Genomic DNA, 70,456 nt, shown 5'->3' on the forward strand with positions numbered 1-70,456 from the left:
GACTCACTCTTTCTCTGAGATTTAATCTGCAAACAGCGTCGTTGTGCGGATGGCTGTAATAATTCACGTTTGATTACAACATGAATTTTAGACGCCTTTTTCTTGTATTTTACATTTTATCACGCGATGGATGGAAGTTAGCAGATCACGAATTTTTAGCGTGCAAACGCAGAGGTATTGATATTGATATTTCTTGCTCGAATTAAAGATTGAAATATTCGCAACAACAAGTCGTGGAGCATCTCATCCGCATCTCTGAACACGTACATACGTAGATATATATATATCGTTGAATTACTCGCATGTTTGTGAAACACGCGTAATTGCCAATCCCGCGTTTTCGATAAATAATCGCGACGCGGCGATGCAAAACTGGCGGAATAAGCACCGACTCGATATCACGGTCAGTCGCTTTGTGCTTCATTACAAGTCGGCCAGGTAATTACCGGAAATTAATGCGAACAGACGTGCCAAGCACGATAGAGCAAAATTACTGATTACCGAATTATTCGAGTTGAACCGTTTTATCCGGATACGTCGTTGCAGATTATTTCAACGAGAACAATCTTCAATGCAGGAACGTTCTCGTTCGATTTTAAATCAGTTTCAATTGACGACATTAAAATATCTTTCCTTTTTTTTTTTTCATCTATTTCATATAAATGGTCTCGCGTTTAGTCTTCAGTAAAAATGGCCAAAGTAATTGGCTCAAAGCACGAATTAAATTTGATAAAATTCTACATCACTACACGTTCGGACGTACCCCACTGATTGCGAGTGATTAAAACTAGAATCGAGACAGCGTATAAAAATTTTTTATTTCCTCGGGTGTGACGCTGATAGGGCTGTTTGAATGTTTCTTGAACCAATTGAAAATTTCGCGTTACAAGTCTACGTTGGTGCTACGATCTACTGCAGCGACCGAAAGCGTGCCAGGTCTTCCTTCGACGATATATATTTGGAACCATCGCGTTGGAAAGTAGATTGCGGACGTTTATTGAAACTCATATTTTTGTGAACATAACTGAAAGAATGCGAGTTTCACTAAGTAAATATCACGATGCACAAATTTTCACGTTTGCATTCTGCAAATTTTCGTACTTTCGGATTTCGCGTGAATGCATTTATGTCAGTATAATTGTATTATTAACAATAATTTGTAATGTAATTAGTAATTAGTAGCATGAAATTGCATAATTTGTGATATGGCATGAAATTGAACCACTGTGATCAATATGGTAATAATTAGATATTAACATTGGCGAGTTTATTGAAAAAAAAAATAGTTAGAATTTCAATAAGAGATTTAAGAGCGTCTGGATATTAAATAGTATAGCATATTCAATAATATTCAGAATTATGATCCCATTTCTAAGAACATAAAAAAAATTCTCCGCGCTTAGTGGAAGTTATAAAAAAAAATTATTACTAGAAATTTTCTATTATATCGTCCAACTCTTGTTCATCCGTAAACGTAAAACATAGAAAGAACCCCGTGATATTTTCACTTTGTGAAATGCACTACACAGTGACCCTGTGTATCTTCAAACTAGAGGCAATGCCTCTCATAGGTCCTAGAATTCTGGAAGCTTTGTTGCGGAATTTACATTTTTCCCACGAGCCCCAAAACACTCTCAAAGTCAGAATTTATCGTTACAAATATTCGCGTCCGCGCTCACGTGTATTTCCAACTCGCGAGCGTCATTCCACGCCTTGTAAAACTGATATTTATTCATCCAGTTTCAGCGTTTTCGAAATCATTTGCAGCGGTGCGCTACGCTGCGTCTGGCGCAAATGAAGCGTACGAAAATTGGTTAACCTTGTGTTTGAACGATTTCGATCGGTGATCAGCGACTTTTTCCAATATCCTCAATTTTTGTTTTTCTGTTTCCTTTTTTTTTTTTTTTTCATCATTACCGACCGATTGATTTAGATTTCCGTAATTATTCCGAAATTTCAATTTTTTACGCAAAAACGTAAAATGCTTGCCTACTTGAAAGGTAGTTTCACCCGACTGGGCAAAATCTTCATCATGAATTGAGCTACAAATTGTATTTTATTTATAGCCGGTAATTTATAATGTGTAATTTATAATTTGTGTTTGACAGCTTGCAACTTTGTAATTGATAACTTTTAATTTATAAGGCTTCACCAGCAATATTAATTAAATTACGCAAAAGAACCCAATTAATTATCAAATGTAACAAAATAATCAAACCAAATCAATCATGAAAGCAAGACAGCAACGAATAATCGAAACCAAATCAATAACCAGAGTGATATTTTTATATACTTTTCGTGTAATTTAAACGTCCTTATCTATTTGTGAAAAAACGTCCTTATCTATTTGTGAAAAAAAAAAAAGGAAAAGAACGATTCCTCTTTATTTTCGCAGTAACACGATAAATGATTGGGCGGTTGGCTATCGTGCGACTCGTAGATAGCAGGGTCGAAGAATTTGTCTTAGGGATTTCGTCCAATTTATTTCACTCTGTGTTCTAGCCATCGTGTAAACTAGTCCTCGCGTTAGTCACAAATCTTTGACGACAATCACCTTAAGTATTAAGTCGCATTTCTTTCAGAACGAAGAATTATTACATCCAAGGAGGGGGAAACTTGTACGATATGGTGTACCAGAAGAAAATCATGCACTCTACTTATAGTTAAAAACAAATGATCATCGGACAATTTCTTTCATGAAATTAATTTGCCAATGTAACAAATGTATACTGCACTGAATTATATGATTTGGTATTTTATTATATTTTTATTTCATTATTATTATCATTTTATTATAATGATTTGGTATTTTTATTAGTAAGTATGTTACATGGAGAAATATATTAATTGCATTTAGGATCTAAAAATCCATACATATCTGTTAAATTCTAAATATTTCGAAGAAAAGAAGAAATTTTGAATACATTATGTAATATCTTTTATTTTATTATAACTAATAATCGCATAAATGAATCAAAGTTTGTAAAATTTTTAAATTTGTTGCTTTTCTTGAAATATTTTACATTTTTTGTATCCCTTTAGATGCTTTTCTCTTTTTGGAATATTCTATTCATAAAGAATATGGGACATATAAAATACATAATTAAAATTTCAGTACCTATTTAATATAATTTTACTAAATTACTTAACACCTTAATAACATTCACTAAAATACAACATCCGTTTAGGAGAGCACCAGAGTTAATCTAGCTTCTCACAAACTTTTACTGCATTACATAAAAAAATACACTAAAATTTGATACAATAATTCTTTTAAAAGATAAATCGTTAAAGAAGCATCATGTTCAACTAGTTCCAAATATTACATTCATTAATAAATATTAATGAAATGACATTTTTATTTATTAAACTCTGAATAATTTTTTGTCTTTCAGATCGACCATATTCAGCAACCTGATACTATATGTTTCGCAAAATGAAAAAGTTACAGATCTAGACTCTCAAGTACACGATTTTTTTCTTATCATACCTATTTCCCATAAAAAAAAATAGTGTTTCAAGCTATAACGACGTATGTTAAGAACGATATCCTTTTCTTACATGCCTTCTCCATTCTTTCACATGACAATTCTCGAGTCTACAAAATTGCGAATTCGTGGCTGTGGCGGGGCTCGCGAATTCGATCGATGCCGAAAGTACCTCATTAGACATTGCTCAGAATCACGAAAATAAAGTGGAACAGCGTCAGTTGTCTAGCCGATGGTTCGTACAGCTAGTAGACGTTTTATTCGACTTTAATTCAATGTAACGATTGTTTCACGGGTCAGAAGGAACTCGTGGAAAGTTGCGTGCGGCTTCTTACCGTCGTTGTTCGGAAGAAACGATGCAACGACTTTCGGCCGGCGATAATGCGACTTGCTGCATTCGGGAATTGTTTCAGACTCCGCGGCGACTATCCTTCGGCTCGCGCTACTTTCGCGTTAAAGTTACGTTCTTTTTTTACGAGTTCGACCTCTGCCATCACGATCATTCTTTCCTGAGTAACACCAGTTACACGTTACAAAGGAAATATTATTTCCTCTGAGGAAAAATAAATGGAGGTTTCGATTGCAGCGAGCGGTGTTCGAAAAGTTATTCCAAGCAGGACGAGAGATGGAAGCATTATCACGTTACACGATTTGTCTGCCCTCGATGTTTAACTTTCCCGTATAAAATATTCAATTTCAACCTTCTGAATGTATCTAACGTTCGTGATTTCAGTATAATTTTTTTTATTTTACATTGACATTCGATGCTCTTCGACGTTCTTCGATCAATTATGAAAATCTTATTCATTTATTCCTGTAATTTTGCTGGTAGAAGGCGATCGTGTTATCCTTTCTGATTCGTATGGCTACACTATCCATTGTAAACAAGTGTGTGTTGATAAAGTGAAAAATGCGTCGTTTCTTTGATTAATAAAATAATGTCCAATCGTGTTCAGAAAAATTGTTTCGCTTTTTTTGGAAAATACTTTTTCTAAACTGTGTTTCTTTCTTCGCAACACTTTATAAAGCAATTAGTAAAACCGAACTGAACAAGTTTTAGAAATCCCTACAGTACAACAAAATTATGTTAGACTGAGACAATTCAACGACAATTTTCAAGAGTTTTGTTCTACAAATCCAATCAATCGTAATAATGGATTTAATTTCCATTAAAGACCAACGAAAATGCAAGATTTAATTTGCAATATTTTCTCATTATGAAATGCCATTCCAAAAATCTTTCTTATTACTATTTTATCTAGCCAGAATCTACAATTATATAAAATTGAAAGAAATTTAAATATTTTTAATATTATGATGAATTATTTCTTGGTCCTTAATCGTCCTTAATATCAACCTGACGCAAGAAGGATCGTTGCAAGTGCCATTCACTCTTATAAAATTCTAAATAACCACGTTGAGGAAGAAGAACTTTCTTCATATATTTTTAATAAAATAATAAACAAAATAATTTTCATGGAGAGCACGATTGCGGAGGACGGAGGAATTATCGCGTTACACGGCGATTCGTTTAACTCGCTTACTCGTGTTAACACGCGAACATTAATTGCTTCGAACAAAGTTATTTACATTGTCAAGCTGAGGATATTTCAGTGGAATATTTTAATAGAAATAGGAGTTTAAATAAACAGCGAACGAGAAGAGCGGACGACGACGCGAAAGCGTAAATTCCGTGGTGCACGTTTGCAATTCGAACGTCTCCGGTTGTCCTGCCTGGTAAGATAGACGAGCGGCAATTAGGTAACTGGTAATTAGGGCAGTTCAGCCGAGAACGTTACACACATCACCGACGAGCAACGTCTTCTTTTCTTCTTTGGATACTAGCCCATTGCACTATAATTGGTTGTTCTCGACCAGCTCTGAGTTTTTTTTTTTTTGTCTGATTTTGATATTTCGTCAATATATAATTGTTACTTATATTTTTTGAAAGTATGATACTTTTCAAAATATGTGCGCCTGAATCAGTTAGTATGGGTTAATCGTGACGAAAAAGAAGAAACAAAACTGCGAACTTTATAATAAAATAAATGGGTCTTAAAAATTTTTAATCGTTACACTACCTAATGTAGACTGAACCTTCAAGTACGAGAATACACTCAACACTGGAAATAATTAAATTACATAAACTACATACATGAATTTCTTCAAACAATATCGAACCATGTCATTGCATCTCGTAATATCTCCATACTAATTGTAAGACGTATATAATACAAGATTATCGTACTACACTCTTTGCAACTTTTAATGAATAAAACTGAATCACTTTATTAATTACACGAAGTCTTACATCAGAGATGGCTCAAGAATTCCAGGGGAAAACAGAGGCGACCTCATAGTCCAAAGGGCTAATTATTCGCTTTCAAGTGAACATAATGCGATCGTTAAACGGAAGGGACTCGGAATCTTAAATCTCCTCGATTCAATTTCGCAGTGTCATTTCATCCGACCGTAATTCGTAACCGCTATAGAAAACGTTCTAATCACGCCGAGGAAAAGAAGAAAACAAGCGATACGAAAGTTTGGAAAAAGAAAAGAAGGGGTGATCGTCCATCCCGCGCCACCCTTTGAATACCACCACTTTTCTTTCTCCTTTTATCTATCTGGCACTTCTATCTCTCCCCTCCCTCTTGCTCAACACGTTTGTCAGCCATCCTTTCTTTTGTGATTTATGATTGCTCCAAGCATCTTGCCGAGATCATCTAGAAAGCTTTGAGATAAGGAGATAGAGGAAACGTTAGATAGAGAATCGACAGTTCTCTATCTTTTTCTCTTCGTTAAATGGAAACACGCTTTAGAGAAAAGTACTACACTGGCTCGCGAAAATATTCGAGCACTTATTTCTATGTGTTCACTATATTTACTATATAAAACGTTTGATAATTCACCATTGCTTATCTAAAAATATACAGCGTGAAAATACAGATAGTGAAACTCTTATTAACATTCAAACACCATAGTATTGGAGAGGCGTTGAATATAATTGAAGTAATTAATTTTTAACATATTAATAACTTTTCATCTATAATTAATTAAGTGATGTTAAATAAAAAAACTATTTGATGAAATTAATAAATAAATGAATTTAAATTGGTATTGAATGTTTTCAAAATTATAATAATAAATTAGTAAAGTTGCATTAAAGAAACGAAATTTTACTTATTTAATATAATGCATTAATAATGCATATAATGTATTATTTTATTTACATGTTAATGTTTACAAGTGTTCGAATACATTCGTGAGCCTGTGCATTTGTCAGATAGAAATAGAAACAAGATTTCTCTGTCTTCAATTAAACGATAAACGATAAATAAAAGAAGGTCCTTATTGTAAAGTACAGTGTTACGCAATTACTATTGGCATGCTATAAACGAATTATAAATCAAAGTATATACGCATAAAAGAGCTAGGAATTTTACAATATTTCGTATGACGATCCATGAGAACTGATTTTCGCTTATGCGGCCGATTTCGCAAAAGGCTCGACAGTAGATGGTTACGTCAGCTCTTACAATAGCTCCATCGATTGCGAGCATTGTCCTTTTTTTTTTTTTTATCAGCTATGCTATCTAGTCACGTGCCATTGAAAGATTCGTAGAATTAGGCAGTCATATAAAATAAGCGGATAAAATATTTGAATATCGACATGGCTGAATATCAAATCCGGTTTGTGCTCGGCATTCGAAATTTATATTTGCCGTTTGTTGTTCCTTTTCAGTTCGCGTTCTCTCTCTCCCTCTCCCTCTATTTCATTTATTTTTTTCGTTTCAATGCAATACAACAGGTCGGAAACTTGTAGAAAATGATGAGCTTGATATTTCGACTCTAGTTTTACCGCTATTCTATCTTAATGTTACCACGATATAGTGACTAAGAAAAAATTCAGACCAGAAGGAAACGTTTCACAGCGACGCGAAGTCTAATAAAGAAATCCACCGCGTTCTTCCTCTTGCTTCCTTGTAACTTTCGTTTCAAAATTTGACATCGCGCAGATCATTTGAAGCACGATTCGTGGATCGAATTCTGCTCGAGTGGCAGTTTTATTGACTGTCAGTTAGTGGAGTTTCGTTTTCGTTTCGATTCTTCGTTCATCAAAATAGGTGTAACTAGTTTGTAAATACACTTCAGTTCAAAAGTTCTACTTTTGTTTTTCAGGTAATAAAATTTATAAATTAATTATAATTTCATTACTGTATAAAGTACTATTTAGTTTTTCCAATTTTGAAATAAATATATAAGCAAGAGTTTTCATTGTACACATTATTTTTTAAATTCAACTACTAATAGCTTCTAATATTTAGTAAAATTTATTTAACAGCGAGGTGAAAATAATATGAAACGCCCTTTGGTTCTTCAAAATACTTCAAAAAGAATTTCGAGAGATAAGAGATTATCCAATTTATCAAATGAAGTCAGATAAATCCCCAATAAAATAATCACAAAGATCAAATAATTCACATATTACTAATTAGTCACATACGTAACTGACATTCTACTTATTGAAATACTACAGACTTTACACTTTATTTGAATTGAATTAAAATGCACGTAATTTAAAGAAATATGTCTAAAGTAGTTTTTTTTTTTTTTTACTTACATTTTTTCAAAATATGAATTTGCATGAAACTGGTGAATAGCGAGAATTCGAGATGTAACAACCGTAGCGACGAGCCAACGGCGTTAACTTTTTCAAACAAATTGCATGGAGCAGATACACGCGGATTGCTTGGTGGACATCATTTGTGCCGGTTCGCTGGGCATAATTTATTCGCGAATTACGCGCGGATGCATCTGCCATGCAGGAAAGCGTGGTGAACGGTCAATTGTAAAATTGTTATTGGTGGTCTATGTCCGAAATACCGTCGTAATTTACCTCGAATCGTGGCTATTCCCTGCGACTCAGTCGCTGGTTAGAAGCAATCGAATGACATTAAAACTCACGCCATTGTTCCGACGCGTATTCACCCCGTGCTTTATCTACGAGCGATAGCCACACTACTACGTAGACTCGTGTAACCTCCCCACGCGTCAATATAAACCACGTTTCGCCGGACGAGCGACGAGTCACGTGGAAAAAATATATCGCCGACGAGAGGGAATACGGACAGCATGGAAAAATATAGTGTCAGGACATTTCGAGTCACGTAACCTATGGTCCTTCGATATCTGCTGACGCACAAATCATGTTTGGACACGTTCGTTTACAACAAAAATCGTGCCACCCGTTATTATGCGACCTCGCATATTTACTACGTTGTTTTTCGTATTCGAAGAATCTGCGTTATTGGAGTATTTACCTTTCGTTTTGTAGCCACACGCTTGCTGGATTATAATCTCTTAACCCGATTAGGGGTTGTTAAATGCGAACAATGTTTACAATGTTTACAATGTTTCACGGATTCGTGGTCAATAGACAGAAGATAAGTCACATTCACACGCGTAAACTAAATCGTATTACTAAAAGAATCACAACTAAGAAATTGAAATAAATTCGAACGCGAGAGGTTAGAGAAATTATTAGCTTCGTCAGATTTAAAAACTGAGATCAGAGCACTCTAGTGGATATTTGAAGAATATTCTGGCCCTCCCCCACACTTATATAACGGTGCCGCGTAAATTATTCGAATTCGCTACGTTTGATTGGTCAATTCGGACGCCATGTTTAAATTTAATTTCCAATAGTTAGTTGAAATGAGTGACTGTCAGTACTGTTCGTTCTGTCGTTTCGTATACTTGAGTTTTCACAGTTTCACGTCGTCCAAACACTTACACGGTTTGAAACGGTATAAAGTGTAGTACGGAATAAGCAAAATCATAAAGCGTGTAGCATGGAATGTACTCACGGAACTTCGCTGCGTGTGTCAAGTGTTGTGAAGTTGCTCCGCGGACGAAGAAAGCGTTGTCGTGGGAAGTCGATGGATTTATCGATGGATACGCGGCGATCGGTGGAGGATTTTTGAAAAGATGGACGCAGAAGGGCATGCGTGGTCGGTTTGAATCCCGCGGCACGCGTGAACATAACCTCTATGGCGGCCAAATTTTCATCGCGACGACATATACACAAACACCCTATCGAGGCAGCGGCCGGCGCGCGACTGCCACCGATCCTTCGGTCGCTGACTCACGAAACTATCCGGAAACGGCCGAACCACGGCTCGAGCCGGCCACGTGCTCCTGTGTCTGGTACGCACGCGCCTTTCCACGTGCTCCGGTTCATCCCTTCAAGAAGATACCTGTAAGTACTAGTCATTCTTTCTTTTTTTTTTCCCCTTTTCACGTATATTTTAAGATTTAAAAACACTACAGTGCTTTTCGACGGAATTCCGCAATTCCAATTTTGTTATTTCGACATTTGACATTTAAAGTAACGGTTACGTTCCCGGTCGACATTTTCATTGAAATGTACGAAACTTGAAACAACATAACATCTGGAATGATGTAACATTGGTCGTTTATTAATATAAAAATGAATCAGATTCATTTGTCCTCCATTTCTGTTTCCATTCCGGTGTTTTATATCGAATGTATGAATGTTCCATAAATATTCCAGATTATTCAAAGTGTCACACAGCTCGCACGCCACGTAATAATTCACGTGTTTCAATTGTTCAAAACAATATTAACAACTTCCTTCTTCTTACTCTCTTATTTCATCGCAACTTCGCTGCAGGAAACAGTAACGACTTTTCAAGTATCGCCGTAGTGGAAGTCGCTTTTCGCTCGGGGATGCGAGCGTTATTCAAAAGGGAGCAATAAAAATGGCGAGATTTATAACATTCTATTGCTATTACTATACAAAGTTTCTTGTAATTGTCTGCGTCGCAAATTTAAATTGATTTGCCCCTCGGTGTCGTATAATTCGATTACAAAATTCAGTATATATCGCTGAGATGACTCAAATGACTTCATTTTCAGCGAGATAAAGATTTCTCATTATTTACGCCAAAGATTTATAAAACGAAAGTGCTTACAGAAGTTTGTGGTAGTTTTAAAGAAACTCAGCAGACGTTGGGATTAATTAAAAGACAAATCTCAGAATTTTGTGTCTTTATATAACTTTGTGCTTTTTCTGCGCGTTGTATCGTCATTATGAAATTGTCGTGCTTATAAATGGAGAAATTATTGCACGTTGCTTTTGCTTTCGATCACGAAGGAGGTTGAGAAACGCAAACAGTTCAGAAATGCCAAGTTTTCTAGTGAGGAGACGAACGTATGAAAGTACTAGTTATTACCTCTTTTACTATTCATCCCTCTGAACGCATGCAGGAACACGCGTCGTAAACTAAAAGGAGTTTGTAGCAACTTCGTGCATACGTTCGTAAGGACCTGTAGATAGCATATGTTCCATTACCTATAATAAATATGGAATACGTGCACACACATATCTTGGATATTTGCATCTAACTTCTACACCAGTGTTATTGATAGACACTTTTATATGATCTTATATTTTTACAAATATAGCTAAAAGAATGAAAATAGAAACTTGTTTCTTCTATTGAATACTGTAATAAGTATTCTACTTTGGATATAACACACATTTTTGCGTATTATACACGTATCTTAGATTTTTGAAACTTTTATATTCCCAAAAATGCATAACATCCGCTATCTAGTTATTAATAATTGGAGAAAAAAATATTATATAAAAGCACAAATTTAAGTAAAAATAGAAGTGATTAAATACGTTTAATTCGTATGTTTAAGTATCTATAGTGGCTACAGAAAGTGTATGCACACATTGTTGTCTTCCAATTAAGCATCTTTTTGTTAACTTCTACATTTTATTCTCATATTACTAAATTTTTGTAGTCTCAAAGGAATAAAGTTACGTGTCTACATTTTGAAAATTTTATTTTAGTTACTTGTTCGACGATAGTACAAATATATCAAATAATTTCTTCGTAACAATTATTAGTTCTCATCGTCAAGTCTAATTCAGTAAGTAATATATAAATGCTGTAACAAATACAGTGGTGTGCAAATACTTTCGCAGCAACTGTAATTAAAAGAAAAGCATGAAACGAAGTTCGTTACGTACAGAAACATTCAAATTTTTGAAGATTTTGATCTTAATTATCCAGGATCCAAATTTCGTAGGAGATTAACAAACATACCGTTTTAAACATATTCAGCGACCCAGATAGGAATTGTTAGGGGTGAGATTTTCAGGATCTCACTAACTTCTTCGCAGAGCCAACTCCATTCCTAACTCCGTCTGGGTGTGTAATACCGACGGTGTGCAAACAGAGGAAGCACAGGAAGCAACAGGTCCCGTGATATTTATATTTCCGTGTAGATCAGGACGATCTAGCTGGGACACAAACCCGTTGATAAATTCTAGGTAGTTTCGAACTGTTAGCTACAATGCCAGGTGAACGAGATAGTTGCCTGCATATCCGGAGGATGGCGACGCACTCGAACTCGGCAAATGCTTCCTCTACAACTTTCACCGATTCTTTTACAGCTAGATCGACACGTGGAATTTCTTTTTTTCTTTCTTTCTCTTTCTCTTATCCAACTGTTGCACCTACACAAATAACCTGTAGAATTTTATAGCGTCGAAAATGATTTTCCGTGCATTCACATTTACATCCTGCTCTATATTTTCAATTTCCACCTTGAAAAATCACTTCTGATTCTGCAGCCTTACGTTTCGAATTTCTAATATGAGTTTTAATATCTTTTTTCATAACGAGAGACTGTTATCATTTTACAGCCAGATCAACGCGTGGAATTTCATTTTTCCTTCCTTTCTATCTGTTACACTTATCACATATGCTCTATAAAATTTCACAGCTGTGTCAAAAATACTATTTTCATACTCTCTATACATTTAAATCTTGTCCAACGTTTTAAATATCGATCTTGAACGATGGTCTCTGATTCTCCGGTTTTAATGTATACGCTGTAAATGTATACGCGATCTCTAGTAGTGAGAGTTTGTCATAACTACGCTATTCTCATAACCATTTCTCTTCAAACGAAGCAAGTGTAGAGTCAGGAAGGAAGAGGCTAGAGTGACAAAGAGAAACTACGAGAAGACGATGTTGCGGTAGGAGAGTTACTGGCACAAGACGTGGTTATCCCACTGCTTCAAAGCGAAAGCAAACTGCAGGCTTATTTAAAGCGATTACTTCCGTATCTAACTTCCGTTCTTGCCCGGTATTCCGTGGAATATCCGTAGGAAATTCCCGATGTTTTCCGTCTAGAGTTGCAGATGAATTTTTGTTGCCGAACAAAAAACACATTCTTTAGACACACTCGCGTCCGAACTCGTTGCATATAGTTGTTAGTACAAAACGAACGTTTGTTCGTATAAATTTACTACGACATTCATCGACGTAACAACATTTTTCCCATTCCTTCTTTCATGTAATTGCCGATTAATTAACCGATTGGTCGACTGGTTTTCCAAATCAGAATTCAAACAAATTCACTGAAATACCTTTTACACGGTAGTCGATTAACATGAGGAAATACAACTGCTATGCGCTGCATGTAATAGAAAGCGTTGCAAGCCGAGATATAATGGGGAACAAATTGCTGTTGCGTTCAACGTGTCGTGTTATGAGACGAACAGGACATAATATGCCTGATATAATTTATAACCGGCTCTAGGATGAAACTGTTCGTCCATTAAATACCATTTCCACGATCGACGCGCAAACGCGATGGTCGTCCTTCGCCCCGCAACAGTCAAACAGATGCGACCGACGAAACAGAATTACTAATTACCAGTCCGCAATTACGCGTAATTACGGTCTCGATGGAGGCTACCTTTTAATAACGATCATATTAATAGCACGACGTATAAACACGGCGTGAAAGTTTTTGAAACTTTGGAACGGAGAAGCTTTGGAACGTTACGCTGTAGGTATTTATAATAATCGAGTTAAAATAATTTTTTAGCTACTGAAAGCGGTAACCCGATTGAAGTACATGGTATACGCGTACGGAATATTTAATTTTCAATCTTTCATCGAATATTTTTATAATGTATTGTATTTCATAATTAAACTGCGCATTTTTATGATTATATTTATGACGTAAATGATAATGTAATGTTATGTTATATAACGTTTATTTAGTAGGTAAATAAAGATTCGCAGTCTATCTATAATCGTGTCAAATTAATTTTTTAGTAGTTGGAAGTAATAATCTAGTAGAAGCACTCGAATCAACTAGAATTTTTCATCGAATTTTTCTCCAATTATGTTACAATTATGTTAGGTTAATTTTTGTTAACAGTTGAAAATTGTTATCTAGTTGGAGCGCTTGAATAAATTGGAACACTGACACTGAACGTTTAATTCAAACGCATCTCAATCGAAATTTTTCCAAAATTTGCACGTCAGAATAATTAGAAACAATCGAACGAGCTGGTGCACATGTACCAAATATTTAATTCAAACGCATTTCAATTTTTTATTGAATTGTTCCCAATTTCATAATCGCGATTGAGAGTAAATTTTTAACGGGTTGGAAATAATGATCCTGATCAAAACACTTGAATTGACTGGTATCAACGTACCTATCAAACGTTTCGTTTGAACGCGTTTTAATTTCTTATCGAATTTTTTTCCAATTTCCATTTGTTTTCGACCGATCTATTTCCCGCGCTTTTCCAACCGCGTCGAAACATTAAATGGTTAGTTATGTGGAAGATAACAAATTAAAGTCCATATCCCAAAAAACATCGAGCAGACGTACAAACAGACGGATCGTTTGCTCATACATTCGCACTAAACTTTTCCCAGTGTTTCATTTAATTCTGCCACTCAATCTCATATATCACGGAAGTTACGCACTTTCCCCCGTGGAAAATAGCAATTCAATTCAGCTTTTCCTCTCGACTGCAAATTGAAAAATACAGTGAAAAAGCTTCCATGGAGATAAAAATGATACTTTCAAAATGATAATGGCCACGAGTATTAATAAAATCAACGCTAAAAAAAAATATAATATAATCTAAATTCTTTCGACTTGACTAGTAAACATTAACCACAATGAAAATTCAAAGCAAAATTAGAAAGAGCCATCGTTTCTTGTTTGCGCAGAATGATAGATAAATCATCTTTGTTTTAATCAGTGAATTATGGATATTTATATGGAAATAGGTTCAAAAAATTGCAAGTATTATACTTGTAACATCTAATCGGTGAAATAAATTTCTACTTGTTATTAATACATTGTTCAAAATTTTAGTCAATAATTTTAGATTATAGGTTTGCACAGATGGATTAATTTAGCTTAGTGCTCCTTACTAGATGTCTCTGTCTTATCGAAATTCAAATACACTCTTCGCCGAAGTATATTCATTACAATATTTAATTAACAATAGAAACGTCTACTTACAAAATTAGATAGCCCTGTATACGATTTATTCTTCGTCAAAGATTTCATTAAAAATCCGTCGAATATCGAACTTTGATCGATAAACGAGGTGAAGTCGAGTGAAATCGATTAACTTGGAACTCTTGGATTAAATCCTGTCACCAAAATATAGCACAAAATCGAATAGTTCTAAATGCAGTTCATGCACACTCTGAAATCAAAGTCAAAAATTTTCCGTGCCTCGTTTTCGACTACTGAGGCTAGTATGGATTTTATTGTACGTAGTGCTAATAAAGTTAGACGGTGATCGACGAAACGGGGCAGTATAGGTTAATTTGGCTTGGCGCCCCTGATTAAACGTCTGTCCCTTATCGGAATTCGAGTACATCGTTCGCCTACGACCCTTCCGCTTTGGCTGGGAATTTATCGGCCGGACGGTGGCACAGCTTGTCGCCCTGGTATTGTTTTTCCGTTATCTTCGAAATGGTTTAGATTACTCGTGCTTCCGTAGTCGACTCTCGCGACAAGGTGGCCGACCGGAACAATTCAGTATAGCAATGATGTCTCTCGTGTGCCAAACGATAAGCCGCTGGCTAAGCCCTCGACACAAAAGCCCTCGCTGCTGTATAATAGCAAAGTGTTTTCCCCTTGGGGATATTATATATCGGCAGAAAGGAAATTCGTCGAACAACTTTCGGCTCGATTTGTTTGGAACTGTGAACTATAAACTAGAAGGAATTTCAGTGTATTTGTGATCGAGCCAAAAGAACCAATACGAATTGGTCGAATTTTGTTGGAAATAAAGATAAAATAATGATTCGTTTCCACTAATTTCTTATTTTCATCTGAAACAATATATAGGAATGTGTTTAAATCAATAACAAACGATCTCGATGCAAGACAATGTTTTATTCGGGAGCCAAGTGAGAATTTTGATTTATTATTATTGCGAGAGCGTTTCGAGATGACAGGTCGGGTCGAATAAAACGATGAGTTTAATTGAAATAAACATTTCACAAATATTTCGTTCAAACAATGCCCAAACGTCTGTCTGAGAAATTGAAATGTGAGAAAGCGACGGATTCCTCCTGGCTCGTTGTTTCTTTAATCGGAAGATCGGAGACTTTGATCGATCGGTTCGCCGATGAAAAAGGACGTGATATAAAATAAGAAGTTAACGTTTATTTAATGGGGACGGTTGCCACGTTATTTGAAAGTCAAATTAAACGTGTGAAGAAAGGATAGAGACGATCGTAACGAGAATAAATGGGAAACCAATGGTTGGCATCGATGAAGATCGATAAGAAGTGCTGGAAACGTCGCTGAGTATTCGCAAATGTGACGGAGAAAAGAAGAAACGGTATATAACGGATAGGATCGGTCATACTTTCACTTATATTACATTCGATTTGTCATTTATTACTCGATTAACTTCCGCGTACTAAAAACATACATAAATTGCATTCGATTAGTCTATTCAATATGATCGTCGACTAAAGTCATCAAATGCATAGATATTTATTTCAGTATTCGTATATTCATCATAATTGAATTAACAATATAATTCTTTTTATTTTTTGATTAATAAATTAATGTTTTTATTACATTTCAAAGTTTATTATTAATACTTTCTTTCTCACAACAACTGCAACGTTTATTTGTAATGGATATTTGACATTTTATAGTATTTATAGTAATTTCAGGAACATGTCTCGATAAAATTTCCGACCATCTTCTTTCACTTTATCAATATTTAGCAGATATATAGAATATTTCTCGAATCTGTAATTAAGGTGTTTGAATTAATATTTCCTCTTTCCTATTTAAAATATATGTATGTGTGTGCTTAGTATTTCGTATGATTGCCTCAGATAACATCAAAAGCCAAGATTGAAGAATTTCATTCGAAATGTACATGACAGTGACAAGTTACACGAAAGTATTTCGTATTTCATTTGCTCTTAGCCAAACAACACTGAAGAGGTTAAAAAGGAATCGCGAAACTCGTCAATTAGGAAACGCCGAGTCACAACCGCGGAAAAAGAAAACTCCTTCAAATTAACAAGACTGAATCCATGTGTGTGCACCCATCTTCCATTCCATTCAGGAACTCTTGTTGTTATCAGCGTTCGACCGTAAAAGTCGACGCGTTATCAACAATGCTCGTAAGAACGCCTAGTGAATTTGTGTTTATAGCGCGTTGGCCGCTTGATCGAGACGTCGGGACAACACAACTGAATTTTCTCCTCGGAGAGGTATGTAGTTATTTTCGAAAAGCTCCGCTCGTTCCAATGTGGCGGCTCTGTCTTTACATGCTAGCAAACACGTGTCGCGCATACCTGGCATTTTCTTTCTACCCTCTGTCTCTCTCGTTTTCTGTTCGTTTCAAAAGCGATCCTATATCAGATCACGACGACATTCCACACGATCTAGCGTAAGGCAACCATAGTGTTATTTATTTATTCGTTTGTTTTATCAGTCCTACGATACGAAGAAGAAAAAAATTATTTAATTAAAGGACACAACAAGATCCAGAGAATATTTTACAATTCAAATAAAAAAAGTACTCTATGGTTATAAACGTGCTTTTATATACGTGCAATTAAAATGTCTTAAATAAATAATCTGAGAGGATTATATGTATGAGTTTATTCTTAAATATTGAATCCATCAATTACTCTCCAAATATACTTTCCAAACATCAGATACTCTCCAAATTAAACCCATCGCGAATATTCTCTAATGCAATTCTCAAACTGTTTTGATTCAATGAAATTCTCTTTTCAACATGCATATCGTTGCTCAGGTGCGTTTTCCAATAAACCAAGATAATAAACGTCGATGCAAACATATTTAATATTTCTTTCGTTTCATCATTGATGTTGTAACAATTTCAGTTCCCGAAGAGACAATTAATATTTAATACTCGATATCGTACAAACTCGGTTTCCACGTATAAAAATATACAGAAAAGATGGATATCGTAATTTCTAGGCTACTCACATCTCTTTTCTCTCATTGTTTCCTTTTCTCCCTTGTCGTTCGTTCTCCGTCCGCAAAGGTAATCTTGTACCAAACCACGTCGACATTCCATGCAATCTAGCGTAACGAACGTCGCCGTCGAATCTCCCCGATGTGGCGAGTACGATGAAGATAATGCTCGCGTCTGTCGGCCGTGACCCGAATCGATAGTATCTCGTGATAACTCCGAGAAGAAAAGAACACGATAACGAGTCGTACGAGTGCGAGTCAAAGGGTAGCTGGAGTTTCGCGTGCGTGGTCGACCAAGGTGTCAATGTTAATCACACTGGAGGAACTTTCACGTCTTGAGCAATTCGCAGCCGTCCCGTCGTCGCATCTATTCACGTCGAATATTCGATCAGCGTTCGACGTTGATCTCTTTTAATAAGTTCTCGGCGATGCGAAGACCGCAACGATGGTGCTGTCAGCTGCGAAGAATAGTCCAACTTCCCCCTTTCGCGAAGAACAGTGATATTTAAATATATTCTCGCGATTCGACAGCGATTTATTATCTACCGGCGAGAGGGATACTTACGAATTCGCTACGTTCACCGGGGCGGACTTTGTCAGCCGGAAATCGCGTCTCACTTTTGAATTCCCCGCGGGGAGAATCTTGACGATCGAAAATTCGCATCCATCAAAGTTCCTCCTCGCGCCCTGTCGAGTTCGTTCGATTTGCTCGTTTCGAAAACTTCGTCCATTAAATCTGTGATACACGCGATATATATATATCTGACTTGCGACCGACAGTGTATGTTCCGCTTGAACGAACCTAAAAGTCACGTAAAAGTCAGGTAAAATTCGGTTTGTTTGACCTCTTGCGCTGGCAACTGGTTCGCGGACCATAACGAGTGACCGAACCGTACACAACAATTTCGTCGCTTTCTTTTCGAACTCGTCGGCGATTATATCACTGGATAGAAATTATTAAGAAGTAATAAACTTATTTGTTATCATTTAAATATACTTGTATATTATTGTTTATGTTGTTACAATTGTTAGAATTATGACGAGCGGATAAATGAGGCAGAAGTGAGTTACCTATCTTATTGCTCGATTTTGATTAGTAAACGGGGAGACTGATTGCGAGAGTGGTATTGATATCGGACTTTGAACCGACTCGCGGATCCCGTAGTATTCATTTTCATCGATAAGAAATTTTAACCTGATCTCACTGGACTTACTCTTGACGAAAGCAACGCTTAGTGACACGGTGATTTTTCGTTTCTCCCTCTGGACGTAATTTTATGCATCTCATTTTCATCTCAGAATTCATGGTGCTGAAGTAGATCAGGAATTTGCATATATACATATATATATATATGGATTTTTTCCAAAAAAAAGATGTAACTTTTTAAGCGAACAGAACTCTCGAGATACCAGATGTGAAAATCAAAAGCGTTTTTCTCTCGTGGTGGAATTCTCGAAGAGGCGGTGGGAGATATATATCCTCCATCCTCAACAGTTGCGAAAAACGCGTTATTAATCGCAACCTGGTTGACTTTAGCGCGCGATAAAATTCGCTAGCCGTGTTATTATTTTCGTGCACTGCACGCGGCGTACATTGCCGCGGTAGACAGTGTGCATTAGAGCAAAGTGAATCCAATCCCCCTCGGAGCACGTTACGCCATTACGAGAATTACCAGCGCGGCTGCTCTCCCCCTCCTCCACTGTTTTTCTCCGTGTTACCGTAAAATTGCCCCGTTTATTGGGATTCATTGTTGTCCCCGTTCGGCGACGCGCTCTCCCGCGTATTTGTACGAGCCAGCGACACACACCGATCGAACGAAGAACGGGACGAAACGGGGTGGATGTCGGGTGCCAGTGTCGAATTAATTTTCGTTGGCCGCCATTGTTCGCCCCTGGAGCGATAAACGTTTTCGAGAGTCGTTGGTGCTTTAATTTCACGTCACCAGCGAAGCCTTTTTCACGGACCTCGAAGAACGTGGCGTAATTTAAAAGTTACATAGATGTAGACTTTTATTTTTTGTACGAACGCATTTCGTTGACACGCCCATGCAAAATTCCAAATGAATTATTTATGATGTTGTTACCACGATAATATAACTTATTTAATATAAAACAATATATTTGTATCTACGTGAATTCGTTTTCATGGTCTGAGCTAATTTTGCACGTCTTTACTGCGAACTGAATGTAACAGCTTTTTCAGGAAACGACACGGTCTTTATTAATTGCGTTTAATTAATTGCTCGTATAAAGTTTATTATAAAGAGAGAGAGTGTGAGTGTCAACGAACTGCTAAATATTGTACTCTTTATCACACTAGTAGAATGATTTATGTTTATTTATTGCTCTTGTCAAGTATAATTACGTAGCTACAATTCAATAAAAGAATGTTTTTATGTTTATTTCCTATTGTTCGTGAAATCAATGAAATTTTCTTATTAAAAAGTATCTGCAATTTTGAAAAGGATTAACATTGATCGTACGAAATGATTTTTAACGTGTGCTTCTTTTTGTAACATTTGTCTTTGTAAACAAATGAATTGTTTCAATTAACATTAATTATGCCAAACATATGTCTCGTGTACTTTACTGTCACCGACAATGAACGAAATCTATAATTGTTGTTTCATTATGAATTCATTTCAACAACTGGAAACACTCGTCGAGCCTCTTTGTTCGCTGTCGTAATTAAGGTTTCGATTACTTTTGTAAATAACGACTGCAAATGACGAAACAGGCAAGAGTTCTATGCCTGATTTATATGTGAATGAAGCGAAGCACGAAAGCTAGCGTGCAAAATAGAGTGCGCCAAAGAGTGACCTTTTGTTACATTTTCAACGTTCGTTTCATTGAACGACGCCATTCTGTTAGGGAATTTTATGTTCGTTGAATCAGGTATTGTTCACTTAGCCGGCACGATCCGAGGTGTAACATTGATTTAAGGGCCGCTGGTGAGAAGGTGAAATTGCAGCGAATTACTATTTCGTCTGGCTCCATAAAATATTCGTTCTGGGGCGAAAAGATAATCGGATTCTCGTTGGGAATGCTCCCATGCGATTCATTGGAGCGCCATTTGTATTTCTCGATGGCGAAAAGTGGGATCGCTCGATCCAATCGTCGAATTTGGACAGTTATTTTGCACAGTATTGAGACGAAAGTGATGCAATTATGTTCTTGAAAATAACTGTCTTTGAATATCATTTACTGAAACAATTTGTTGCAATTGATTATTTTGAGCTTTTGTGTAACATGTATCGTGTTAGATCTACAGAAATACTTTACAGTGGATTCAAATAATCAATTGCAAACTTATCTTTGATACAACGCAAATGAGATTAATTATTTAGGAATGAAGTATCAATCGCTTAATCACACGTTCACTGTGAGTCCACATTTTCATTAACGATAATGTTCGCTAACAAATAATTTTCGCATAGCTTCAATTTTACAGAGACACGAAACAATTTGGTGCGTTTCCTAAGACAAATTTTTAAATGTAATTTGTCAAAGTTTTTAAGCTTTTGATACTGAGTCTAACTGAGTTATATTGATAAGAATTTTGAAATTTGTACTGCAAAGAAATATTGCATAAGTTGTTCAAAGTCTATGACGCGCAAGTTTAATTCAAGATCTGATTTTTATTAACTACATTATTCTATTAATACACGTAATACTTGTTCATAGTGACACTCATGACAATTGATAACAAGATACATTTGTAAAATACAGTATAGCATTACACGAATCAGTAAGAACGATTTAATTGCCTTTTACCAATCAAATGGTCAATATGAATAAATAAAAATCTCGAAAAATACAACATTCTTACAGCGACAACTCAGAGATCGCAGATATAATAATCAAAACGAGAACGATAACGATCAAATGTGAAAAAAGAGGGACAAATAGTAAGCTCGTTTTAGAATGAAAAAAAAAAAAAAAACCCGGAATAACTTCGCGATAACAGTTTCTGATCGTAGAAACATAGATCCGGTAAATCATTTTGAATTTTTCGCGAAAACGTCGTTGTTTCGCAATAAAACAATATCCGTTCACGGTTCGTTCGATTCCATAGAATCAATATTCCAACATGACGCGTCGATTGAAAAACATTCCGACATCGTGGCCATTTAACCATGACTCGATGAGTCTCTCGTTTTCGTTCGATTCGGTCGAATCACGATTTGTTTATTCTTGGAAATCGCGAACGCCGTTCCTTACCAATCGTTCCAAATATTGTAAAACCGCGCGTGACGACATTCGATCGTCCTCTCTTTCTCTCTCCACGAAGCGTCCGCAAATTCTTGCGAATGTCTCATTCCGAAAATATTCGTGTACGTGTCGTTCGACTGTGATCAAAGTCGCACTCGTTTGCACTTACACACGTAAGAATTTGACGAAACCTGTATAAAAAATTGATGGACGTTGCGAGATAAAAACTGTCGTTCGCAAATAAAGATTATGCAGCTGCAGGGAGATAGTCGCGAGTTAAATATATAAAAGAGGGACCTTTGTGAATAGTAGCTGAGGACGTCTCGAGTCGGCCGACATCTTGGCAGTCGTTTGCTGAAATTTAAATCACAAGGACTTCTCCGCGATAATATAAATCATGAACGGGGGAAAATTGATTTTTCTGAGTTTGTCGCTCGTCGTTTTGCTGCAGGTACATAAAATTCGCGTCTCCAAGGCGGGAGGGACTTCGTCGATCAAAAATGAAGCGTCGAAGCGTTAAATTGAAACGAACGAGCGAAGTTCGCGTTTAAGAGAAATAAACGTGGCGTGAACGTGCTTTTTTTTTTTGTTTTTGTTACGTCACACCGCGGTATCCGTGACATGATTCTCACGATCGATGATAGAAATTCGGCGGTTCACGAAAGTATTCGAACACTTGTTATGGAAGAACTTGCGGATGTTTGTGCATTTGTGGAAAACTGAAAAGTGCGAAAATATCAAACAGATTTCTCGAATTGCGTTCATAAAAATATAAAAATGTGTAAGATTGTTACACGTTGTACTTTCACCTGTTGAAGATCTTTAAATTTCATAAAATTGCTAAATTTCGACTAAATGTACGTTGACATTAAATTTATCGTGATTTTTGTACATGTGCATTGTGTGAATGAAGTTTCTATGCGTTCGAGTATTTTCACGAGCAATTATAATTCATTTTTTTAGTCGTTCACGGAAATCCAGAGAAAGAGAACGTAACAGTAAAATATAGATATTTAGTGCTCTCGCGTAAAATAAGAAATTATTTTTATTTTCCAGATGAATCGATTTGTATCTTCGAGTGATTCGAGTAATGCTCTATCCACGTTCAGGACTCTTGTTTTTCCACAGTCGGTGACATCTAATACAAACAGAATCACAGATCTGTTCAACATTCGCCCGGTGTCTGAGGCGAAAACGTATAACATCTTACCGTCTTTTCTTTTGTCGTCCAATACTCCTTCCAGTAATCCAACTGCTGGTAATCCGACAAATGATAATAATTCATCAAATAGTGCAAATACAAGTCCCGTTTGAAACGAGCGACGTGTAAAGTGAGACATTATTAAAATTCAAATTATCAATAATTGAAGCATTACTAAATTCACGCATAGTGGAGAATATAACATTGTATTATAATTGTATTGAATTTTATTCATCGATATATTTATAAACAGATCCGTAGAATAATTTCTGCTTTTACGAAACATTTGAGGATGTAAAAATTTGCAGATTATACGTTATGTGATAAAGCGTACAAAATGTCCAAGTCAACACACGCATTGTAAAATAAATTAGTAGATAAACCTGAGTTTCGCTTTCTCAATTCGATGAAAATATCAATTTGCACGAATATCGACAGTCTTCTTACGAATAAGCTACATTTGTGTCATGTACTTAACACGAGAACAATTATAAGTATAAAATACAGTATTTTAATATATACAAATATTCTAAATTTTCCCTATTTCTGGCTTCTCCACGAGAAAACTTCTTTTGAAATAATTGTACACGTTACGTGAAAGAAAAGTAACGTGAAGCAATCGAGAGAAAGCACGGAACACACAAGCAAACGTTTGCGATTCAACATATACCTAGAAAAGATTCCCTCCTGTTTCCAGTGCACTTCAACGTCTCTGATAGAAATTTTACGTTTTAATCGATGGTAATTCCAGTCTGCCACGACTTTTCCACGTGGAAACTTCTTTTCAAATAGTTGTACACATTGCGCGAAGGAGAACCAACGTGAAATAATCGAGAGGAAGCTCGAATACACAGACAAGCAAACGTTTGCGATTCAACGTTTTAACTAGAAACCTAGAAAAGGTGACTCGGCTAGACGAAGTTCGTTTGCCTGGTGAAAGCCGGCCCGGTAATAATTGAGTTTCAAGCTTAATCGTATGGTTTAGGTTCGGCTTGTTTGGCATGATTTAACCCAAATTAGAGGTTGCACCGTACGCCAGATCACGCCGATCGCAAGCCGGCTAACTAGATAACCGTGATAAGTATAACTTTGTTAAATCGCTGCGCTGTTATTTGCAACAATACAGAAATTCATCGACGTTGCAATCATGGGATAACACGTTTACGTGTGCTTTTCAAAGGACAAAAGTACCGAAGACGTATCGTACAGTTACAGATTCGCGACTAATACTTGTTGTAGAAACTGTTTGCACAAAGTTCTGCAAAATATTTGAACATTAGCATCAACACCATTGTTGTGATTCACATGTGTGAACTTTGAAGTAAATATTTAAATTACTTATATTTCTGTTATTTCTACGAAACAGGTGTTTCTACCAAATGTTTTGTAATTTTTATGTATGTACATTTATGATATATCTCACTTTTTGCTAAAGTTTCCGATACATTGTAATACAAAATATGTGTAATAAAATTTATAAAAAGTGTATTATGTCTAGTATGTAAAATGATTTATATTATTTCGATCGAAAAATTTCACTTGAGCCCTAAAAATACCACTGCAGTATCATTAAAAAGCTCGCATACACTTTTTACACTTTATCTCCAATATTAATTTCTGCATTTCAATAATTTATTTTTGTATTACGACATCATGAATAATTTTTCATATTGTAAACATTTCGTCAAATTTCGTAAAATTATAAAATCCAGGTGGCAACGACAAGAGAACGTCAGAGCGAATTTTGTAATTATAAATTGATCGAAAAACATTCGATAGATTAACTTTATTGCACAGAGAAGCGGCAATTTTTTTGATACGAAAATACATATCTCGCTATATATAAAATTGAACTGATGATGTATTTCACGGCTTTACTATACAACAATAGACATGTTGCATTTCCCATGCACAATGCAATATTCCGAGCGGAAGTGCAAATTACGTTAATATTGATCAAAAGTATTATGTTACAAGATCCACGTAGTATTTCACATGCAGAGCGTGTACTTGCCCAAACTTCCACCTAGTACTGTACGCTGAGCCACACAGAACAATTCAGCAAACCGATAGCAAATGGCAATCGTGGTTCAAAGTTGCATCAACGTGTCCCAGTTTCCATTATGTTATCGCGAAATCGACGCGAAAACGACAAGCTATTGGCGGTGGAAAACTGTCAAGAGGGAAAATAAATAGAACCGGCTCCTTATCTACGCACGGTTTTATTAAACACAAAAATCGAACTATTCGAGACAGGCTGACAGAGAGAAAGAGAGAGAGAGAGAGAGAGAAGAAAAGAAGTGGATAGCTATTGTATTCACGTGGCAGAGTAACACAGCAGCCATCAATGCCAACCGCTAGCAGCGTTGGTCCCCAGCGGTTGTCCTTGCACAACTTCTCCCTTCCTTGTCGACGCGATCGCCAACGCAATGTCAAAACAAATACGCTTGTCCAGTGTAAAAACTCACCTTAGAAAGGCTCCACTCGCATGAACTGTTCCTACGGCCGCGTGACATCGGCTGGTTTCTCATAATCAATTCTGTTTCTCTTTTCACTTTTGCTGGATCTCGACGAATGACGAGCGAGTACACGAGCGTAATTATCCACATGCTCCGGGAATTGGAGAGATAGCAATCGACCGTGATCGGCTCTACTACTAGTTCTACTTCATTGGATTATATAATTAGACATAGTACAAAAACATATTCATATGCATTAGCCAAATTATCGGTTATGTTTGTTATACATTAACCTTAACCTTCGTCCGGCGAATGTTTCGGATTCGTTTTTGTAGAGAATTGGGTGCCACCCTCTGTTTAGAACGATAAGACAAAGAAGATTGTAATAAAGTTTCGTATGTGTAATATTTGTTGAAACACGTTCACTTTGCGAATGAAGATCAATAAGCATTAGGTATATGTTCATCCATTATAAATGGATTCGTTTTTCTTTAACATGTAATAATAGAAAACAAAAATCCACTGATAAAAGAATTAAAGTATCTAAGATTAAGTATTATTATTTTTTTCTTTTTGTGAAAAGTCTATCTAGTCAAGGAGTAACTTACTTATCTTACACACGCTACTCCATAAATATTCAATTATTTGCATCTTTGTAGATAATTTTTTCCAACGTTCTTTGAAATGTAGTTATAATAAAGAGTCACGTTCATTTCATTGTACGAACTGCTTCAAAGGGGTTAGTATTTCAGAACATAAGAGGTTGTGAGGTTATTGCCATTCCCAATGTATAGTATAATATTCCAACAGTTGTCAAATCTGACAAATTTTATTTGAAACACTTTCTTCTTATACTCGATACTATTAAAAAGTTGAGCGAAGCAAACGAAATAATATTTTCCCTTTCATCTTTCGAACTCGCGACTATACGAGTACGAGAGAATAAGCAGAGTGATTTACAAATGGTGGAGAGGACGGTTCAGCAGCCACGGGGATGCGTTTCCAGCGGGAACGGACTCCGAGGGATCGGAAACTACGCTGGGCGAGGCTGTTCCTGTTGATACGACAACGTTACTTAAGGGAGTCTCGTCGAGTGCGATCGTAGCTGCGGATGAAATCAAATTAACTGACGCCGAAGCGGAAGCTTTCGAGTTACCGGAAGTACTACTTGTCACCGCGCTCGAGCTCGATGCCGAACCCTCGATCCTCGTCGACTCTGCGGCGTCTGTAAATAAATTTCGTTATATGGGAATTAAACGTGTGTAAATAGTAACGATGTCGAGGGATCTTGGTAACATAATTGCCCCCCGTTGATCTTTTGATTACTTTTGAATCATGCATGAGGTTGGATTGGAAAGCTACCTGTAGGTCGAAGCTTCAATTTGCTCGATGCTACATTTTAAATGATCTCTAGAAACTGGGATCTTTCTAGTTTTGTATTGAGAAATAAAATGCATCTCTGGCTATTCGAATAGATATTAAACGAGAGATACAATGTACTAAAAAAAAGAAAAAAAAATAGACACACTTTTTAGTAAAGTATATGATACATGCTGAAGATATGATACGAAATATTTTTAGAATATATGTTGATTAATCATTGATCGTTTCAATAGATATTAATCTCTGTCTGAATCAGTTTGGATCCGTTCTTTATAACAATAAAATGAAGATGAATGTAATAAATATTCCAAACATGCATACGGCATTTATAAAATATCATCGTATACAGTGACAACTACAAGAAAGTTTAAAATATTGTAATTTTACAAGACCGGATTTTAATTGACAAGAACAATATAATTCTATATTCTGAAACAGATGATACCAACTAATGCAGAAAAAATGTGTACGCATGTAAAATATCAATTTTAATCCATCACTATATGTATAATATCATTGCCTAACAACTCATAAAGTCAAATCATTTGTTTCCTAAAAAAAAAAAAAAAAAAAAAACTGAACATTGATCACAAAATTAACAAGTTAATAAAAAATGGGATTGATCAATCAAGTCTCACCTGTCAGCAAACAAGATTCGTCATCAATTCGTTCAGCACGTACACTGCTGGTAACTGAAACATTGGATTCAGCGGACGCAGAAGCATCAACAGTCACCGATTCAGGCGTTGGAGCATGAACGGTAACCGGTACAGGTATTGGCGGAGCAGTTGGGCCAGCAATGATTATGGGTCCGGTGGAGGGGCCTATTACAGCGTTCGCTGATGCTATGCCTACTGTTTCTCCAATTACCGCGGTGTTCGACGATGCTTCCGTGGCCGATGATTCTTCTGCGTTTTCGATTGCAGCAGCCGCCTTCGCTGACGCAGCAACGCCGCATTTCTTTGTTTCAGCTTCGGCTGACGCTGCGTTATTGGCGATGGTTGCGGAATTGTCGGATGGTGCCACCAGCGTAACCGCGCCAGCCGTGGCTCCTTTAACGAGGACTGTATCTTCTGGCACGGCCGAGACCACGGTTACTTCTTCTAAAAGAAGACGAACGAATTCAACGTCAGTAACACTGATTTATCTATCACGGCCTGTGTCCAAGGATTTCGGACGTCCACTTTGATAACATAGCTCCTCGTCGATCATTGAATCAGGATCATTCCAAATTTTTCACGCGTTTCACACGTTTCTGGCAAAATCAGAAGATTCTAACGAACTTTAATTAACTTCTAGAGTAACTCTAGAGTAGTAGAGACGAAAAATTAACATTTCCAAAGTTATAAGAACCGTGTCCACGTCGAACCATTAAAAAATGGCACCTGAAGTATATCACACGCGGCCATTTTTCCTTTTACAGTTGAAAAATCTGAATTATGTATCCTACTCATAATGCAAATAACTTAGATCTAGTAATATTTGAATCGAACCACGAGTGAATCGATTATAAGCCTTACTTTGTACTGTTTCAGGAGCAGTCGGAGAACAGTCTGCGGAAGTTGCAGGTGACACAACGGTCACTGGCCCGGAAGATGATCCCTGGACGATGGTTTTTGTCACAGGGCCAGCAACTATGGTTGGGGCATCGTCGATCGACCCCGCGGGTAACAGGCTCACCGCAGGTGGGACTTTATAAACTGGTGCAACGAGCAACGGTGCGGCCGATTGTCCAACGCCCACTATTTCACGATAAGGCGAACTGCCGGCGCGAACGGACATTAGGAGAATCGATGCCGCAAACCGCAACTGAAAACGTAAAGGGTAAGGCGTGATTTATCGAGACGAACGTCAGAAACGTGGGCCGCGGCAGCACAATAGTTGAAATGCTTTCTTGTAATCTCGCTCGTAAATAACTCTGCCCGGGTATTAACTGGATTCGTCGTGACGCGTTCGTCGTCAACTTCCTTGAATATTCAGCAGTGGTCGAACGTCTATTCATGGTCGAAAAGTTTAGGTACACTTTCTATTGGATACACGTGAAATCTGTATTTCTACATATATGTATGTCTGTGTTGTGTAGTATAGTTAAAATATAGTAATAAGCTTAAATATAACCTACTAACTACTGAACCAACAAGTTATTTTAATTGATGTTTAATTGATAATTAACGGTTCAAACTAATATTTTGTAAACTATTAAAACAATTACCAGCTCAAGCACTTAAATTTTACGTAAGTCATTCTTCATTGTCGTTAAGTGTGAAGTATACTGTAGGAACATTTTGCACTTTCGATTGTTATAAATTTAAACAGTTTTTAAAATCTTTTAAAGCGAATGTTTTTTAAAAAATATCTTTTATTAAGATATATTCGTTTATTCAGTTTCATTCTTCACTTTTACAAAACCATTAATTAGACATATATGATGAACTGTTTAAGTGTTCTATTTTAACATAATCGAGATCCTAAATACGTAGGAAAAAGTGTGTAAAATTAGCTAAAAGTACAAAAATTTATTGTCGAATTTTACGCCATTAATTTAAATGTATGATTTTAAAAAAATTGTGAATTTTTGAAACTGTGAGATTTGATTCCATTCTTGAAAAACAATAGAATTAAATACATTCCACTTATTCGTGAAATTCGATGGAAATGCGTTCAAACAACATTTGTGAAAGCTGAAGAATCGTAGAATAAATATTAATAAATTATCGAAGCTTAAAATTTCATTGCAGAAGACATGTGCATTCAAACGAATAAATAATTCTCATTACGAGCAGTTAAAAAAGCAGTATTAAAAAATTATTAATATTCATTTTAATTTCCGAATGTAATCTTTGTGTTCATTTCAATATTATAAAAAAGAAACTTGTTGGTTCACTGTAGATCTGATATCTGGTACACACTTTCTACGTCTGTTTTAATACATTGTACGTAGAAAATGGATGCCTGTCTTTATATATGTGAAACAACTACAATGACAACAGTATGTCCAAACTTATTGCAGATGTCCTTCTTTATAACCACGAAGAGAGAAACCTATCATCCGCTTTAATGAATCAGGACTTGAACTTTGACCTCCCATTTACCGATCACGATTCTCAGTCGGTGTATGTAGGTCCTCGACTTCGCTACTTCGAGTTTAACCCTCGAACGTCCATTATCCTGACTATCCATTACCGCGTTAATAACTTTCGAAATTACCATTCGAATTTGCGTTATCTCGTGCCGAATGGGAAGCTACTAACTTGTTCTGTCAACGAACGTCAGCCGTTTCTTCTCCCGAGGATTAGACGAGTGTCGAGCGTAATGAGGATAACTAGTTTGATCATAGTTTAAACATGATCTATGATCGTGTCAACGGGACAACTGATCCGGGAACAATATCTGTCACGCATCCGCGCGATCCAACGCGGATACAGTCGCGCACATGCATCGCGAATTTGCATAACTTGGTTTCCTGGCAGACGCGTGCCGCGCATGAACATTTCTGCATCTGTGTACGTGGACAGACAAATCGTTTTTGGCATCGAGTGCACCTTCGAAGAAAGAATTTGCTTTCTCGATACTTTCTGTGCCGAGCAATCGCGATTGATCAGTCCGATGGTTTGTTCGAGATTGAATCGAACGATTCGTAGTGAAACTGCGATTAGAATGAGACGAGAAAGATTTTCAAAGGACTAGTAGAATATTTTTACGAAATTCAGTCCCGTTCAATGCTGCGATATATCAGGTAACGATGCAGAAAATTTTAAGGGTCAGTTTTCTATTGGATAGATTGAACTGCTTGTTTTAACATTAGAAATACCGACGATTGGAGCATCAGAGATTAAAGTGAAAAAAATATATGTATATAAAAACTTTGTTATACAAGCAGATAGCAGAAGCTTTCATTTTACGAAAAATCATTCAAAATCTCTAAAAATACACTGTTTTGTATCTGCAAAATTACAAACTGGTCGTTTGTTTCATTCTTTTAGTTTTAATGTTAAGTTGAGGATTTGAAATAGATTTAAAATAGATTTAAAATAGAAGAATATCATTACGATATTATTCTACTCAATATTCAAAGATCGAATTGTTGGCACAAACAATGATAAGAAAAATATCAAAGAATTATCATCGTCATTCTATTCGATGCTGGGATAGTTAGCGACCGTTTGAAGATCAGTTCTCCATAACAAGTATCTCGATTAGCGAATTAATACGGTTCGTTCGTGGCTTCGATCGAACGCTTCGTGATGGAATTGCAATCAGGTCCGTTCGCAGTGAAAGAACCGAGAGAATAGTGATAGAGAATTAGAGGAATGTCGTTATACTGCTCGACGTTGAAAGGATTGAAAGATCAGGCCTTTAATAACAGAGATCTCAATTAGTAAATTAATTGAATCGTTGCCTCATTTAGTCATCGATTGAAATGAAAACGAGGGAATTAATGAAATATTATTTCGTGTGAATGTACATCCCAACAAAGCTCGACGATCAATATTATCACGGGCTGGATGACTGTAACGATATTGAATGCTCGAATGTCGATATTATCATCATCGTGCTATTATTTTATTGTTACACTCCGATAGCAAACGTCCGAATAACCCATCTTTCGCAACAGGGGATCACGATTAACGAGCAAATTGATACAAGTTATATTTCCCGCCGTCGTAATTGTCAGGCCATTATCACCGTACGCCGCGACGGTTATCCGACGGTATTTAAACGGAATCAATGGATTACCCGTCTTAATCAAAGTTACAGAAACGCCTGGCCATACGTTTCAATTACCCGTGCTGCCAGCGTGCAGCGTGGCGCTCTATATATCAGCGAAACATTGGTCAGAGCCGTTCATATTTCACGTGGACGACACGAAAGTGCATTACGAGCTAACAGATTAAAGTTTTCTCATCAGGAACTGCCGCACGGATTCCCTTCTCTTTTCGTAACAATTTCCCCTTCGACCCGGCTCGATGAGCTACGATAAAGTTTTCTCTCAGCTTACCAGCAGCAGCTTCATGGCTCCGGCCCGTTCCGCGAGTCTCGTTTTCTCTTTCTTCCTTCTCGATTGTCCTCTTTATCCCAGCGGAATTTTCCCAGGCAGTCCACCGTCGCCTACTGATCCATTTCGTGCCGGTTCGAACCGTATATATACTCGATTACGTGTAACCTCCGATGATGAGTAAGGAAAAACGGCCACCGCGCCCTGTTTCCTTCGCAAAGACGGCCGGACTCTTTGGAATTCCGTTCGCGGAATGGCAGAACAAAGACTGGTATGTACGGTCCGCGCTCGAGTAGATGCAGACCAGTTCTCTCTGTCGGCCACCACTTTCGATTATTAACGCCTTAACCGGGGAATTAACAGGAGAACCACGGTCAAATAAATTGCAAAAAGCTCGTGTCAGTGAAATTGAAGTTGCTGGGAGTTGGGAAGAGTTTGCAACGTTTTTTTACGTGATTTACGAACAAATCGGATAGAAAATATAAATATTATGTAAAATACGTCCGACTATCAATTAATATTTCATCTATTTCATTGTATTATTGTATTGTATTACAATAGAAATTATAAAACTTGCGTTGCAGAAATTCGAATGCAAGGAACAGGGAAAAGACGAGTAACACAAGTTTCTATTAAGATATTTTATGAAAAATCATTCAAATTTCTAGATCCTTGTGGAAATGCAAAGTTTTTACGACAAATTACAAATTGGTCAGTTTCAGTTAATCACTTTTTGCAATTGACGAATGCAATGAATAAAATAACATTTAGTATTATGAGAATTGTCCCTTGACATACCAAGCAGTGTCATTCAAGGAACCCAAAATGTACAAAATTAAAATACTCTATATACTTACAAGATATAATATAAGATCAGGACGACGATTATAAAAATCCCTCTAAATTTTTACTTAAAAGTAAGAGAATACAAATTCAATCACTAGTGGAAGGTAAAGTATTGAGACGTGATAAAGATATATAATATAACACGTGCTGTGATGTTACATATACACGAATCTCGATTCATTCAGACTCGAAGAGTTAAAGAACAAGGGAAAAACGAACAGATTTATCATCTATTACGTGAAAGATACATATTTGAGTATCTATATTACAAATATAATGGATTTTTTAGTGACGAGAATTCTTTACTCCATGTACCTTCATACTCTATTCAAGTGGCACCGTGGCCTCGGTAGCTGCAGCTTCAACGAAAAGATAATTTACATCCTAAATGCAGACATATTTCCATTCGCTGCACGTTGGAAGATGAAAGCTCATGGAGACCAGTCCTTGCAATCTCTTTCGCAAACGGACGATAAAATTATATTATCGCGGGGCATGCGCGCGCGCAAAATAAATAGACGCTCCGGCCGGAAAAATAGAAGTCAGCCAGGGGGGAAAAAAAAATGGTGAATTGGAGGTGCGTGGACACGGGCAATTACTTTCCAGTGTTGTAACGTTTGACTGCACTTTCAAGACAGAATTTCCTGCTTTGCTAATATATCAGCAATCGAACTAATTTTAATCTATCGATCGCCGCGTATTCAAGGCTCACGCAGAATCGAAAGTCAATTTCGCAACATCCCGCGCCGATTGCATCTTGTACAATGGAACCCTAAATTCCGTCACAGTTTGATGATGAGTTCAATTGAATTTAAAAACGATCCAATGTTTCTCGAAGACGGTGAAAAGTTCGAAAGAGAATCGATGTACTCGAAAGTCTTAAAAGTTTTAATATTTTTGAAAGTCTTGGAACTCTTGGAGGTCCTGAGAGTCTTGGAAATCTTGAAAATTTTATTTTAAAAAAGTCTTGACAAGTATTTAACAAACATCTTCAATGCTTCGATCTAAGTAACTTAAGAGATTCATTTGGAATCATATTATTCGTCTTTATAGATTACATGATGGTAAATTGATTAACCATTCAAACACTATTTCATTGAAATGATATGGAAAATGATATGCTTTTGTTACATTATTCGTCTTTATATTTTACATGGTATTACATGATGCTTTAATAAGTTTTTAATTTTTCCAGCAAGATTTGTAAAAATTAAATAAAATATGCAAGATTTTCAAGATTATCAAAATTATTAGGATTTTCAAGAGTTTGAGGTATCGAATCCTATTCAAATACGTATATATTCAAAGTGCTTGGTAATTATTAACTGACAATATTTATTTCTTCCTTTCGCGAACAAAATCTTCACCAGTTGATTGTTAAACGTAATGAGACAAATACAGGAAATGTGATCATGGTACAATCTGATACAATGGTGCAAAAATAAGTCGAAAAGAATATCTTTTTTTTTTCATTTGAGACTTCGTTTTCGAGAAAATTCAATTTGACAATTGATCAAGTAGTATACCCGTACTAAGATTATCCTCAATTAAACACATTCAAACTCTATTTTCTTGAAAAGAAAGCCTTGAGTGGAGAAATTGTATTTCTCACTCATTCGAACACAGAATTACCTTCTATTCAAAAATTCATTCCTATTCAGTACAGAATTAATCAAACTCAAATATTACTTAATGAATTTTAAAATTCGGTGTTCATAAATGAAGATATTTTTCTTTCTTTTCCACTTCTTTTGCATTACGGAGAATCCTTTTACGCCCTTTGACCGATTGTGACATCTTGAATATTTAATTGATTAATTGTACAAGATAAACTTATAATGAAGTTACAACGATTAAATAGAATTGGAATAGAATATTCGATACTATTAAAATACATGGAACATAAATTTTATTCGGTTTAATGCAATTTTTTCTATAAGAAGCGATAAATCAAGTAATGGAAATAATTCAAGATGGCGAGAAAGGTAATCGTTGCGTTCAAATATTATTTATTGAATTTATTTATTATATATTATTTATTATTATATTTATATTTATCATATTATATTATTATTATTATTTATTATATTATATATTATTTATTGTATCTATTGAATAGGGAAAGAAATAATTTTTTGTCCATCTTACATTAAAAAAATTGACAATGAGCAAAGAAAGGTCTAAAGAAAAGTACACGAATTTTCTCTACAACTGCGGATACATTCATATACGTGCTGCACCACCATACAAAGATATCTTTTTCGCGAAAAAAGTTAAAAAGAAAAGCAAAAACAAACAAGCAGAATATTAAAAAAAAAAAAAGAAAAGAATAGAAAATATCTACTTTTGCATTTAGCTGATGCAATGGCAAAAATATTGAAATAGTCTGTGGCCGCGTTCTCGTTTCCCCTCTTCCGATTCCAAAGGTAACCTTTGGTCTCTTGCGATCGTTCGAAGCAACGAGGCAAACACATGCATACATGGGAAAACGAAACGAAACATGTAGAATAATGAAAGAAGAAAAACAAGGATTATTTACAGCTGTGGCAACTGCAAAATATGCAAATATCTCGGCGGCCCAGTTCCCCGGTGCTGAAACTCTGTAACATTCGCGCGGCGTTGCGTGCGCAAACGCGCGCGCCATCGAGATTTCTGATGCAACATCGGCGCTGTGCGAGTTCATCGTTTCAGATCGCCGTGTTGATTTACAGATTCAAGTTTGCGACCACGCCCGCTCGCGCACGCCGCGCGATATCCTGGCCAACTACGAAACCGAACAACAACACGCGCTGGTACATACGGGGTGGATGACGTACACGCCGGTGGACTATATAGGTTGGAAAATAGACAGTATAAAAGACAAAGTCGTGGCCAGGATTTTCATCAGTTCGCTCAAGCGATTTCTCAGATCGAAGAAGCTCAAGCCAACACACAACAAAAACCCCGACAAAATGAAATCCCTGGTAAGATTCGTTCGCGAGAACACCACTGCTTTTTTTTTTTTTTTTTGCACAAACTTGCATTTCGAGAGATTAAAGCGCGAGCAATAGGGAGAACTTTGGAATAGAACGTTTGCATTATTTTATTTCGTTGCTGTCGGAAGCTTGCATTAAAGAAATTGAAGTGCAAGAAAGAGGAAGATTTTATATGTATGCCTTACGAGAGATCGTTTAAATCTCTGGATACGTTCTTGACTTACAAACTTTCTGTGAAAAATGAGAAATTGTCGGATGTAAGAAGATTCAGGTCCCTCAGGCCTTTCTCGAGTAAAATATATTAACGCACTATTAAAGAGACTGTTGGAAGAAGAATGTTACTAAGAAGAAATATTAATTTTTCAATAGTATTAATTTATTACTTATTAATTTTTCATAATCAATAGTATTAATTTAATATTTAGCTTGGCCGTTTGTCCATTCCGATATTAACACATTAATTAAACAAGATGATCGCCTGCAACCGATTTCTATTTTTACAAATATTTTACAACAATTGAAACAAGATGAATATCATCGAAAAATATTGAATAACTCACAGTATCTATACGATACGAACAAATGAACTTTTGTTACTTTCCAAATATTAATTATCTCGCGTGGCAATCAACATGTTAACTGCTACTTGTAACGTTGTTGATAATTGTAGGATAATTATTCAATAACAAGACGAATGGATAAAGTGCAGGATAGATTTTGTGTTTGATCGTCGTAAAACAATTATTCGATACTAATGGCTTTTGTAAATTTTATTTATTATGTATTGTTTATTGTGTTTGAAGTTCATCCTCTTTGCCATCGTCGCTGTTGTGGCGGCCTTCCCTGAACCCGAACGAGAACGCCGTGGACTCCTTGCCGCCCCAGCTATCGCGCTTGCTCGTCCAGCTCTCGCTCCCGCTGTCGCCATCGCCCCTGCTCCTATCGCTATCGCTGCCCCAGCGCGTAAGTATTTTCACGAATTATCGAGAACTTGATATCGGGAGTCTCCTGCGACAAACGACGAGACGATGGAAATTTCGCGAATAAATTAATTTCCAATTCTTCAGAATTTCCCAATAGAAACAGCGTCGCGTGGAATTTTACTCTGATACCTAGACTGTAGTATCTAGACTGGAAAATTTTCGGTCTATGGATGTGCCTTTTCAGTAATGCTTTAGGTGTTATTACTTTCTACGGAAGTTGGTTGTTTCGAAAATTCGGACACGTAACGTCGATTATTCCTTCATACGATTAAATTGATTCTCGACTTTTTAGAATTTTCCACGAAAATAGATTTTCAAGTTCAGCGGTGTTGCAAATTCGAATTATCTAGCATTTTAATGAACCCGCGAATTTCCCACGAATGCGTCCATTAAATATATACACTTGCACTTCAAAAGTCTGGGATTTTGTGCACTTTATTTCTACAAAAAAAAAAAAAAAAAAAGAGAGAACAAACGGCTCTCATTTTCAGCAACGTTAAAAACTCTCGAGTCTCATTCCATCTGAATATTTCGAATATTTTCGGACGCTGTGACAGAGCTTTCCAGTTAATTCTGTTAATTTATACGTCATCAACGAATTTGATTTGTACAATTCATTGGAAAATAGGTTTTCATGGAAATTTGATTACTCTGCAGGACTTTCGCGAATAATTTCGACGTTGCGCGCAAACAGAGCAGAGAGATTGTATGCAAATTTTCTATTCTACATTTTTCAGCAGCCCTTCTAGCCGCTCCTGCCATTGCCGCCGGGCCCTGGGCGAAAGCATGGTAAATCATTATATTTAGTATCCCGGCGTAACTGGACCTGAAGTATTATACTATACACCGACGATGGGAAAGGTTTTATTTCTCGTCGTGAAAAAAAAAATTCGAATTCAGCGATTGGTCACACCTGATCAATGTCCCCTTTCGGCCTTAATTCTGATCGACAATCCCCCTGTAATCGGCATCAGTGAAAATTGCACGTTCCCCCCCTTTTTCCTATTGTAATTTAAATTTTACTATCAGATAATAAACTTATTTTAAATATTACATAAAGCATCATGAGTTTTCTCCTCGAAACCGTTCAATCCCTTCCGTAAGATCGTTAGCCACCAAACATATTTATGCAATCGATCATCGATCCTTAGTCTGTTTGTACTTTTCATTTCGCTCTTGTCATATTTCTATGACGATTCAATCAAATTATTACAAATTCTCGCAAAATATCTCCTTAGCCTTAATTAAGTTTAGGACCAACGTGGCTTAATATTTTTTCACTTGGAGTTTAATATTCTTTTGATTTATGATGAAAAGAGTATATGGTCTGATTAAAAAAAAATAATAAAGATGACCTAGGAAATTTCGAAAAATCGATTGATTGATTAGAGTATCTCCCTTAAAACTATACAACTTTCAAACAATTTTCCATTATTTACGCATAATTTAGAAGTTACTTCGCGTGTTACGCAAGTTACGTGAATCACCTTGTATAGGATACTTTCGTACTATTCTAATGTTTAAACTAAATGTTTAAACTAAAAGCGAAAGAAATTTGCAGCGAAGTATTAAATTTTCATGTAAAACTCAACAGTGATCTCCCTCCGTCGAGGGAACCAAAGTAGCATTCTTGCTAATAATCCAAGCCTAATCCGAACAAATTCACCGTCTAATCGGTTAAATTAGCAAAGTGCAACAAATTGCAAGTAGAATTATACTGATTTATACCAGCGACGTAATTGCTCGTAAACAATTTAATTAAAATACGTATCGTCGTGGAAATTCGCGATGCAAAATGTCTGGCATTATTTTAGCCTTTCGATTCGTGCATTAATTATCGTGGTTATGCAGGCCGCGCGTTAATAACGCATTCAACGTGTAAACATACGAGTGGTACGATTAATCAGTTAATTACAAATGTATGCCATTAACGCAACAGTTGGGGTGTTCGGCCAAAGAATCGATTTAATAATTATCCCGTGTCAAAAGTAATTGAGGTGCGATAATTAAACGCGTTTCCACGTTGTAATACAATGGATGGCCCTGCCGCCGTTTCTCTCTACAAATTCTATGGTTTTCGTTTTGAAATCTGCAATTTACGTTTCGCTCGTGTAGACTTTGTGTCCCGGCATAGAAAAGGCATAGAAAATATGGAGATAACAGAGCTCGTTTAATTATTTCTAATTGAAACGTTTGACACGTATCACTCAATTTGAGAGCGTCCCTATTAACTCGATCATCCAGTTTTCGTGCCCTAGTTTTCATCTCGAACCTTCATTTCTTCGACAAAGTAAAAAATTTTCGAAAAATTTATAGGGAAAGTCGTACAAGATATATTTTTCTGTCATCGCGAGAAAATACGATTAGATTTTAAATAATCCTAATTGTAATGCCATTAATCTATAAATCTATTCATAAATATAATTAGTCTACCAATCTTGATAACATATCAATGTTATAATTAACGGCAATTCCTCGAAATTTAATTTGTATCTTGATACTTGTTTAATATTTATTTAGCTGCTTAGTAATTGGATAATTTTTGTTGTTGTTAGGAGGTAACAAAGATAAGAACAATTTAAATTTCCAATTTGTATTTGATTTTTATTTTCCATTTCACCAAAGGAACTGCATGCTTGAAGTTATAAACTTCATCAAATTCTGTCGGTGCGTGTCAGCAACAGAGTTATCAATTTAAAAAAAAAAAAAACAATTGCCACGTCATTACGATTCAATTCAATTTTGAAGGTGCATTTACTCGGCGTTTAATAAATAAACTCGTCAGCCGAGCAATAATTTATCGTAATATCATAAACGAAATTTAAACAAATCGCCCCAGTTTATTTAAATTTCGTAAAACTGTAAAACCATTATAAAATTTCGAATATACAATGGTATCTCATATCGTTCAATAAAGTACAAATCAATTACAACCGAAGCGTCGCGTTAACGCGGATTTGGCCCCGAAATAGATTTAAGGTGCCAGTTTTTATTGAATTCACGAACACGAACGAATCCATTCGTTTGTAATTCGTCACTTTCACGCAGTTTTGCAATCCAACTCACAACGGGGGAAAGTTATTTGCACCTTAAACGAAACAGTTTTCAAGTTGCAGGCGGTGTTGGCTCGCGGGCCAGCCAAGTCGCGGCGGATTCATTATTTCACGTGTCCTTTCATTGGCAACGGCCACGGCCGAAGGAACGCGTTTAACAATCCAATTAGAAACTGGGTCCTCGGAGGACGACCCAGAGTGCTTGGTAACTTTTATCACCAAGTAGTATTTAAACTTCAATTAAACGAGTTGTTGTTTCGCTTCGGCAATCGGGGGATTAGGATGTGTTCGGGATTGAACGTATTCCAGAAACAAAACCACCGTACAATATAGCTTCGTTTATTAACTTAGAAAAAAAGCGTATCGAGGGTGCAACGAGTACAAAGGGGAAGAAATTCGTGTGGAAACTCGGACGCTTTGACGCTTGTCCGTGTTTCTTCCTTCTTTTTCATTGGACTGAGATAAAAGAAAGAAGACTGTCATTTTCGGGAGGTGTTTCTTGGTCGAAACGACGTTGAGCTTTGATCGAAGTCCCACGAATGGAGATTGACGAGTAGCCGCTTGCAGATTCACGAGAGAGATCGTTCGTGTTGTCGTTTGCTTCTGAGACGGAGTCCAGGGGTTGCGATTGACTTTCTACTAGTGTCCTGACGCCAACACAGTTCCCGAAGGACCAGAGATCAGCGCGGCACCTAAGAAAACAAAGATTTATTTTCTGTTTCTGTTTCATTTGAGTCTTCCTCTGACATACAATATTGTTAAATTTTGATTTATATATTATTAAACGATTCGTTTTAAGTTTCTACGTCTATGCAAATTCTTCTGCTGTATTATGCTTGATTACTTTACCTTTATTTATATGGGAACAATTTCATTATTTAACTTTATTATCAAATGTAGAGCCTTCGAGAGAAACGATTTATTTTACGTTCCTATTTTTATTCTCATGCGACTTTGCGATTCAACTTTAGTTCATGTATAGAAAAATCTATGTACATTCGTCTGTCAAACTTCAAATATTTAAAATATTTAGAAAATAGCTCTGGATATTTTATAAATCTTAATTAATTTGTTCATTGAAATTATATGATTTATAAAATATCGATATAGTATTTCTTACGTTCGTTCGAAAGAATGTATCAGCAAATCGAAAATATGCTTTGACGAATAATTAATACGTACGCAATAAAACGGATAAGAATCATTCTGATTATAATATTATATAATAATAAGAAGAACACGTTTCGTGCATTGTGCCCGATAATTGCACAGCTTTCTCAATAAATAAACACAAGAAACATCTTTCCCCTTTTCCGGAATCAGCGTATAACACCAGCTGAAAAATAAATTGCTTCAGAACGTTGCTTCTCGTTTAAATACTTGAAATTTGCAGACACGCGCGCGCTTTTCGCGGCTGATTGTACTTAATTCACTCTAATTTATTTAACCTCGGCACAAACTAAAATGTAGCTTCGTTGTTAAAGCCATATTTTAGTATAATTATCTCCGAATAAAGTTCGGTAACATACTGCACGCGAAATTCAATACGTTTGTTGCCGAATCAAGTCACCGTTAATCTGCACCAGCTATTAGCCAGAATTATCAACTATAAGTTATTCCCAAGTTCCGATAATACGGCTGCCATTATCATTACACACTTCGTTGTCCGAACAGCTATAATTACCAAACTTTACTTCACGTTGCAGGTTCTACGTTTAGAGCTAATCGAGGCAGTTTAAAGCGATTGAAGTATTAATTACCGGCAGACGGTCCGAGGAGAGCAGCAGAACCAACAGCGGGCCCAAGAACCGCAGCGGGTGCAGCGGCTGGTCCCAAAACTGCGGCAGCACCTGCAGAGGGTCCAACCACTGCGGTAGCACCAGCAGATGGTCCAACGATCGCGGCAGCACCAGCAGCAGGCCCAACTACAGCCGCTGGTAGGGCAGCAGGCCCAAGAATCGCAGCTGAAGGAGCCAATGGTGCAGCTATGGCCAGTCCAGGTAACGCTCCACCCAATAGCACTGATCCGGGGAGTCCCAAGGCTAAAGAACGACGTTCACGCTCGGGGTTGGCTGAGGCAACAGCCAAAGCGATTACAAGGACGACCTGTAAGTTATTTTCGACGAAGATTTAAGCAAATTTGTCGATGAAGCTAATTTTTATGGAATATTTAGAGGATATTTCAATGGTGGTAATTTTTGGTAATATAAAGAGAAACTGATATTGTGCGGTGCTAGAGAAAAAGGGATTTAGTGTGAAATAACTTAGAGATAACTTGATCATTTGCGATAGTTTAGTAACTGTTATTTTATCGGAAAATTATAGAAAGAGTGTGATACTACATGTGACGGCTAATTAATTTGAAGAAGCAGTTTGATGCAAAGAATTAATCAAAGAATCAAAATTTTGAATTTTATCAAATCTTGTGATGGAAAACTTCTAGGAAGAATATGTACCTCACTGAAGAATCTAACACAAGTAAGATGATTTGATATCTCTTGATACTTCAAGATGTGCATCTATTGTTTGATCATAAAATTATATGCAAATAACTAATCAAACAATTAGATTAAATTTCATCTCAATTTCCAGTACAAATCATTAAATAAATCTAATAGAAAGAACTAATTGAGTGAAGATCTAATTGATTTGATTTGCTTCCAGGATACTTCAAGACAAGTAACTATCGTTTCGTCACACGATTACATAGGAAAAAATTTGATCTCTTTATACAAGCACTTCTAAGAAGGATACATAGTCTTACTAGGAAAAGAATGAAATGATTTGATGTCTCTGTAATACTACAAGACAGGTAACTACTGTTCGACCGCAAGATCACACAGATCAAGTGTGATACAAACGATAAATTTTATCTGAACCTCTTGCGCAACCGACCGAAAGCTTCCAGCAAGAAAATATATCTTACCAAGTATTTCATGTTGATTCTCGTATCTATCTTCAGCTGACTGGTGACTGATGCTCAACCCTCGTAACACGTCGCCTTATATACGTGATCGTCCACGATTCTGGAGGCCGCCGATGCAACCTTCAACCCCGCATGAAAGTGAGACTAACAAACAAGACAGGGTGCGGTCACCGGCTACCGGGATTGCAGCAGACTCACCAGAGTTCCGGGTCCAACGTCACACGGAGACGTGTTTTAGCCTTCGAAACGTGTGCGAGCAGCTTGTTTACCAGAATAACGGCTTGTTGCGAGGGAAAATAGAATTTTCCCCCACACGGTCGGCAACGCACGACGCACGGTGGCTAATTTCAGTGATTCACATAGGTGAGCGATATTTTTTTTCACCGCTATTATTATTTGATACGTGTCACGAATCCAAAGTTTCGACGAAGAATACACTGAAATAATAAAAATAAAATAACGGCACGAGACTTTGATACACTGGACACGAAGTAATGAATATTAACGTTGGAACTAGAAGAATGATCAAAATGATCAGTTCGTAAATTTTCTAAATTCACCGTGCGTTTTAAGAAATTTCAACGATCTTTCATAAAATAAATGAACAAAAGTTTCTGTATGTCTTTATCATACTATGCACTTGCTTGCACAATGGAAACAAGTTCCAATTCTGTGATACGAGTTTAATTATATTTTAATTACCTAGTACTAGAAAAAAGACACTGGACTTTTGTTATTAAAATTATTAAAAAATTATATATATTACTGGTACTTTTTCTACCATCCGGTGAAAATAAACATTTATTATCAACATTGCACAAATAACTGCAAATTAAGTTTCACGATCGAGTATAACACATTTAATATTTTGTACTTCATACTTTCAGTTTACTTTACTTTACTTTACTTTATACTTTGAGCTTACTTTATTTTCATTCACTTTACGTTTTATACTTAAAAATTCAAAAGATTTTAGACCATTTCCGAAAAATTGATGTTCTTGCTCGTCTCGTCCATCTAAATTCTTAAAATGAAATGGCCACTGTGGCGAACTCACGGATCATTTAGCTTCAACCTTTCAATTCACCGCTACTTCGATAAAAGTTAATAACTACCGCGCGCAGGTGTAATTGTTATTCACTCCTCCTACAAATTATTCATACTCCACCACGGAACAACTCGACCGACGTTGTTTTTCGCGGCGTTGTTAATGAATTCTTGCACGCTGCGGGTATTAAGGGTTTGTGTTTGCGAGTTGAAATTTCAACGAGCTGGATAATTATTTAGCAAACTGGGGAAGGATACGAGGTAATAATTGGTCCACAGTGCTTTGGGCACAGAGTGTAATGTGGTTACTTTCATATTCATATCTCCAACACGTTGTAGTCAAAGTTTCGTTTGCTTGCAGAACAAGCATATCGGTTAATTATAGCTATTTACTCCAGTTTCAAAACTAATACTTGTCACGAATAAGATATTTATTATATTGGTGAAATACAATGAAGAAGTAATAAATTCTGGTCATAAAAAACTTTCAAGTTGCAGGATATAAGATGTCAGATGATTATTAAATGTTCGCTATAAAATGGTTCATTGTTACACGTCATAATTATTCCGTAATTAATTAGATTAAATTTCGCATCATTTAGCAGTACGAAGAATTTCATAGTACAAAATGAAATTTAATTGCTTTAATAAAAAGTCGCTTCATCAAAACGATGATACGTATAAATTACATTTTATGACCACGATCTTGAAACTGCAGTTAATCATACTTTGCAGAACCATTTTTAACTTAATATTTTAATAAACACCTCGAGAGGCAATAACTATTTTGTAATTGCAAATGTTACTGTACTTTCTGCAAGTAGTTTCACTCAATGCTTCGATGAATAACGTCACAAGTAGTTTCACTCGACGCTTCGATAAATAACATCGCAATTACTACAAATGATCCATTTGCGTGCATTTCGATCGCTCTATCTAATGCGTAATAAATACATTCAAAAAAAACCGTGTAAGACGTTTGCACGGTGAACTGTACGCCACACGTGGCGATCCTGCCGCGTTTCTCTTTTTTTCCTTTTCGCAACGACAGCTAGCAACACCGCGTACAAAGCCGAATACACGCCGATGGAAAAAGGGAAAACGAGACCGAGGGGGTGGTGAAATCAATTTCCAGGTACAAATTCAGGGAAAACGCGGGCGGTAAAACGAGTCGATTGTTCGCAAAGAATCCCGCGCGCTCGGTAAAGAATAAACGAGCGTCGATAGCACGCGAATAAAACAAACGGAGAGGTGGTTGGCCGTTTCGCGCGCCCGCCCTTTCATTTCACGTCGAGCCGAGGCAGTTTTGTCCTCCCCCCTCATCCGGATGGCCACCGATGGTAATCCGTCCTTTGAATCCAGCACGCTGGATGCCACCGGTGTGGAACGCTCGTAATTGCGCGTGTCAGATTTGTCAAGTTGGAAATCGCGGTGGCCTGCCAGCCTTTGCTCGTCGTGCTCGGTCGAATTTATGGCCGAGGGACATGTACCCGCGAAACGTTGCACTTGCCGCGAACTTGCGAAGAGTTCCACCGTTGATGGAATAATTGGGCAAAGTTGCTTCTTGGAGGAGGAAGAGGAGTTGCTTCCTCTGTTTGGATAGAAATTTCGGAGGGAACGGAAAGCAGTGGCGTCGACTTGACGTTGCTCACGTTTGCAATTCGAAGAGTCACTGGGTGTTACGATTTATGTCGATTTATTGCGTTAATAGTAATACTGGAGTATTTCTGGTAAATATGGTTTTCTTTCGAACGAAGAAGAAAGAAAGAATTGAAAACAAAATTAAAGAGTGAATACAAGTTGATAAAAGTTGCCTTTTCTTTCTCGATATTCTCGCGAAATTTTCTATAACTTTTTATAATATCCTTAGAGTGTTTAGTTCGTAATTACATCGCAATGATATATTACAGGTTCAAATAGAATCAGATATCAAATCATTACAGATTCAAATAGAATCTGATCTTAATCAGATCATTACAGATTCAAATACAATCAAAATATATTACACATTCAAATAGAATCAGATATCAAAAGACACACGCGTAAAGATAAATGTATTCTTAATTTATCACGTGCTCCTTATTTATATAGTAATTTCAGCATTGCGAAAATACCAAATGGTATTACCTATGATTCAAATTCAAAATTGAAACCAAACAATTCCAAGTAAACGAAACTCTGGTAAGAAACTTTCATAAATTCCGCCTAAATCGTTTAAATCGGTCACTGTGCGACCCATCCGATTGGCTCGTTTACGTGACCCTTCAATCAGACGTCGACTGGCATGGTAGAATTCACGCCTGGCGACGGATTTTCGCATGGTTCCATGGCCACCGGCCGGAATTCCCAGAGGGTCTACAGGAAAATCGCGACCGGACGAGAACATATATTGGAAAGTTGAAGTCTTTGTGACGAGTCGGCGGGGACCAGGTTCCTTTTCAAGAATATTCCATTCGATTTGCAGACGTCATCTCGACGAACGGTCCTTTTGGCCCTTGTTGTCAAAGGTTATCGATTATCGGGAAATTTCTGGCCCCTGTTTGCGCGACGCTGCTGCATCTCGTCCCCCCTTTTCATCGACCGATCGTCTCGTTCGGCTCGCGCCCGCTTCTTTTGTCGAGAAGATACGCGATTATTAGTGGAAAACGTGGGATTCCGATTAATATTTCTGGAAACGGGAGTAGGTCGAGCGAAAATAGTCGAACAGATCGGCATCATCGGCGGCGGATTTATTGATGAGGCGCCTTCGTTTCAATTCGATACTGGATTCGTCCGATCGCCTGGATTCTTCTTCGCGTTTTCAGTGATGAATCTTTTAAATTGTCCCCTGCTATTTAAAGCACCGCCAGCTATCGTTTCTAATGGAGATTGAGTAGAATATGCGCAGCGTGTATAATTGAATCAGTTGGCTCAAGAATAATGGGTGAGCGTCTAAAAATCACGTTTTGAGATATTTGAAAAGATTGCTTCGGTTCTTTTGTATGAATAGCCAAGAAAGAATAGCTGTAGTTTTCTTGCATCATTAATGCCATTGATTTTATAGTATTGTTTCAATATTAATCAAGACGAATTAGCAATTTATATCTGTCCAACTGCGATTAAACTTCGTTTGTAAATCTTTAATGATGAAAAAAATTGGACTTGTAAAGTCTTTGAGATAAAGTTAACTTTGATCAGGAATTCAAAGAAACAATAAACTTATTAATAAAGGAAATTAATAAGCTTTGTATACAGAACATGTCTCATTAACGTGTTTCAAATTGAAATTAAATGTAAATAACGATTAACATGCTGAAGCTCCAATTTGACGCTTGAAATAAAAACGATGTTTGAAAAATTATTTGTTAACGTGCTTCAAATGAATGGTGAAATTTGAATAAAAAAAAAAAAAATTAGTCACCATTTTACTAATCAGTAGTAATTTTTCAATTGTTAATAAATTCGAGTTTGAATTTTCTTTTCATTTGTTAATAACGATAAGTTACTAAAGATTAATAATGTTCGTAAATAATGAATAATTTTTATTTGGTTTCATTGCCTTGTTCATTGCCTTCAATGTCATTTAATCGATTAATAAAATCACAGATTACGATTTTATCGTAGAAACAGACGAACACGTTGTACATACTTCAGTGGCTCATTAAACTGAAAAGTTCGTCTCTATTATGCTCATAGAATACATTGTCTCTCGTATCAACGTGTATCTTCCCACATTAACATTCCAGTTTCGGGCTCCGCATTGTTCCTCAATCTGCTAATTTAATTGACTATGTGTTTATCATTAACCGTGACAAAGAGGACGGAATTTACAACTCGACTTCAAACGATTCCACAACACACTCACGGCCCGCTCCCCCAATTTCATCAGCGGATAAACGCTCGAAATCAATCGAATTTCAATTTCATTATCGCCATGTAATTTAATCCCGACTATACACGGTCAATATCGTGTCTTTCTAAATTAATTAACTCGTTTCAAACTAGTTCCCGGATACGCGTCCGTGTCATATTCTTCTCTCTGGCGAACGGTTTGTTAACGACGATAACTACGTGACTATAATTAGCCGATCGAAACAATTAACGTTATTAACATTGATAGCGAACGAATCCGGACAAAAGCGGGACTCGGTGCATAGGTGAAACGTGTGTGTTAACGCGCGAACGGAATTAAACGCGAGAATAGCGCGCGTTGCTCACGTTGGCAGGCCTGCACGAGCACACGACGTTGCGGCTGATATTACGTTAGGTCGATGGATAGTTGCATGCATCTCGTTGAAACGTGTCCGGAACGTTCTGTTAAGCCGTCGCGTTTGAAGGACAAACTAGCTTTTAATTAATTCGACAGTTCTTGCGATGAGTATAGATAAGCTATCTATTCAGAGTTTCTAATGTAACGTAGATGTGATTCGTATCCATAATTGAAGCAGTCAGGATAGACTCGCTGGCTCCGAAATGATATGATTAATCCAGAGATTTCGATTTCAACGTCGCGATTAATAGATTGGAAATTTTTATGCATGCAGGTATACACGATGTGTCATGCGTAAAATATACATTCATATATATATAGGTAAAGATGTGTAAAATATGTAAAGTGAAGTATAATTACGATACTTGGTGGATGAAATATATTAATACACTTGTATTAAAATATACGTATTTAATTTCGTGTGATTGTCAATGTACAATACAATGTAATATAATATTTGAAATAAATACGTGATATTATATTGATAATAAAATACAACATAATTTCTACTTTGGTATAATCAAAGTACTCGTTGTGATACTCTGGTAAATCTCTATTTAAATTCTACTTCTTTATCTGTTTATTCATAAAAGTATAAATGTGTACAAAATTCCGTATACATAAATGTGGAATTGCATTAAAAATATACGTATTTAATTTCGTGTGATTGTCAATGTACAATACAATGTAATATAATATTTGAAATAAATACGTGATATTATATTGATAATAAAATACAATATAATTTCTACTTTGGTATAATCAAAGTACTCGTTGTGATACTCTGGTAAATCTCTATTTAAATTCTACTTCTTTATCTGTTTATTCATGAAAGTATAAATGTGTACAAAATTCCGTATACATAAATGTGGAATTTTGCAGCCTTTTGTTTTCTCTAATCTTCATGAACCAACTATCCCGATCAAACGGGAGTACGTACCTGTGCATTTTATTCACTTCTTCCGTATATTAAAACGCAAGTACCCTCAGAATTTAAGGATTTCGCAATCCGTGCCGACTCAGGTGGAAACAATAATCTATCTATTAAATCTCCTCCTCCTCCTCCTCCTCCTCCTCTCGTCCACTGGTCCATTAGCGTACAGCCATCAACTCGAAGAGAACTCGAGCGCGTATTTTCCATTTTACCAGAACGGTAATGTCAGTATATCTCGCGTTGCGACATCGATTATCATACTTGACATCGCCTAGCTCTATAAATCCATCGCGTGCTCGCGGAGGACCGTTACAGGTCCTTGAAGAGAAAATCCGTTCCACTCTCGTAACCGCGACAACAACCGTATCACGGCGCGATAAGAAACGACGAGCAGGAAGAAAAAAAAAAAAAAAAGAAAAAAGAAAAAGAATTGGCGGTCGGTCGAATCAGGCCGGTTGACTTGTTGATCGCCGTACTTGACAGTGAACCGATTACGTCTGCATAATTGCACGCAGTCGGCGCGTTACGCATTGTTATCTCATTGTTTCGTCATTGGTCGACAGGGATCGAGTGAAACATTTTAAAGTTTTTAATTAGTCATCACTGGATAACTGTGATTTCTCTGACTATTCTGCTTTCTATTTCGAGAAATTTGTTACGTAGGTGAAATGACGAAATAATGAAATTGTTGTAATATTAAAAACAATGAATTAGCCGTTAATGAAAGTAATTATATGTCCAATGAAACACTTATCGTGTACACTTTTGCACTTTATTTGTTTTCTCGGAGGCAGAAGAAAGTTCCAAGAATTTTCATTAATGATCTTCTATCTCTTTTAGGTTATTAGATTAAGAAGAGATTGATTGGTAATATTCAATTATTCAATAACCGAGATTTCTAAATTAGCTAATAATGTCGATTCTCTTTCTTGGCACATGATTACCTTTCAAATAAATTCCTTCAGTACAAAAGTTTGTAAAATGCTAGAGGAAATTATATTTTTCTGAGGATTAGATACACATGCATACTGTATTTATTCTAACGATCCTACAATTATCTAACAATCCCCATTTACTAAACGTTAGAAAAATACAATCAGTAAAATTTCGTGACGATTAATTACAGTGGTTATTTGCTACACTGTTTCATTTATTATTTCATACCCTTCAATTGCAAAGAGTTAAAAATCAACGTATGTAATAAAAATGAAATTTATATTATTCAAAAATGATCGAGACACTCCGCGCAGATTACAAATAAGAAACTCGATGAATAAGCTTTCTCACAGTGCGCACAGTCTCATTCGATTCTTATTCTTCGAGAATTTCTTCGCGTAGGTGTTATCCGACGCACAGGTGGATCTACACAGGTGCAAATCTTCCTCTCGCCGTTTCTACGATCCACAACTGTGCACAACGGCAGAGGTATGCGTTGAAATATTCATGACGCGGGTGCTAGGAAGGAAATGGAGCCCGCGCGTTGTCTCTAAGCGCGTCTCTGAATCGCGCGCGCTGTTTGCAAAATTATTCGTACGTGTCTTTTTTTGTGTAGGACGAAACAGGCCGCTGCGAAACCGATGTATCGATCGTTTGTCGATACCAGTTTGCAGATTCGCCGTGGCTTTTGCAAGGCATTTACAGAGATTAATCACGCAGAAATATCCCGAAATGTCCGAAATTTTGACAGTTCTGATCAAGCTCTTTGAACGAAAGTTCCTCTTTGCCATCGACAAACTATTTTGTGATTGCAATTTCAAATTTTCGTGACCGCAGAAACGTAGCCTGATGCAAAATTTGTACTCTGTTTCCATTATATTTTTGCGTATTGTTGCGATATTTTCTGCATCTTTCCAGCTCGAACTTTTATATAAGTTGTGATTACAAAGGGGAATTGTTAATTTTGTAGATTTTCATTCACAAGTCAGCGGACAAATTTAATAAAATTGAGGGTATAGGTGCAATTTTAAACAAATTTTAAACATTCTATGTTTAAAAATGTATATTTCAAGTTTTATTTCAAAATGTCTTCGAAATTAAGAAAATGGATCATTTTGATGTGCAGCTTGGGGAGTGCATCGATATATCCATAGACTCGGAAGTTACTAATTTATATTTTAATTTCGGAGTATTTATATATTTATTTTTGATATAAATATTTTTATATCAAATTTTTTACTATTTTTACCGATAAGATATTACTAACAATTAGATAAATGTAATAATAAAATTGAAACCAAAATAATATATAATCATTTTGTTCAAAATGAACGAGTGTCTGGTCACTATTTATGGATGGAGGAGAAATTAGATAAACATAATATCAAGGACAGAACATAATTTATTTCATACAATTAACTTATTAAGGGCCAAAGTTTTCCAACCAATTTCCACCATCAAAATTGTGAAATTGCAACGAAAGGGAATGCCAAGGATTCGTTAACATAAATATTTTCTTCGTCGTTGTTTCTTCCACGTAGGTTTCACGGTCTCGTCAAAATTGAAAGAAATTTATAATAACATCATGAGAAAGTATCTAACTCTGGTCCTTACTAGGTTAAATATAACATAAATTTCGTTTGCGTAAGCGTATACGTTTCTGAGTACATGTACAGGCAGTGATCTTGGATATACATTAAGGGTAGTGTGTAAGCAAGTGGTCTGTGTAGTATTAAGTATGGTACGAGGTATGTCGTGCAGCGTTGTCAGTTAACTAGCCGGCGATGACCGCTGTGGATGAAGCTCCTATGACCGCAGCACTGGCAGCGGGACCAGCGACGACTGTAGCAGGGACCGCGTGACCAGCAACAACTGCAGCAGGGCCAGCCACGACCGCTGCTGGAGCAGCTGGGCCAGCTACGACCGCTGCTGGAGCAGATGGGCCAGCCACGATCGCTGCTGGAGCAGATGGGCCAGCTACGACCGCTGCTGGAGCAGCTGGGCCAGCCACGACCGCTGCTGCATGACCTACGACAGCCGCTGGGGCTGCAGCTACTATTGCAGGACCTGCTACCACTCCTGGTGCTGGTTAATAAATAAATTTATTTATTTATTAACAAAACTCTTATCTAGCTGGAGAAAAATGATACGAAGCAGTGAACATGAAATTCTTTCGTACTACTTAACTTTTTCGAGGCAATGATTTTATTTCAGACGAAATTTTGTTTGTTGAGTTGAGTTTACGCATTTCAATATTTTTCTATATTATATAATTGAAATTATAGACAGTATATATTTCTTTTATTTAAGTTATATATTATATAATTACGAAATGCAATAAAATAATTTTGTATTATCGTTCGGAATGAATGTAGGAAAATCGAAGAAGTACTACTTTTGAAGAAATTTTGTTTTTGGAAATATCTCTAGTTTAACAATGCAAGACTTTAATTCAAGACACTCGTTGTTTCATACAGAAATAGTACATACGATAGTGATGTGAAAGTAATAAAATGTATCTCAAAAAGTAGTAACTTACCAGCAATGACTGCTGGACCAACGAGGCTCGGTGCGGCTGAGCAAACCGATATGATCGATACGAGAAGGGCCTAATCAACAAATTGTTAAGAATCAGCATTATTGAGATCATTACGAATTAAATTAAACGCGATGTGAATCAAGCAGTTTAACTCGTTATTGGAAAATGCTTCTTCAGCGCGTGAAATTGAAAAATTGAAAAATCTGTTGAAAGTTCTCGTCTTGTGCGTTGGAGAAGATATTTTCCAATGATAAGTAAACTGTTAACAAGTTTCAATACGTCCAATACGAAGAAGAAGAACTTAAACAAATTCCAATAACTGGCCGCCATAAAATTATAAAGTTCCAAAATTACAAGTTCCAACAACGTGAAGTTAGAAAATCTTTAAATTTCTACAACGAGCAACTTCGTCACTTCAACTTCGTCATTCGAAATGTCATTTAACCGAATCGCAAAACAAAGTTACGACGAAGTTACCAACAGACAGAAATAAAAGAATAATGAAATTACTTACCAAGTATTTCATGATTGCTGCTTTGTTTATATGAGCAAACGTTGTTGTATCTGTCGAGTTAATTGTAAGACTGTCAATTACTTCACGACACTCGCTTTTTATACTCAGCTCTGACCCTGAATATCTAGCTTTCTCGACATTTTTTAACCAGGAAAATGTCACACGAGTAGCATTGTTAGCCGTGACCTATCTCTCCCAGTGAAAGAATTTCTACGCCGCGCATATTTCCGCAAGCTATTAAAATCTACGTCGGAGACCCACCTCTGGGTAGTTGCGTCGCGCCACGCGGATTAATAATTGCATCCACCCGGCCGTGGTGTCGTGACTGGCAACTCGAATGTGTCCCATAAGTCGCGAGAAATTCGCGAGAACCGACGAGTTACCTCGTTACGGAATTCACCTCCACTTACGCTGTTTGATTTAAGTACTCGAACTTGTTGCGGGCCATCTTGATCTCGCGAGTTGGAAACGTCGCTCTGCCACGATTATTCGCTAGGGTGTGTGCTCGTCGTTCCTCGGTAATTTGTCGCGACGAACGTAGATAGTGTCGAGTGCTGTTCGAGGGTTTGGATCGACGCCCCGAGGGATGCAACTGGTGCAGATCTGAGAGATGATTGAATAAAATGCGAACTGAAGATCTGAAGATGTATGTATTTCACAAAACGTACACTGTCATTTTCAATATTAAGCACTTGTCGCGGAATGTAACATTTTTCAATTGCGTGTTAATTGTTAATACGCTTAAGATTTTTCTTGTACAAATTGTTTGAATTGTACTTGATTCTTCCAGTTTTGAGATAGATGGAGCATTTGTTTCGAGACCTTTGAGCAGAAGGAACGTTTTTAACGAAGAACTAAATATATAGGATAGAAGAATTCTATCGAACGCTTTTTAACCGCTTGCGCTGGCAACTGATTGCGGACCATAACGAGTGACCGTATACAATAATTCGTCGCTTTCATTTTGAACGAAATCACTGGATAGAAATTATTAAGAAGTAATAAATTTATTATTTGTTTTACCTATATAGGTTATACTTATATTAATTTATTATTTGTTTATTATTTATTATTTGTTATTTATTATACTAATTTATTATTTGTTTTGATTGGGTTATACCGGACTAAAACGTTGGTACGATATCACTGAATAAAAATTATTGAGAAGTAATAAATTTATTGTTTGTTTTGCCTGGGTTATACTTAAATATATTTAAAACCGAGGAAATATTGGGACAAACAATTCTCAACGTGCATGGCACGTCGTTCCAGCGCAAGAGGTTTTAATCGCATTAATTCTTCTATTGCGTCCTACATTCAAGTTTCTCTGATTCTTTGATATTCTTCGCGATGTCGTATTAAATTAATCCCTGAGCTTGTCGTAACGGCGACATTAAAAATAATTAAAATAATTCGTCGACTTCGGAACAATGTTCTGGTTGACAGAAGCGGCGTGATCACGCTTCACGTGGTTCATAACATTCGTCAACATCGCTCGGTTTGAACGTTGAAGTTTCGGACGCCGGAAGATCTCGAGCAATTCCAACGTCTCGTCGGATCCATACGGAACCACAGATCTCGGCGGAGGGAGCAAATAAACGTTTGCTTACCAACGCGAGGGTTGAAAGTCATCGTGCTGCTCCACCCGCTGTTCCACCACTTGAATTTCATATTCGTCGTATGGAATTCACGTCTCTCTGTTAAACGGCTGTCGTAGAAACCGTGGGACGTAACGACTGGCCCGGTGTACTTGTTGCTGTCCGCTCATGGACCGACCTGCCTTTGAAATGCTAATGCATCTGGTGCTAATAATTTCCTCCAGCTACCCACGGCAACTGGAAACTGACCGAGTTTCGTTCGAAGAAAGAGAAATGAAAGAAAATTACGACTCGACGTGTATCTTATGTCTTCATTGACATTTTCGTCGAGGGTTGATACAATTGAAAACAGAGACTAGAGCCAGAATAGATGGAGAAGATTTAGATTATAATTGAATCATTCAACTGGAGGTTTTGTATACATCTTTCTATCCGTGGAAGTAATATCTTACCAGTTGTTATTTTGTGGACAATTATCTATAATATTGATAAAATATTGTACATATTTTGTATTTTACATTTTGTTGTTGTTGCTCAAACGTTTCTGTTCGAAACGAAGCTGTTTTTCGTGCTTTTTGGACAGTGTATTATCTGCTCTAATTTTCGTATTTCCCTGGCTTTCGTACATTTGCATGATATTATTAAATTGCAAGCTTTTGTGCAAATTCGTATTTCTGAAAGTACAATTGAAAACTGAAGTTCCGGTGGGAAATTGTTTTACGCGGTGAATGCTTCCGTAATTTGGAAGCTTTCATATATTTGAAAGTTTTCAGTTGAAAGATTTTTCACATTGCGTGCACCACGTGTGCATTTTTCTTTACGTCGGAAAACTCGTGGTCTATTCACTATTTATTCCTTCATTTGTATTTTCTGCCTTGCCGTTATGCATCGTCATTTTTAATTTTTCGTCGTACGATCGCTTATAGATGTGCTTATATTATTCTTTATATAATTGTATAAATGTAATAGCATAATGTATGAAATTTTATATTCGTAATGAAACAATTCGCCCTAATGTAACAATTATACACCATTGGCGTAACAATTCATGAAGAAATGTAAATGCAACGGCGGCCACGTTGCCCCATGCATAAAGGTGCATGTTATAATGCTCAGTTTGCCACGACGTTACATCAATTATTACAATCCACTTGGTGAATATTCAACATTACACTTGCAGCATCCACGCGAAACAGCATAATGAGGAGGAGAGAAGGAATCGCGGTTGAAACGAAATTATTTTCGTTATAAATGAATAATCATTTGAACAGAATATTTTTGAAACTGTATACTTGGCAGATCTCGAGCAAAATCTTAAACGGCGTGCGTAATAATTTCAATTTGTGTAACAACACATAGATGTTGTACCAAGAATGATTTATACTGTATACGAAATCTATAATCGTTGGTTTATTTATGCTCTTGACTGTGAATGAAGAGAGACAGAGGGTTAGCGAACAAAGCTACGCTCGGATATCATCAGGCACGAATAGAGAGAGTGAATACTCGGCTGATTAGAGCAAGGCGTTCAAGCAATTTCCTATAATTACTGGCAAAGGTGGACAGGTATCGTCCCACAACGTACTGTCAATCGTACAATAGGCCGCGAAATACAAGAGGCCGGCCACACCACGATGTCGACGATTATATTCCAAAGCTAGAACAATGCTTTACCAATCGGTGTCGTTTATAATCGCGGGGCCCGTATTACAATCGCTACGCTTTGCTTTGACCAATCGATTGTGAAATTGTTAGGAGACAAGATCACAGAGGTATTGAACGGAGATTTCGGTGAAATTTCACAGACGTTGAAGATTCGTCGAAGGCTTCTGACATGGCGTATTCCGTGTTGGTCAGTCGCGAATTTAAATTGACAATTGATATTCTTTTATTCACCGGAATATAAAATACTGAGAGGTAGATGTAAGAAACAGAATCACATCGGAATGGAATGCTGTCAAAAGTTACGTACAGGTAAACTCAAGTACACTTGTTATGAATTTTTAAAATTTACGAAAAAACCTTCGACACCTTCTAAATTAATTTATGTGCCATTCTAAATTTCTTCCTATGAAAAATTACGAATTTCGAATTTCGACCAGTTATTAATATTACAATATTTATATTATTATTATATTATATTATATTATATATATTTATATATTATATTATTATATTTATATATTATATTATATATATTTATATTTATATTTATATTATTATTTATATGTTTATAATATTCGTTTCAATCTATGAAAATCATTGAAATAGATTATGAAACAGAATCTCTTCACAATATAAAATTTAGTACATGAAAAGGTATTGTTCTATATTACTCAAGCTTGTTTCCTTATTAATTTCGATAATCGAGATCATCATTCATATTTTCATTACATACAACGTTAGAATATTAGTCGAAATCCGGCACATGGTCAAATATGATTATCCAGGTGGTCGAATTTTGGATGGAAAGGAAATGGGGAGTATTCGAAGAGTCGGTGGTTTGAACAAACAAGCATTGTTTCGCAAATTTCAATTGTCTCGGGTAAATAAGTTCGTTTAACGTGTCCTCGAGTTCGGGCGAAACAAAAGACTAAATGTTGTAATGAGGACAATGGCGTTTCTCAAAGTTTCAAGCACGGAAATGTTCTGACGATGTAATTGCGACTGGTGCGTTAAACCGGCGCGAAACTTTCGGGTATTGTCTTTCTACGCCAAACAATTAATGAGCCTAAATGTGTCAGATGTGTCAGAGCGAAGAAAAATATTTTTGGCGAAACAATTCTGGCAAATTGTAAGAGTCGATCGAAGTTACAGTTATGAATGTATTTTCTGACACGTGATGATGGTACAACTAAAAAGGAAATTAACAGACGTGAAAATTATGAAAGGATAAGATTTTTTTTCATTTATGACGTTTTCGAGGAAATTTGTCAATTACACAATTATAAATTTTTTCTAGCTGTTTGCATCGCCAATTAGAAAACACTGTGTCGCTATTCAGACACTTGCATTTGTGTATGTATATTATAGAAAATATTTCATCAAGATCTAAATTATCATGACTGTTAGACTATAAATTTTCACGCAATTTCATATTCTTAAGGATTGAAACTGGATGAAAAAATCATAGAAAACACTTTCGATAGTCAATATATCTTCTTATAATACAAGTATTATATGCAATTCCTAAAAATTTCCAGTCCATTTCCAGTGAACATGCTGTTCGAATATAAAAATGAGAGAAAGGACAGTTGTAACTAAACAGAACAGTGAAAATTCCTCTCCAAAGTGGCATGCGTTTATTATTACACAATATAAACATATAAACGATACATTGTTATGTACACGGAATACATATAAAAGATAGAATGACGGAGGTACTAGCGGTAAATGACGGAGATCGTGGCGCGTGGTCGGTTTTCAAAATGGCAGGCATCGGAGGAGATCAGTCGAAGATGTCATTGTGTTGTACGGGTATCCAGCGTGAACCATGCGATTACCAGTGTCCGTCGGCACGAAGGATGCTTCCAACACCGGCTGGCCCAGCCGCTATGCTACCGGATGGTCCCGCGATCAGTGCCGGAGCTGCGATGGGTCCAGCGAGAGCAGCTGGACCAGCTGCAGGTCCAGCCAACACCGCTCCTGCGAACAGATAATACGAAATTAATACGAAATCTGTTGTACAGCAAGGATTACATTCGTAGCCAACGTCCAGTAGTGTCCAATTTACCGAATTCGTTCACTCGGATCCTATTATGCGAGTCAATGCCACGTGGTTTGTACAAGTGAGTATAAATCTAGTTACACGAGCATCAGCTCTTGTTACACTTGACGAGAAAATGGCAATGGAAGAAAGAGATAGCGAAAAGAGTTTCATTGGAAGTACGTACAATGAGTATACATCTTGACGATATATTTAATGATTTCTAAAAATTTTCTATTCTGTGCTGAATGTTAATTGATGTCACCGAATATTGGTTCTATTTCGAAATTTCTAATTTGAATTTTAAAATACAAAATAATTTAAATTAATGTAATGCAATTATTAATGCAAAATTAAAATTGTGATGTAATGCAAAAATTTCTACAGTCATCTATGAACAGTGTGTCAAGTTATTATTTGAGAATTTGGCTCTGGAAATTGTAAGAATTGTATTGATTTGGTACTTTGTAACAATCAGTCTTTGGCGTATCACGATCTTGTCGAAAGATTTATGTCCCCGCATAAATCTTTCATTCTGTTTGAAAGGCTATAAATATATATACTGTCGTATTACTATCTCAGTATTAATAACACACTCCGAACACTTTATTTTCAAACGTATTTACTTTTGGCTCTCAATTCCATAATTCACAAAATGAGAATTATAAACATTATTATTTCCGAAAAATTTATCTTCAAACCGATTATTATTTATACTGTCTCCATTTAATAAATAAAACCATTTTAAATATTATTGAACATATTCAATATTATGGGATATTAATTATTGAACGACACGATCGTTGAATATTAATCGTACGGCTGACTAATGAACTCAGAAGAATCTGAGAAGCAAAATGGCGCTGACCAGTCTAACTTCCAGGAAGCTCAATCGTGCTTACGTGTATTACGATAACACGAGATAAACGGTGCAAATTGCAATGAAGCCGCGATAAAATACGGGCATTCGAAACGAATGAACGTCGCGTAGATGAATAGAGATCGAGCTACTACCACGCGTGGTTGAATTTATTGTCCATTGTCAGAATCGCGTTCGCGATATATATGGATCGTTGTGCGTTCGTAGTTTAAGCAAACTGTTATATGGAGATATACGGAACTGGTTTGCCACAATGTCTAATCAAGACTGCGAAAAAAAAGGGTGTCAAATCAAACGTTATCTATTTCGGACTATTTACTCTAAAGGTCAAATGCACGCATGCTATTGACAAGCACAGTTTCTCCCGTATGTGATTTTTTGAGCGTTCGAAACTAAAATTTCGTTTACTTAGACAGGAAGAAAGTTATTATATATAGTTCGCTGCGTGTATGTAGTTATTTACGTAAAATTGTATATATTGTAGATATTTGTTCCAATCTAAAGTACTGATAAAATTATCCATTTTCTGCAATGATCTGCACATTGCACTCGTATGTAATACAAGTATAATTAAAAGTTGAGAAAAATAGTAGTTGGATTATTGTAATCTAACGAACTATTTTCTTATTTCTATATATCTGATACAATGTAATGAACTGGATTTAATCTTATACTCGATTGTCATCTTCGATTATCCAACGAATTTTTCAACGAATATACATATATATATATGTAATATGACGGACAAGAAAACGTTGAAAGTTGGTACTTGTTGTAAATATAGTCCAAGAATTACTAATTTTCAACATCAACATTCTATTTCGAGATGCACATTACACACTCGTTGTTCCTGTTGATCGCAATCAAATTCAATTCCATAAAACTACGTTATTTCCCAGGTATCTCGGCCAAGTATCTTTCCAACGAATCTTCCATCCTTGTGGAACGTGCTCGTGTTTACTCACCCCATGGTGCACCCCAGGGAGCAGCGACAGCCGGCCATGGTGCAGCAGCGTGGCCAGCAAGAGCTGGCCATGGTGCAGCAGCGTGGCCAGCAACGCTGCCAGAAACTAGCGAGGGACCAGCGACTGCTCCGGTTACCACGGCACCGCCATCAACAGCTCCCGACAGGCGAGCAGGTCCAGCTACCGGTCCAGCAAGGGCCGCAGGTCCCACGATCGGTCCACTGAGTGCAGCTGGGCCTAGCAGAGGGCCGGCCAAAGCAGCCCCGGGTGCCAAGATCGCCGATGGAGCTGCAGTCGCTACCGAGAGGGCAGCGACGAGGAAGACCGCTACGAGGGTGCACATGTCGCCAATTGTTTCTTGGAAAGGGCTTGCTAAGCTAGCGGAATAAATCTGCCTCGATGCTGGCTGCAGTGGATGTGCTGGTATCTGGCTGGTTGGATGGTGCTTTTATAGGGAGCATTGTCTGTGATCGCTCCCGCCAACCCCAAGGGCGGGGCACAGGACACGCCAAACATTCTTCGCGCGTGGCCGTTTCCCCGGCTTATCGGCATTGAGACAACGTCGGTCGAGAAAACGGCGGCGACACGCGGCCACACAAACGCTGTTTAACGCCTCGTGCCAGCCCACCACCTCGCGCTGTGGTGGTTTCCCCGGAGGTCGCCCGCTCTCGATTCAACGTGCCCGTTGCATCCGTTTCAGACCGCGGCGGTGATTTTTCTTTACAATTGCCCCCGTGTCCTTGCGTACACGGCAGAACACGGCAATTCTATCGAGCAGAAAGATCGGCGCGTTGATAGAACGTAAGTTTGACTGTTCGAATGGCTCGAATCGTGGGTCTAGTCACGGTCCGGGGAATTTTGTGGTTGAAAATGTCGCGAGGGAAGAAAAAAAAAAAAAAAAAAAAACACCGAATTGACTTTGTATGTTCTTATTGTGAAACAGGACTTTGCGTGAAAGTCCTGCGACAGGACTTTTTTATTCCGTGGCGTTTCGTCGCGGATAATTAATCGCGCGTGTAATTAAATGTAATTTGTTTCCCCTCTCCCGAACGTCGTTTAATTAACAGCGAATTTTTTGACGAACGACGTAGGGCAAAAAGTGGTTGAGGAGGAAAGATCGGTGTTAATTTTATCGTTTTATCGTTAACATAAAATGCTCATAAACATGTTGCGAAATGCGTTAAACACAAAACTGTAGAAGAAAGAAGTAATTTCACTGCGGTATACGTAACTCCACAAATGTCAGTGTCTTTTTACTAGCCACATTCAGTTTGAATGGAATCCGCAGTTTAAAATTAATAATACTCCGAAAGAGAGTAAATGTCGAACTACATCGGTCGATATATTAAAAAGTATTCAAATCCTACCGAAAAGAAAAAGAAAAACTCAAATTAATTCCAACTCGTCGATTCGTCCGTAGGAATCTAACAACATAAATCAAGATCTCAATAATATCATAGTAGCATAATGTAACATTGCAACGTAAATCTGCGATGAATGCCAATTACCAGAAATCAAGAACAACGAAATACTTCTACCCTTTTCCTCTCGAAGGATATTATACATTCAAGGTTGAAGAAACCTGTCATCACGACCTTCGCGGTCGAAGAAGAGTCGTTTTCATTTCCTTCTCGTCGATTTTCCAAACAATGAAACGGATCTGCGCGAGGCAGTCGGCAACAGTGTGCCAGTATGCGTCGGCATTGTAACGTTGCACATCCGTTTAGGCGAGGCACTCGGTCGCGTTAGCCCACGCTCGTCGTCCCCAAGCTGCGATTGTCGCCTGGAATGACGGTCTCTCATTGTAGTCGGACACGGCGTGCGTGTCACGGTGGCACCAGCCTCGCAATGGATCAGCGTGCCTCGTGCCACGGATCGTTTCGAATATCATTGTTGGGCGTAGCACGCACTTTCGAAGGTGGCAAAGGTGACCGGCGACGCGATTGTTCGAATAATTGCTCTCGAGCGAGCAGCGCTGCTCGAAATCGGCTACGAGGGGGGCGGTTTTTCAGCGAAGATCGCCGCAAGATCGAGAAGTTCAAATACATTTTTTTTCCGCTTGAAGCGTTTCTTTCCGTTGAAGAAGCAGCTTGCTTCTTTTCCTCTCTCGAGTCGAAATGGATTTTCTTTCCTTGCATTTGTAATATTGCCAGAGTTGAACTTGTTCTTTTGGTTTTATATTTGGAAGATTTGCACCACGCAGCCTGTCATTTGTCAAATTTTATTTCGATTCTTTTTTTCTTCTACTTTGGTACGAAACGCTGGCATTTCTCAGCTTCTACTTTCCATCTTTGGGTTTCAATTTTTTTCACGTTCGAAGATTGATGTGAAATGTTATTTTTGACCTTCGCTCAATGTGGACCGAATTTTACGGTTATTTTTATTTATGGGTTTGTTTCAGCATTGAATACACTTTATCACATTGTACGAGCTTTTATGAATATTATTTACAATCATATCGCGGAATAAAAAGCCGTATCTGGTGAACATTCGTATATATCACGACCCAAATTGATGGTTCCATTTCTCCATATGTATTTTACTAAATCAGTCATAATTTTTCTTTATCTTCCATTAATACTAAATCGTTACATACATAAAATTCTTCAAATTCTCAAGAATACAATCTATAAAGTATTTTCAATAATAACCCTTTTTTAATTATATCCCAAAAAATATAAATAAAATTAACCGATTTTCTTTCTCGCTGTCTAATTCCAAACATTTCACCATGATTATTGTCTCTTTTCATTCTCACGATAAATATCGATGGATTTTTTTTATCGTATCACTATATTTTACCTTTAAAAAGTCGGAAGAAATCCTCGATGAGGATTGTAAGTTTTTCGCGAGCGTCCGATTTAAACGACCCGGTTGAAATTGAAATCGTAGGTTGCAGTTAGAATCAGACATCGAGATATCGGCGCGATGGCCAATCGTTTACGAAGAGAATCGAGAACAGGGAACATATTTCTTGCCGCGACAGGTGCATAAAGGAACGTCGAATCAAAAATGACAAGGTATTTGATTTACGGCCAGCGGAGATTTTTATACGGAGCCATTTTTAAAGTCTCGAATGAAGTGAGCGAAAAAAATAGTGCAACGCGAACACGGACGTGCCGTTGGCTAGGCTGGTGGTCGATGTGACCGTTTTTGTCCATGGAAATAATGCGTATCGTCAATTACCTGGTTTACCATTACAAAGCCCAAAGTGAGAATAGGATTATCAAACCGTTTAGAAACGCCACAGAGCCAGTCGATCTCGTCGATCCGATAACGTTTGTCAATATCCATGCTGTTTCTCCACTTTGTTTCGTTTTTATTTCTAGTTTACAGTCAACGCGGGCGAAAGAAAATTCAGGAATTTTCTATAAAATCGAAACTGTGCGAGATATATATGGAGAAATTCGAAAATATAGATAAACGCAGGAACGTAATAATAAATAAATAGGAATTATTACAAAACTACAAAAGTAATAAATTTCTAATTTATTGACAATTTATACAAAGAAACTTATGTACAGATGTAATAAAAAAATTCGGGCAAGTCCGACAGCTCTTGGTCAAAGACACGTTGTAGAAATTATGTTATATTACATTGTCAACGTGCGAAGAATGTATTAATGAATACATTCGAACGAAGAAACATTACACAAAGAGTCGTATATAACTGGCTGTTTAAACGAAGGCCTTCGTACAAATCCAACGCGTTGATCATTTTTCTTTTCGTTCTGGGCGTGGTGTCTCCAACACGATCAAACGTTGCGTCACCGTATTTAAACGTTTTTGTGCCGATCGGTCGAGCTTTTTCACCCCGTCACGCTCCAGGAAGTCGCCAGGACCACCAGCCCCGCCCTTACCCCCGATAAGTTCACCGACCCACGTGCTCGCGTGTGTCGCCTATAAAAGCTCACTTAGCATCAACTTGCACGGCAATGTTCCATCGTGATGGCTGATGGAAAGTCGCTGCTCGGAATCTTGGCGGCCTCCGTCGTCCGCGAGGGGATATTTCACCGATCCTCGACTTAACTAGAGGAGGACAGGCCAGATCGAGGAACGCCGCCGATCGATGGACCCTATCGATGAATCGAGAATCAACCTTACCTACGTCGAGTTTGTCTCTGGTTCCTTCACCTTCAAATTCGGCTCTCGTTGAATTTGAACTACGTATCCGAAATATCCGCGCCACGGTGGCCATCGATCTCCACTGAACTCTCAGGTAAGAAACTCTCGTATATTTATTCACGATTTCAGACACGCTGCCTCTCGTAATTTTCTCTCTCTCTCTTTCGAGATATTTGTAAAAATTATGCGAGTAGGAAAACTTTTGGCCGATGTGTACGTACTGCTGGAGACTTCCGCGTTTCTTTGAAACAGAGAAATTTAACTGTCACACGAATATGTGTAATGAATGAAAATTGTAACAATCAATTTTGGTCGATTTGGTGCATATTTTACTTTCCCGAAATTACCTTTAATTTTCGATTAATTTTGATAAGAAATGGTAATGTACAAAATGTTAAGTAGTACTAAGGAACTATGTTTCTTAATCTACGCTTGATACACGAGCGAGGCGGATCGCGCAATGAATAACGATCGAGCACGAGGAGAGCGCGGAACGTACGCGCGTTCAGAGATTTATCCCGTTCTCAGACCGATCTTCTGACTCCGAAACACGCCGTTACCTACCATATAAATATCCGTTGCTTGCTCCGCTGAAAAATAACGAGTTATTTTCCCCAAGTTGATGAACGATCCTCCGCGAGATCGTATCTCGAGTCGAATATAACCTTTAAATATCCACGGATTTTACGATCACGTTCGATCTATATTCCCTATCGCTCGCCGTCCATACGAAAAATCATCCTTAACGTCCATTTCACATTACGATTACGTGTATCGACATACGCGTCCGGAAGCGAAGTATAGAGCCTCGTTCGAGTCTGATCAACTCCGCTTTCTGAGTTTCTTTAGATGGATACGCGATTAATGTCCAATTCTCAAGAAATTACTTAATTTCTCCTTTCTTTCGAGTTTATCAGTGTTTGTAACATCGTTATTTTCTTCTTATTTTCCAATTTTTAATGTTGATCAATGTGGCTTTTGAAGGATCCGTTTGTTCTTGTATCTATTGTCTTGTGTCACACACTCTTGGACAAGGTTGAAGTTTTGTCCATTTGAATTTTTGAACAAAAGAGCAATTTTCACCAAATTGAAAAAAAATCACTCGAGAATTCCTTGAAACCGAAAGATCACTATCAATTATTCTTTGTTAACTGTGGATTCTGTTCTTTACCAACTTGACAGGAAGTTTCTTGAATTAAAGATGTGTATGATACGTAAAGAAATTTTTAAGACGCGTATAAAAAGATATTAAACACGTGTGTACTAAGCAAATCCTTAATTTTTTAATACACAATTAATTCGTGTGTTGCTATTGTATTTTACTTCGAAACCTCACACGTACGTATGTATATCGTAACATCGTGTATCACCTAAAATCATACCTAAATAATATCTAAAAGTCTACTGAAATCATAACCAAAATCGTGAAGTCGGCCGAATCTTCAGCTTCTCTATCGCCCTGTCCATGATATTTTGTATTCTCAGGCCATTCAGTGGATCGTCGAGGATGCACGAGCAGCGGCGCGTCGAAGGATCCATCGATCGTGGCCCGTTCCTCGATCACCGGCAACTCACGAGGCATTAACAACCCAGCCACAACCGTATCTACCTCGTTATCAGCCACACCTTCTCTCTCGTTCTCGTCTCGTAACGACAGTCTCGCGAAAACAATTCGACCTTCTTGCTTCGCGCCAGGACGAGATCGATCCGCTTGGAATGTCCACGGTAGTCAAGCATCTGTTCAACTTGCAATTCCTGTTCGAGACAGCCTAACTGATTTATCGCGATCCGCCGCGTTCGTCGATGAAATACGAGCTAGGGTATCTTGCTCGTATGGCTGGACAGAGTGAAATTCCCGTAAATCGACGATTTTAATTCGACGATCGAAGTCGAAATTACAGTCGAATCGAAACGCGCGCTAATATCAGGAATTGATTGTTACACAATCGTATAACAGTATCGGCCAAAAGTTTGATAATTTTGTAACTTTGTTGCATTTTATGTTTGATTTAATTGTAATAAGTCACGCACGTGGTGTGAATTAAGAAGGAAAATTAATTTGCAATCCTGTGGAATTTGTAAATGAAATTTAAATCGAAGATTAATAAGTTGACAAATTGCAGTCATAAAGACTCAATGACAAACGTTTACGTAAGAAGATGAAAATAGTAAGACGAGGGATTAACATTTCGTTATACGCTGATTTTTGTAATTTTCTGATTATGCTACATATGTAACGATAGACGTGTTCATTTCCAATATACAATGTACCAAAATACTCTACGTTATTAGAAGTAATTTTATTATTATTAGAAGTAATATTAGATCCGATATTGGAATTATTTTTCACAGAACGTGTACTCCAATTTTCACTAAAATGGCAAAATTAAACAAAACAGTTTTAATTTAGATATAATTAAAGTAACTATCTGTAAGATACTGAAATTTAATCCTCCATTAAATTTTAATAAATTTAGTAGTGAAAATAACAGAGTATGAAACTCGATTCTCTGTATCGAACTTCTTTAGTAAATTTATTTCGCTTTTTAGTATGTATACTGTGTATATATTGTATGGGGTGGCTATCTCGATTGTATGAAACATTATATAAAAACCTAGACTGGGTCATTATTTAATATATTATATAAGAAATTGGTATTATTTATAAATAAATGTATATAAATCTGCATTTAATATATGTTTTTAATTGTTGGCATGCAATTTATTAATTTAGTCGCTTAGAAATATAATGTAAGTATAAATATATTAATAAAAGTTAACTATCACGTTAGCTTCTCAAAGAGTATAGAAATATTTCTCAAATAGTTTCGAAGATTTACTAGGTACCAGGTTAAAAAAAAGAACGTGGTTTAAAGTTTAAAGTTTCAAATCAATGTTTCGGAAATAAAAAACAAAAATCATTTGCCGTAATTTCGCCGATTGTACAAACATCAGAGAATCCTCCTGGCTTTAATTTTCAGTGAATTTTACAACATGCAATTTTAAATGTTCAATTTATTTCGATTATCATTCGTAATTAATATTCAATATTTTAAAGAAAACTAATAACTTGCTTCTACAATTTTATTTGCACAGACAATAGCAAGCTCTAAAATAAATTTTCAAGAATAACTTTTACGTTATTAATTTATGGAATCGATCAACATAGCTTCTGCATGATTCGATCGCGACTAACAAGTTTTTCATATTCGCGGCAACAATTTGAAATGAAAAGCGTGCATTTTGAAACGTGTAATTCTCAAGTAATTGTGAAATCGGTTGTCGAACAGACATATTTTCTCTGCTCGTAATTTTCCATTTCACGACCTCGGAATAAAGTATAGGACTGATGAATAACTCGTTCATATATCGAAGTTGAAATTAGGGCGCATCATTTATTTCCTTTTAATCCCGCGCTAGCATTGTGCTCGCAGCAAAATTGCAATAAATAAACCAGTGTCTCGCGTGATTTAAATCAACATCGCGGGGTATTCGGCTTGGAAAATGGAAAAAAAATGGAAATCCTTCCAGCTGTGAGAACGTCAATTCACGATTTATATCCCGTGAATGTTCATCGTAACGCTAAGACATGAAAACCACGAGAAAATGAAACTGAAACTGAATTTTTCTACACTTTTGACTTTATTGTTTAACATAAGTGTTAGAGACTCCAGACTTTAGGTTGAAATACAACTCAGAATTTTTAATGTTTCTCGTGTTTTTAATAAAACTGTAGGATTTCAATTACGAAAAAGTGCACCTCGATATGTTACATTTTGCTCATATACACATAGATGTATATCTTCACTTGATTACTTGATGATGACTTGATTTAAAATTTCCGCTTTATAGTGAAGAAAAAGAAACTACAATTGACATATAATTTTATTGTTTGAAATTTTCCTAATAATATTCACTGAAAGTTTTCGAGCTCAGATAAACAAATATAGTAATATACTTTATTTTTATATTAATTACAAATTAACAATAGAAATCAAGTTCGAGAAACATGATTCTCACCAGATTCAAATTAAATTGACATGATTTTCAAGGTACGTCGAATGACACCTGATAATTCAAGACGACAGAAAAATGAAAGCAGTATTCATTGTTGTAATGAAGAATCATATGACTAATCAAATAAAGAATCAAATCCTCATTTTAATTTCCTCAATAATAAAGACAATAGTAAGCAAAGTATAAGATAAATGTGTCAATTTTCCAAAATAACTGTGACTATCACTGTACCTGCGTCATAGTTTCTTATTGCAAAATTAAAATTACTTAACGACAATAAAACTGTTAAAACTGTTAAAACTGTATTCTGTCAAATTAAATTCGGTCAATGTTTAAACGCCGACAATCAGGAAAGGAAATGATTCAGAAGTGGAAGGTTCAGCGAATAATCTCTATTTATAAAAGATTCCTGTGTTCGGTTGGCCACAGATCTCGACACGTTGCGAACGATATATATCGATGACGATCGTTCGTGTCGTGGCAAAAGGATAAGGTCGTTAGATGTGTGATTCGGACACGGTTCGACGATCGTCAAATAAACGCGTTGTCGTCGGTTTCGTGACGATCGTCTGAAGAAAAATCAGCCGGTGTGTAGATCGATCGCGGTGAACACAGGTGTGCGGGCGCGGTTCAGTTCGAATAACGCCGGACTAACGAACCACGAGCGCATAATTCACCGAAGGTCGTACACGAGATACGCGTTATCTGTTAATTCGTTCCTTCGAGCCGCTGGACCTCTATCCACCGATCTAAACACGACAATTACCGCGCGCCATTTCTTTCTTTCTTTCTTTAAGATTGATTTTCATGACGAAACAATGGTCATTTAAATGGTTTATCTCGAGCACCATTCCGGGATAAAGTATAGGACACTGTATATATTATTTGCGTTACGTGTCATGAAGCAGAGAGAATGTAGTAGATTATAACATCAATATCCTTGAGCGTGGATATATACGCGTGGTTTGATGTCGAGAGACGCAAAATTTCCTTGGAAATGCAAAAAACGAAAATGTAAATATAAAAATATTTGTCAGTAGCCGCGAGGCGAACGAGTTCGAATGCCTTCCATGTCAGAATAGAAAGACAATTCGCAAATATTAATGAATCGAGAAAATGTATTGTGGAAGAGCGGGAAGAATTAGGCCAAAAAATCACTAGAAAATTATATAAATTTTCATCTCGAAGAATGGCTGTCGTTTTCAAATGCAAAGAAGGCCGTACTAAATATTAAACAATTATCAGATTATCTCGTTTCTTTCGTGTTTATTCATTGTTTGGAACGATCGTGAGAACTGGAGAGATCGATTTAATCGCCTGCATCTTCTGCCGGATGATTTATTACTAGAATTATATTGGTGATCATTTCGCGAGAACGAGAGGTTCGGGAAGTAGGTGCATCAGTCGATCGTTTCGTCATCAAGCAGAGTGTATCGAATCTGCACGAATTCTGAAAGGTCCGATTGATTTGGCCATTGGGGCGCAGGCAATGGAAAAATTTACGATATTGAATCAGATCGTTTTAACGAAATGAAACAGGGAAACAACGTTCAACTTTGAATTACGTTCGCTTGCAAATCAATAACCTTCGTGGTATGTTTTCGACGGAGAAAAAATCTTTCGTCTTTCAAGATATTAATACGTTAAATGAATTCAAATTAACTTTGACGAAGTGAAAACTCGATGTGAAGTAAAGTGGAATATTTTAAATTGCTAGAGAGCAGTGGTTTCCAATATTCTTTTTCGTCGAAGTTTCGTCGAGGAAGTTCCGCACATTCCAAATACGAAATCCAGAAGAATCGTTTGATTCTTTGAGATTGGAGAATTGATCAAATCATTTTTTAGAATTATGAAATTCTCCTTTAACTGAGATTCTAATACAGGAACAACAAAGATCGAAAAGAATTGCGTAGCACGATCGAAATGGTCAATATGAACATCGATTTATCAATTTAGAGAAATTGTAAATTTTCTTCTTCTCTTCTGTTTTTTTTTTTTTTTTTTTTTTTTTTTTTTAGGGAAAAAAAAAAAAAAATTCCTTGAGAATTTTTTTTTTTTTTTTTTTTTTTTTT

General features: G+C 36.8%; 6 protein-coding genes and 1 long non-coding RNA gene across 10 annotated transcripts in view; 3 read left to right on the top strand and 4 right to left on the bottom strand.

Moving 5' to 3' along the window:
• The window catches only part of LOC122537492 (glutamate receptor ionotropic, kainate 1-like), a 60,710-nt gene extending 51,084 nt beyond the window's left edge, over window positions 1-9,626 (bottom strand). The window contains exons 1-2 of the mRNA XM_043670686.1: window positions 9,361-9,626; window positions 5,790-5,794 (exon numbers count right to left, since the gene is read on the bottom strand). The gene's annotated coding sequence lies outside the window, so the exon portion shown is untranslated. The remainder of the gene's footprint in view (window positions 1-5,789; window positions 5,795-9,360) is intronic.
• Window positions 9,627-22,359: 12,733 nt separating this feature from the next.
• LOC122537490 lies at window positions 22,360-23,383 on the top strand. Its single transcript, XM_043670684.1, has 2 exons — window positions 22,360-22,503; window positions 23,109-23,383. Exons 1-2 carry the CDS (start codon window positions 22,450-22,452, stop codon window positions 23,364-23,366), a joined length of 312 nt encoding a protein of 103 aa, XP_043526619.1. The 5' UTR covers window positions 22,360-22,449; the 3' UTR covers window positions 23,367-23,383.
• Window positions 23,384-25,456: 2,073 nt separating this feature from the next.
• On the bottom strand, window positions 25,457-32,394 carry LOC122537487 (platelet binding protein GspB-like). Of its 3 annotated transcripts, XM_043670678.1 has the most exons (5): window positions 32,095-32,393; window positions 28,616-28,904; window positions 27,734-28,198; window positions 26,869-26,937; window positions 25,457-26,766 (listed from the first exon to the last, which is right to left on the bottom strand). In XM_043670678.1, exons 1-5 carry the CDS (start codon window positions 32,107-32,109, stop codon window positions 26,669-26,671), a joined length of 936 nt encoding a protein of 311 aa, XP_043526613.1. In that variant the 5' UTR covers window positions 32,110-32,393; the 3' UTR covers window positions 25,457-26,668. The 3 variants fall into 3 exon arrangements, with proteins under 3 accessions (XP_043526613.1, XP_043526612.1, XP_043526611.1); XM_043670677.1 differs by having other exon boundaries at window positions 25,457-26,937; window positions 27,734-28,195; window positions 32,095-32,394; XM_043670676.1 differs by having other exon boundaries at window positions 25,457-26,937; window positions 32,095-32,390.
• A 3,335-nt stretch (window positions 32,395-35,729) lies between these two features.
• LOC122537489 lies at window positions 35,730-37,948 on the top strand. Of its 2 annotated transcripts, none has more exons than XM_043670682.1 (3): window positions 35,730-35,900; window positions 36,716-36,875; window positions 37,633-37,948. In XM_043670682.1, exons 1-3 carry the CDS (start codon window positions 35,745-35,747, stop codon window positions 37,686-37,688), a joined length of 372 nt encoding a protein of 123 aa, XP_043526617.1. In that variant the 5' UTR covers window positions 35,730-35,744; the 3' UTR covers window positions 37,689-37,948. The 2 variants fall into 2 exon arrangements, with proteins under 2 accessions (XP_043526617.1, XP_043526618.1); XM_043670683.1 differs by having other exon boundaries at window positions 37,636-37,948.
• Window positions 37,949-40,271: 2,323 nt separating this feature from the next.
• Window positions 40,272-42,980, bottom strand: LOC122537488 (RNA-binding protein 12-like). Its single transcript, XM_043670681.1, has 3 exons — window positions 42,875-42,980; window positions 41,709-42,054; window positions 40,272-40,640 (listed from the first exon to the last, which is right to left on the bottom strand). The coding sequence occupies exons 1-3, from the start codon at window positions 42,884-42,886 to the stop codon at window positions 40,588-40,590; spliced, it is 411 nt and encodes a 136-aa protein (XP_043526616.1). The 5' UTR covers window positions 42,887-42,980; the 3' UTR covers window positions 40,272-40,587.
• Window positions 42,981-51,424: 8,444 nt separating this feature from the next.
• LOC122537493 (ice-structuring glycoprotein-like) lies at window positions 51,425-60,681 on the bottom strand. Its single transcript, XM_043670687.1, has 6 exons — window positions 60,243-60,681; window positions 58,195-58,336; window positions 54,214-54,217; window positions 53,094-53,279; window positions 52,580-52,649; window positions 51,425-52,125 (listed from the first exon to the last, which is right to left on the bottom strand). The coding sequence occupies exons 1-6, from the start codon at window positions 60,583-60,585 to the stop codon at window positions 51,815-51,817; spliced, it is 1,056 nt and encodes a 351-aa protein (XP_043526622.1). The 5' UTR covers window positions 60,586-60,681; the 3' UTR covers window positions 51,425-51,814.
• A 2,243-nt stretch (window positions 60,682-62,924) lies between these two features.
• LOC122537517 lies at window positions 62,925-66,549 on the top strand. Its single transcript, XR_006308634.1, has 2 exons — window positions 62,925-64,461; window positions 65,853-66,549. It is a non-coding gene; the product is annotated as an uncharacterized LOC122537517 (long non-coding RNA).
• The last annotated feature ends 3,907 nt before the right edge of the window (window positions 66,550-70,456 follow it).

Source organism: Frieseomelitta varia, unplaced genomic scaffold (genome assembly GCF_011392965.1).
Source record: "Frieseomelitta varia isolate USP_RPSP 00005682 unplaced genomic scaffold, Fvar_1.2 scaffold_912, whole genome shotgun sequence".
Taxonomy (NCBI): domain Eukaryota; kingdom Metazoa; phylum Arthropoda; class Insecta; order Hymenoptera; family Apidae; genus Frieseomelitta; species Frieseomelitta varia.

Bases quoted from the DNA above. Each gene is read 5' to 3' on its own strand.
- LOC122537490 (XM_043670684.1), top strand. From the start codon at position 22,450: ATGAACGGGGGAAAATTGATTTTTCTGAGTTTGTCGCTCGTCGTTTTG. The intron at 22,504-23,108 runs GTACATAAAATT...TTTATTTTCCAG, and splicing joins CGCTCGTCGTTTTGCTGCAG to ATGAATCGATTTGTATCTTC.
- LOC122537487 (XM_043670676.1), bottom strand. The intron at 28,199-28,615 runs GTAAGGCTTATA...GTCTTCTTTTAG, and splicing joins TGCTCCTGAAACAGTACAAA to AAGAAGTAACCGTGGTCTCG. The intron at 26,938-27,733 runs GTGAGACTTGAT...ATTTATTTACAG, and splicing joins CGAATCTTGTTTGCTGACAG to ACGCCGCAGAGTCGACGAGG.
- LOC122537489 (XM_043670682.1), top strand. From the start codon at position 35,745: ATGACGTACACGCCGGTGGACTATATAGGTTGGAAAATAGACAGTATA. The intron at 35,901-36,715 runs GTAAGATTCGTT...TTGTGTTTGAAG, and splicing joins CCGACAAAATGAAATCCCTG to TTCATCCTCTTTGCCATCGT. The intron at 36,876-37,632 runs GTAAGTATTTTC...TACATTTTTCAG, and splicing joins CGCTATCGCTGCCCCAGCGC to CAGCCCTTCTAGCCGCTCCT.
- LOC122537488 (XM_043670681.1), bottom strand. The intron at 40,641-41,708 runs GTAATTAATACT...TTGTTTTCTTAG, and splicing joins TCTCCTCGGACCGTCTGCCG to GTGCCGCGCTGATCTCTGGT.
- LOC122537493 (XM_043670687.1), bottom strand. From the start codon at position 60,585: ATGTGCACCCTCGTAGCGGTCTTCCTCGTCGCTGCCCTCTCGGTAGCG. The intron at 52,650-53,093 runs GTAAGTAATTTC...TTTGTTGATTAG, and splicing joins CAGCAATCATGAAATACTTG to GCCCTTCTCGTATCGATCAT. The intron at 52,126-52,579 runs GTAAGTTACTAC...TTTATTAACCAG, and splicing joins TGGTCCAGCAGTCATTGCTG to CACCAGGAGTGGTAGCAGGT.